This window comes from Panthera tigris, chromosome B4, assembly GCF_018350195.1.
Source record: "Panthera tigris isolate Pti1 chromosome B4, P.tigris_Pti1_mat1.1, whole genome shotgun sequence".
Classification (NCBI taxonomy): domain Eukaryota; kingdom Metazoa; phylum Chordata; class Mammalia; order Carnivora; family Felidae; genus Panthera; species Panthera tigris.
Window position 1 is genome coordinate 88,079,430 of NC_056666.1, and position 72,089 is coordinate 88,151,518.

The 72,089-nt window shown below is 38.7% G+C and overlaps 2 pseudogenes; both read right to left on the reverse strand.

Moving 5' to 3' along the window:
- Positions 1-22,230: 22,230 nt before the first annotated feature.
- Positions 22,231-23,033, reverse strand: LOC102956612 (annotated as a pseudogene).
- An 8,945-nt stretch (positions 23,034-31,978) lies between these two features.
- LOC107180811 lies at positions 31,979-32,376 on the reverse strand (annotated as a pseudogene).
- Between the last annotated feature and the right edge of the window lie 39,713 nt (positions 32,377-72,089).

The following is a 72,089-nucleotide window of genomic DNA, read 5'->3' on the forward strand; positions in this document are numbered from 1 at the left end:
TCAAAATAAATACATAAACTTAAAAAAAAATAAAAATTAAAAAATAAAATAGTAAACATGATGTTCTAGTAATGCTCTCCTTTCCTACTCCCAGCCTTTTTGATTACCACTCACCTTCTGTCAACGTATATTTAAAGTGATTGATAAGTCATTTGGATGGCTGTTCTGAAGGATATCAGTCATCAACAGATTATTTAAGGGCTACAAAGCTATTTGACTTGGGCTAAAAGATAGATCCTGGTGTCAGAGAAGTAGGAACTGATTTCAAAAGTTGAAGCTGTGGCTACCACCAGGTTCTTGCCTTTTATGGTGTCTACTTCTCATTGGGCTACCAACAATTTTGTCTTGATTCACCTTGGAAGTCTTCCTGCAGTTTTCCCAAAAATACTTTCCAGGTTTTTGAGGAAAGTGCTCAAAATGATCCAGGGCAGCAAGCAAATTAAAGGTAAGGCAAACATCCCCATGTCATGGGGATGCATTTTCAGGATAAAGTACTGTTTCTCCATGTTTTATAAGGGTGCACACTTCTCCCACCAAGAGAAGTTAATATTTTATTTTATTTCATTTAAATTTTTTAATGTTTATTCATTTTTGAGAGAGAAAGAGAGAGAGAGGGAGAGAGAGAGAGAGAGAGAGAGAGAGAGAGAGAATGAGTGAGGAGGGGCAGAGAGACAGGGAGACACAGAATCTGAAGCAGGCTCCAGGCTTTGAGCTGTCGGCACAGAGCCCGGGAGCTCAAACCCACCAACTGTGAGATCATGACCTGAGCTGAAGTCGGATGCTTAACCAACTGAGCCACCCAGGCATCCCGAGAAGTTAATATCTTAGATGCAAGTGTGGATACCAACAACTGAAAATTGAGCTTTACAGCAAGAACCTTGTGCTAGTTCTCTGAAAGTCACCAGAAAAATCAGGCAATGTTTGTATTTTGCAATGTATCAAGGAATTATTGATTAAGGATTTTCCAAGGCAAAATATGTTTGTAAGCTAAGAGGACTTAATTCGCTGGGGTGTTAAGCCAGGATTCATATTACTATGAGAGGGAGTCTGATAACACAGGTTGCACTTTTTTTTTTGTTTTTAAGTTTATTTGTTTTTTGGGAAACAGAATGAGAGAAAGAGAGCATACATGTGTGAGCCAGTGGGGAAGGGGCAGCGAGAGGGAGAGAAAGAATCCCAACCAGGCTCCAGGTTGTCAGAACAGAGCCCCACACAGGGCTCCGTTTCATGAACTGTGAGATCATGACCTCAGCCAAAATCAAGAGTCAGATGTTTAACTGACTGAGCCACACAGGCAACCCAAAATATGTTGTGCTTTTTAAAAAATGGTTATTGTTAAAGAAAAAAAAAGCAAAAAAAAAAAAAAAAGACAAAATTGAAAAGGGTTCAACTGGCATGAAAACTTATGGCAGGATTTTATTTAACCTTTTTAATGGAAAATTTTAAATACCTACAAGACAGAATTGTGTAGTGAATCCCCAGATAGCTGTAATGACCCAGTTTCCTTACTTATAAACAATCAGGTCCTATATATTCATCAGTATTTCAGTTTACGTATCTTAATGATACTCACTTAAAAAATCAAACAAAAAGCACATTCTACCAAAAACTAGCAATAATGTCTTAATATCAAGAAAAATCCAATGTTAAAATGTTCATATATTTAATGTTATTAATTTTTATAGTTTATTTGAATCAGGATCCAAATAAGATACATATTTATGGTTGGTTAATGTCTCATAAGTTTCTTTTAATCTATGGGCTCTCTGATGACAGAACTTTTAAGTACAAGGTTCATTGATTTTTCTTCAAAAAAAAAAAAGATAACAAGTGTTGGTGAGAATATGGAAAAATTGGAACACTTATATACTTGTGGTAAGATTGTAAAAGGGTGCAGCTGCTGTGGAAAACAGCATGGGTTTCCTCAAAACACTAAAAATAGAACTAGCATACCATCCAGCAATCCCACTTCTGATTCTGAAATCAGGATCTTGAAGAGGTTTCTGCACTCCCATGTTCATTTCACAATTATTCACAATAGTCAAGATATGGAAACAACTTAACGCCTATTAACAGACGAATGGATAAAGAAAATGTGGTATATAACAATGGAATACTACATGATGAAATAGAATGAAATCTCACCATTTGCAACAACATAGATGGAACTGGAGGGTATTATGCGAAGTGAAATAAGTCAGTCAGAGAAAAACAGATATCACATGATTTCACTCATATGTGGAATTTGAGAAACTTAACAGATGGTCATAGGGGAAGGGTAGGAAATATGAGATAAAAACAGAGAGGGAGACAAACCATAAGAGACTTAAATATGGATAAAAAACTGAGGGTTGATGGGGTGGGGAAAATGGGTGATGGGCATTGAGGAGGACACTTGTTGGGATGAGCACAGGGGTGTGATATATAAGTGTATGCTAACTAACTTGAGAAATAAGTAAGTAAATAAATAAAAATGTGGTATATAATTCAATTGAATATTACTCAGCCTTTAAAAAGAAGGAAATTCTGTCATATGTAATAACATGGATGAACCTGCAAGATATTATGCTGAGTGAAATACCCAGATACTGAAGGATAAATAACATGACACTACATACATGAGGAATCAAAATAGTCAAATTCATAGACACAGAGAATGGGTGGAGAAAATGTGAAGTTGTTGTCCAATGGGTAGAAAGTTTCAGTTATACAAGATGAATGAGTTCTAGAGATCTGCTTTACAACATAGTACTAACAGTATTTTCTACTTACAATTTTGTCAAGAGGGTAGATCTCATGGTAAGTGTCTTACCACAATAAAAAATTTAAAAAGTAAAAAATAAAATAAAGACAGTATGAACTCATTTTAGAAGATGTGGAATGTTCATCAAAGTGAAAATAAGAGAAAATCAGGAAATCACTCATATTCCTTTGAGTCCAATAATCTTTAATAGCTAAAGAAAATTTTGTAAGAGGTAGCATTTACTGGGTTTTGCTTACTCAAGGTCTTGACAGCAATAGTCAAGTACAAATAACCAAGGTCAGATATCTGCCCAAATTCATCTACCTATTGTTTAGCATAAACCTATAGGAGACAACAAAAAGAATTCTTGAGAATGATGTAATACAGGCTTTGGATAAGAACTATACATTAACTTGACTTTAACATATGCTATAAAGTGTAAAAGATGTATTCTAAGATTCTGATATTGTATGCGATAATGAGAGGAGCCCAATCTCATCTGGCCTAAATTGTTGTTATTCAGGTTCTACTCATCCTTTTTTGTATCCCCTGCTGGTCTCACCAGGGGTGGGACATTTCACTGTGACAGTGTGCTAATTGTCAGCATCAGTGTATAACCTGACAGAGTCCACTTTGTGAGCAATTGATCAGACTATTGATATGGAGGTCTTGAGTCTCCACAACAAACTCTGCAAAATTACTGCCATTGATTGGTCAGCTCATAGTTCCTGCGGAATAGCTATACTTTCTGTTTAAGAAACCCAACTACATAGCTTCAAGTAGTATGTATTCTGGCCTGTACTCATCATGCCAAGAGCTGTGAGCTGTTGTTTCATAGGAAGAGCACTTCCTAAAAAAGTTTTTTTAAGTGAACTCTTTGCCACTCATGGGGCTTGAACTCATGACCCCAAGATCAAGAGTCGCGTGCTCTACTGACTGAGCCAGCCAGGCACTTGGAGGAACACTTCCTAGTAGATGCTTAAGTTGAAAATGGATTCCTCCACTGGACAAAAATGTGGAGCTCTTAAGACTTCTCATGTAATACCACTAATCCTCTACTCTCCTCCTGGTGCAGAACCTCAGTGACAGTTTCCATCTAGTTAGGTCATGTCTAATATGCAAATACATATTCATATCCAAAGTCGACCAGACTTATTTCGATACATTTAGTTCCCATCTTTTTAGAGGTTTTTTTTGTTTTTGTTGTTATAAAATAGTTTTTTATTATACTATATATGTCTGTCTATGTAATTTTTTGGCCTACTTCTTACAATTAGTTTTTTTTTATCTTAGAGAAAACTTGAGAGTTCATGAGCAGGAGAGGGACAGACGGAGAGAGAGAGAGAGAGAAAGAATCATAAGCAGGCTCTGCGCTCAGTGCAGAGTCTGACGAGAGGCTCTATTCCATGACCCTAGGATCATGACCTGAGCTGAAATCAAGTAGGACGCCCAACCAGCTGAGCCACCCAGGTGCCCCTACAATTAATATTCTAATAAGCATTTTTATATGAAATAATTCGGTGGTAGTTTCTTGTTGACATACAAGAAAAGCAACAGTAAAGAAATTAGGCATGATATGTAGCTTCTGAAGTTATTTTATACACTAAACCATCTTTAAGGAAATGCTTTTCAGATTTTAACATGAACATGACAACTTGGAGATGTTGTTGAAATGAAGATTCTGGATTCGGTAACTCTGGGTTAGAGGTCTTAGATCAGATCCTCCTCCATTTCTAACACACTCCCAAGTGATGTTAATGACAATGGTCTTAGGACATTTTCAGTAGCAAGAACTTTACTATAATTAGTACATCAGAAAAAAACTAATTTCCTCTTGCTTATAAAGCTGGTATAATAGTGTGGGCAGTATCACTGGATTTCATGCTTGTCAGATTCTTGATATTCTTTTTGGAATAATGGCAGTGGCATGATGAGTGAGGCAGATGTGAGGGGAGAGGGTGATTGGGAGGATTCATAATAACTGGTTAACTGACGAAATCCAAATAATCGTTATTAGTGGGTTGATGTTTCTATGAATGTTTCTAGAATATTACTGAAAGACCGCTTTTGATTTTATTCAGCTCAATAGACCAAATCATAATGATTCAGGTGTGGCCATGGATGAAATTCTTATAAAATCTGCAGTTAGGATGAATTTGGAGGGAACCCAAGGCAATAAATGACGAGCAAGTGGACTGTAAACCACAAAGTGTGATTCAGATAAGTTAGTGTTTGCGGGGGTATGTTTTAAGAATGAGAAATTTTAACTATAGTTACAAAAAATATATACCCAAATGACTCTGGTAAGGATAAACTTCCCAGGAAAAAATGTAATAGGGGCAAATGTAAGCCTTCCAGTAGTTCAAACTATAGCCAGATGGTGTATGCGGAAAGAACGCCATCCCAGGAGTTAGGGATTCTCTGCTCTTCTAGCCCCAGCTCTGTGAATATCTACCTAAGTGGCAATCAGCTATTTACTTGCCCTTTCTGGACCCCAGTTTTTTGTGTTTTTTTTAATGTTTATTTATTTTTTGAGAGAGAGAGTGTGTGAGCATAAGTGGGGGAGGGACAAACCGGGAGAGGGAAAATCCCAAGCAGGATCCACATTCAGCAGGGAGCCCCATGTGGGGCTTGATCTCATGACTGTGAGATCATGGCCTGAGCTGAAATCAAGAGTCAGGTGCCCTTGGGCCCTAGTTTTGTTTAAAAAGCTCTAAATTCTCTAGTTCAATAAGCACTGATGAAGGAGGCATGGCCTCACCACAGTTCATGTGAGAAAGACCAGAGAGTTTTAGTTGACAGGGCTCTAAGTCTCTAAGTCTGTTTTGTGCTTTTGAAGAGAACTGAATGGAAGGGAGAATATGGGTCAGAGCTCTCTCAAGAGTGTTTGTCAGAACCATGATGTGGGGGCTAAAAAGGCTAGCGTGATCTCCAAAAGAGAAATAGTGTAACGTAAAGGCAGAGTTGACAGTGAAAAAGAAGATAATCTTGCCTTCGCCTGCTCCAACTCAACAGTTTCCAGAATTGTTTTGGCACTGTGTCCTACAGTTGAAAGTTTCACAATAACCCTGTGTTCTGAGGATAGAGAAAGAAATGGAGTCTATCATCTGAAGGAAGGATGAAAACAATTTGAAGGTTTAAGAAAAAGAACAAAAAGAAAAGATTTGGCAGTGGCACACGTGTGTGTGTATGTGTGTGTGGAAAAGAGGGTGGATGGAGTGCTTGATACTTTATTTTCAAATATTTGAAGGATATCAGGGCAGGCAGGATTGGATTTGTCCTTTGTGAACCTAGGGAAATATGCTAGAACCTTGGAGTTGGAAAGCATAAGGAGAATAATTTCAGGAGCTATCTATACCAGCCTGAATGTGAAAAAGTGAACTGGCTTTCTCTGTCCTTGGTGGACATTTAATTAGAGCCTGGGAATGTTGTGGAGGAGTTTGAAGCATTGGGTTGACCAGGTTCTTGTCTTCTTTGTTCATCCATTCTTTTGTGTGAATAAGGACTGTTGCCACTACACCATTTGTGTGAAAAATTTAGTAGGAAAAAAAACCTGTTTTCACAATTTCAGTCCACTCCATTTAGTTCAAAGGGCAAAAACAACACAAAGGTACTCAATTAGTGTGACTTACTACATTTATCTCTAAAAATGATTAATGCTGGATAGTTTTGCATAAGAAGTAGCCTTTGGCTTTATGGAAATTCTGAGTGAGTGATTTTTGTTGCTTATTACCTGCAACCTGTTAAAATTCAACTAGAGTCAATAGAGAGGCAGGTGCGAGGGAAAGTACCCAGAGATTATTCCCTGAGAAAGAGCTCCTGAAGATGAACAATCCAAGGGCAGACCTTTCTTCTTATACATAGTAGAATGCCCCTCCCCATCCTGTTTCTCTCTCTCTCTCTCTCTCTCTCTCTCTCTCTCAAAATATATTTTAAAAAATAATAAAACTAGGGGTGGCTCAGTCAGTTAAGCAGCTGACTCTGGCTCAGGTCATGATCTCACAGTTCATGGGTTTGAGCTCCGCGTTGGGTTCTGTGTGACAGCTCAGATCCTGGAGCCTACTTTGAATTCTGTGTCTCCTTCTCTCTCTGCCCCTCCTCCGCTCACATTCTGTCTCTCTCTCTCAAAAATAAACATTTAAAAAATTTTTTAAATAATAAAAATAAAAACATAAGCAGGGATCATACTTTTAGTTTAATTACCAAATAACCCCTTGAAACTTTTCAAATGATTTGATTTTCTGCTTAAGTAAGGATGTGCGTACATTTAAAACATAACTGACTAACGCCAAACAGGAAAACTGACAGGTTTGTTTTGCTTTTGTTTGGAAAACATCTAATTTCATATAATGTCTTTTACAAAGCTATGTTTAAAATACCACAAAATACAAATCAAAACCACACTGAGATACCACCTCACACTGGTCAGAGGGGCTAAAATGAATAAATCAGGAGACTATAGATGCTAGAGAGGATGTGGAGAAACGGGAACCCTCTTGCACTGTTGGTGGGAATGCAAACTGGTGCAGCTACTCTGGAAAACAGTGTGGAGGTTCCTCAAAAAATTAAAAATAGATCTACCCTATGACCCAGCAATAGCACTGCTAGGAATTTACCCAAGGGATACAGGAGTGCTGATGCATAGGGGCACTTGTACCCCAATGTTTATAGCAGCATGTTCAACAAGAGCCAAATTATGGAAAAAGCCTAAAGGTCCATCAACTGATGAATGGATAAAGAAGATGTGGTTTATATACACAATGGAATACTACTTGGCAATGAGAAAGAATGAAATACGGCCATTTGTAGCAACGTGGATGGAACTGGAGAGTGTGATGCTAAGTGAAATAAGTCAGGCAGAGAAAGACAGATACCATATGTTTTCACTCTTATGTGGATCCTGAGAAACTTAACAGAAGACCATGGGGGAGGGGAAGGGGGGAAAAAAGTTAGAGAGGGAGGGAGACAAACCATAAGAGACTCTTAAAAACTGAGAACAAACTGAGGGTTGATGGGGGGTGGGAGGGAGGTGACGGTGGGTGATGGGTATTGAGGAGGGCACCTTTTGGGATGAGCACTGGGTGTTGTATGGAAACCAATTTGACAATAAATTTCATACTAAAAAAAATGGAAGTAGTGACACATGCCTATTTGAATGAATCTCAAAATAATTATGTGGAATGAAAAATGCATAGAAAAAATATACACTTATTACACACATTTGTAATAAATAATATACTTATTTATTACTCTAATAGTGGTCTTAAAAAACCAGTGGGACAGAGGAAGGGGAAGGGATGCAAGAAAGAAAATGGACGCTGCTAATTACTGTGTTCAGATTAGCATGAGAAGTGGAGAGAACAAAAGCAACTGAGAAAAAGTAGTCGAGTTAACTCCGTTGCAGATTGCTGTCCTTTCTTGGTATTTTTCCAAGTCCTGTTTGCATTTCATTCCTTGCCATCTCTGTAAGGATTCTTTTCTGAGTCTAGCATGACTTACTCCAAACAATGTCTCTACTTAGAACTCACACAATTTGTCATCAGGGACCTTGTACTTATGACCCAGTGTTGAATGTTTGTTGTATTCATGAGCATGTATGTCATCTGCTTTACCAGAAGTGCAAGCTGCCAGAGGGAAATGTCTGAGTCTGAGTCCCTCTTCCACACCCCAGAATTTAACACATTGCCTACCCCTCCATAGGCTTCTAGTGGATGTTCTTAAATCCTAGTCTGGGCTGTGTAATGGGGTTCCCTATTTGGTGAGTATTTGATGATCAGCAAATATGCCACATTTGCCAGATGATCCCTCTTTCCATTACATGGGGGAGCACTCCGGGGCAGTCTAATGTGCCTATAGAATAGCATTTTGAACCTTGGACGCCCTTCCACAGCACATCACAAAATCCTTTCCATGCTGGTTTTGCTAGAGCTGGGGATCCGAAATTTCCTGGTTTGGGTACTTTCTCAACCTTGATGCTTGGAAGCCATTGGCATGCGGTTTCAAATTTAAATAACATTGTTTTTCCTTTGATTCATGGCTTCCATAAACAGTGTTAAATATAGAATTATAAATGTGAATCAGTTATGTATGCTTCAGGGCTTCCCCTTCAATAACTACATTGCTATTTGACTGCCTTGCTGGAAGCCACATATTAACCACGTATTACCCTTCCATCACTGAGTTAGAAAGTTACCTTCCCCCCACATTGTTACTGATGTAATGTTGCTCTCAGATGTTGGCAGACTCAACCTCACCGCATTTAAAGATTGATAATAACAAAGATTGATAATAAGATTCCAAAACAGGCCCATCAACTGTTTTACAAGTAAAGTTTTACTGAAACACAGCCATACCTGTCTGTTTATATATCATCTATGGCTGTTTTCACACTACAGAGCTGAGCAATTGCCGCTGACACCACATGGCCTCAAAGCCTAAAGAAATGTCCTGTCATTGAGTTTTGCCAAACTCATAAAAGTGTACCGTCAAAATGTATTTCCTCTGTGAGTCTGACTGTTTTAGATTTGGCCTGTAAGTGGTACCATGTATTATTTGGCCTTTTGTATCAGGCTTATTTCACTTAGTATAATGTCTTTCAGCTTCATCCATGGTGTTGCAAATGGCAGGATTTCCTTTTTTAAGGCTGAAAATTATCCCATTGTATGCATATTCCACTCTATGTATATACGCATAATTTCTTTATCCATTCATCCATCAGTGGATGTTTCCATCCCTTCCGTGTCTTGGCTGTTGTGAGTAATGATACAGTGAACATGGGAGTGCTAATTTCTCTTCAAGATCCTGATATCAGTTCCTTTGGATGTACAGTAAAACCTTGGATTGCGAGTAACTTGTTCTGTGAGTGTTCTGAAAGATAAGCAAGGATTTCTAATAAATTTAACTTGATAAACAAGTGACGTCTTGCAATACAAGTAGTGCGTGACGCCGAACATCACATGATCACAACTGAGCCAATGGTTCTTCTCTCTCTGTCTTGCTGCGGGATTCTGTGTGATCGTCCCCGTGCTGGGATGCTCCATCTCAGGCTGTGGTGTTTGGCAGAAATCAATGTTTTTTCAGAATGTTGGAAGGTGCCCACGACTGGCACTAGTGTATTTTTTGTCGCTTCAAAGTACCTTTGCTTTTCCATACAAGAGCAAGCTTAGAAATGCTTCGCTTCTTTCTAGATCAGGCTGCCTGCATATATAGACCCTTTCCTCTGCTGCCTTATTGCCAGTTACATTAAATACAGTATATGAGAAGAGTTTATTAATACGGTAGTAGTGAACATCCGTGTGATTGTATACCATGGCCCCCATGCAGAAAAATGTTGAAAAGAAAGGTGGTAAGGAGACGATTATGGTGCAAGTTAAGAAGGAAATCATCGAGAAGTACGAACGAGGTATGCAAGTGGCCAAAACTGCAAAATTTTGTAAGAAGTCTACGTCTGAATCTGTCTGCAAAGGAGGAGGAGAAAAACGTGGAGGAATCCCTCACTTCAAATGAGATTAGGGAGATGTGTAAAATGTGGGAAACAGTGCAAGATTTTGTAGAAAACACCACCCGAATAAGACTGTAGCAGTGTAAGCAATGAATCTGTTTAATGACCATGCAATGTCACATTTCCACAAAATCCTCAAAAGGAGGCAAAAGCAAGTGACATTGGATAGATTCCTTGTTAGAGTTGCACAAAGGAAGAAGATTCCATTGAGCCAATAGATAGCAGTGATTCCATTAGTGATAGTGAAAGTCGTCCTACACAATACCCTCCTCTCTTGTTTCCTTCACACCAGCCACAAAGGTTTTCAAAGGTCAGTGCAAGCTAATTTGTTTATCTTTCTTTATATTTTCTTTGTTAAGATTTTACCTTTAATTATTTTTTAAATGTTTATTTATTTTTGAAGGAGAGAGAGACAGAGTGTGAGCGGGGAAAGGGCAGAGAGGGAGACACAGAATCTGAAGCAGGCTCCAGTCTCTGAGCTGTTAGCACAGAGCCCCATGCTGGGCTCGAACTCACAAGCTGTGAGATCATGACCTGAGGCAAAGTTGGATGCTCAACAGACTGAGCCACCCAGGCACCCCTATATTTTGTATTTTCTATATTGTTTTGTATTGTATTACATTATTGTAATCATTTTATATGACTATTTTTGGGTTGTGGAACAGACCATCTGAGTTTATGTTATTTCTTATAGGGAAATTTGCTTTGATATACAAGCACTTTGGATTACAAGCATGTTTCCGGAATGAATTATGCTCACAAACCAAGGTTTTACTGTCTATCCAAAAGTGGTATTGCTGGATCATATGGTAGTTCTATTTTTAGTGTTTTAGGAATCTTCATACTGTTTTCTATAGTAGCTGTACCGATTTACATTCCCACCAACAGTATACAAGAGTTTCCTTTTCTCTACAACTTCAGCATTTGTTAACCTTTCTTGTTTTGATAACAGCCCATCCTTACAGTTGTGAGGTTGTTTTGATTTGCATTTCTTTGATGGTTAGTAATGGTTAGCATATTTTCATATACCTGTTGGACATTTGTATGTCTTCTTTTGGAGGCATGCCTATTCAGTTACTTTGCTATTTTTAACTGGGCTTTCATTTGTTTGTTTTTTGCTATAGAGTTGTAGGAGTTCCTTACATATTTTTGATATCAACCTTTAATCGGATATATGGTTTGCAAATATCTTCTTCCATTCTGTAGGTTGCCTCTTCACTCTGTTGATGTTCACTCTTTAGTTAGTGTGACATCGACTAATTTGCTAAACTTCTAGGAGATTTTGTTTCCTTCTCTCTTACATAAAGGGAATTGAAATAGATCCAAAGGTCCTTCTTGGTGTTAAAATTTTGTTATACAATTTAAAATGTTCGTAACAATTGGAAAATACCCTTATAATTAAAACACATCATTAAGTCTATGGTTCATAAATATGATTACACTTGAAACCAAAACACCATAATTTAATTTAGCACTCATCCAAAATCTAGGGAGGAGGTTGGAAATGACGAGAAATATAATTAAAATATATTTCTATTTTACCCTGGCAAATAACAAAGACAATCTTTATTTAAAATAATAGAATAATAAAATCAGAATGCAGTAATATTCTCGTAATTTCTTGGACAGAACATGGCTTAGAGAATGTCTATTTGAAGACTACATGAATATTTGAGTCGTATACAACTCCTCAAACAACTTGAAAAATTTTAGACAATTTCATGAATGAGTATTTAAACTTATAGCAAGCCAAGGAAAGATCAGACATAATGTGCAACTAAACAATTTGATAAGACTCGTGTTCTCTCTCTCTCTCAAAACAAATAAATAAACTTAAAAAAATAGAATAAGGCTGAAAAATATTTAAATGAGGCATGATAGTAAATGTGTTCTAAAGTTTACCTTAAATACATTACTTCACAATTTTTAGAACACTTAGAGAAAGAGACATTTTATGTTTTTATGCTTTCATGAAATTAAAAGCTTGATAACACTGTAATTACGGTCTTAGTGGCATACATCTTATTCTTTTGTCGTATCTTCATTAATAAATTTCAGAGTCAATAATTCTGGAAATAAAACAAAAGTAAATTACCTATTTTCCCTCTTAGAGTCAGCAGCAAACATTAAAATGAAAAAAAAAAATCCTAAGAATAATTACTGGATAACCTAATTCCATTTCTTGGAAGAAGTGGCTTTATGCATTCTTGAGTGTTCTATTAATCATTGAGTAGCATAGGAATGGAGATAAAAAATGATCCAGAATTGACAACTAGGTGTTTTTTTTTAAATTTATTTATTCATCTTGAGAGAGAGCACACATGAACGAGTGGGGGAGGGGAAAAAGAGAGAGGGAGAGAGAGAATTCCAAGCAGGCTCCATGCTGTCAGCACAGAGCCCCATGCAGGGCTTGATCTCACAAACTGTGAGATCATGACCTGAGCCAAGATCAAGGGTTGGATGCGTAACCAACTGAGCCACCCAGGTGCCTCTCAACAACTAAGTTTAAATGTGTATTTGGGGGTCTCTTTGAATGCATTAAACATGAGATAAATTCTGGTAGGGTTTACAGGAAAGTGCTTTTGATGTGCAATTGTACTGATGGGGGGATGGGGAAACCCATTATAAAGGCCATGAATATAAAATCATTGAATCATGCCTTGGTGATTGTCTTTCTGTGTGACCTTTGTCTTAATCTCTATTTTCCAACAAGAAATTAATTATTAATTCACTTACCCACACACATGTATTAAGTGTTTACTAATAATTGTGGTCAACTTCTCTCCCAGAATGCTCTGTGGCTTAATAACTAACCTAGTGGTTATAAAGGTGTGAAGAGAAGTTATATGTAGGAGAAAAACCACAAGGGAGAAATTGAAGGTGAGTCATCAGGAGAGGCTGACTGCCTTTAAGGCCTCACTGGGTGAGGTGAGCCTGGTGATACTATCAGAGTCTAGCATGTGGTCCCTAGCATTTCATGCTCTAAAACTAGACATTTCAGCATGAGTTGATAACCAGTCTCTGGTCAATGGACTGATGCTAACCAAACCTGACTCCAGACTTACATGCAAACCAGAATGCAATTATTTCTTTTGTATTGAGGCTGGTAATCTTTTATCAGTGACCAAAATGATCAATTATACCACTCCAAGAATCTCCTTCCCCACATATTAATCAGAATGTGGCTCTCTTAGCAAAGAATAAGGCAAAAGGTCTTAGATATTCCTGAGGAGGATTTGACTAACTGAAATATGCTAATCTCACAGCAAAACACACTGTAGAATTCTCAAGTTCTCTAACATCAGACACTGCTTCATTTTCTTTGCTTGTCCCAAAGTTCTACTGATGCTCTTTTATTTAATATAAACACAGGTATTCCCTACTTTTTGAAAGTTTGTGTTATACCACTTATTTTATGAAAGAGTACCTGTTCTCACTAACTGAAAAAAATGCAAAGAGGGTTTTTGTTTTTACCAAAAAAAAGGTGAAAAGCAAAACTAGTTATATCAGCATTTGTTGTACAGGGAGAGCCATGACAGAGGCAGTGTGCATCCCCAACAGAACAGCGAGAGGATCCCCCAGGGTTTCCCCATAACAACACTCAACATCTCAGCATCAAGTGGCCATAACTTTGAACTGTATCTGTGAGCATCTGCCCTTTATCGCAATTTATATTCACTTAGCAAGATGTGTCCTATGGTATCAGAAAAGCCTAAGAGAGGGTGTTTTGGGGGGAATGCTCAAAAATTTTTTCCACATACATTAATGGTAGTTGCTTCTTTGCTTTACACCATTTCAACCTATAAAAGGTTTCATGGGAATGCTATACTTTTGGATAGCAGGGAAAACTGTATTTTGGATTAAGCCAAATTAGCTGTCCCTAGGCAAGAAGATGATCTGGGGCTAAGAAACATTCTGTCTCTTCCCATCATGTTCTGATTTAAGGCATTTATTTTTCAGAAGACAACCTTGTCTCCTTTATCCCTACCTAAGTTTTGGGGGCATCTCATTCTTCTCTCATGTAATGTCTATAATAGCTCTCAGTATACCATAGGAAAAAGTTTAAAGTATAATTTTTCTAGAATATTTTTAGAGCACCAAATTATGTAAAAGTATAATTTAGACAGAACATAAAATTTTGTGAAAATAACCAATAAATAAAAATCAAATAGTTTGCAAACTGGTCTAAGTTTGTTGGAATACTTAAATCATGAATGAAGGTAGAAAAATATCTGGATTTAGGCTGGGCAATAGCTTTCAAATATTTGAGGACTGAGCTTTAGAAGCATAGGCATATGGTACTGTTACTTCTTGAGACCATTTCTCTTAGTTGAAATGAAAAGCTCAATCTGAATCAAGTAAACTAAATGGCTTTTGCACCTTGTGATTAGAGTAGGACTCATGATTATTGGATTATAGTTACATTCTTTTGTATTAAGAAAAGTTGTAAGATCCTCCATCCTGTAAGGATCATGTTGCCTGATTGTCTTTGGAATTTCCATATCCGTGTGGATTCCCCGCACATATGCTATTAAATTTGATTTTTCTCCTATTAATCTGCCTCATGTCAATTTGATTCTAAGTCCAGCTAGAAGGACCTTGAACTGAAGAGTAAATTCTTCCTCCCCAACACTAGCCTACTCTTTCTCCCTTGCTAATTACATTCAGTCTCAAAACTTTAAATGTCTGTATGCTGATGGTTCCAGATTTATATCTCCATCACATTTTTCACTCCTATCGATTTGTATATCCAACATTTCTATCTGTATTGTCTAGTTGATGTCTCAGCCTTAACATGTGAAGGGGGGTTAGAACAAGCCTTTCCAAAATGTGCCACTTTGGCATATGAAATAGTTTGAGCTGAAGTCAATAAAGGCCCAAAAGACTCAGAAAGAGCTTTTACTTTCCCCAAAACTACCTGAAAGAATTGAGAAATGGAGCCCGAACTAGAAAAGGAGCTATTACCAGAGATAAATTTTTTATCTAAAAGACCTAGCTTTTAGGGCAAACACCTAATTACTAATTAAACATCTGCTCTTTTTATCATCCTATGAATTACCCTCCTCTGCTTTGATGCCCCAGGCCCCTATCCCATTCCTTAACTCAGGGTGGCATATAAGTCTCAACTGACTAACCGGTCCTTCAGTCTCATATTCCTAAGGGGCTCCTGTACATACATAATTACATTTGTGTTTCTCCTGTTAATCTGTCTTAAATCAGTTTACCAGCCAAAGAACCTAGAAAGGTGTAGAAAAAATTTTCCCCTCAACACATGGGTACAATGGTTTCCTGATATACTGCCTCCCCACAACCAGCAATTTTTTTCCATTTTCCTATTTCTATAAATGGCAATTTCATTCTTCTAGTCATTTAGGTGAAAAAAAAAAATCCTTGATATTATCTTGGTTTTCTTTCACACCCCATATCTTATCTGTAAGCAAGTTCTGTTGGCTCCAATTTCAAAATACAGAATCCAACCATGTCTCATAACTTCCAATGTTACCAATCTGATCCAAACCACTATATGTCTCATATACATTATTGCAATAGCCTCTTGACAGATTTGTCCTAACACAGTAGCCAGTGATCCTATTGAGGAATCCTGGTTCACTCACTATCCTACTCTGCTATATGACTATTTCATGCCTTCATCTTTCTCCTCATACCTCCAATATACCCTCTTACATTATAACTCCTTCCTAATGACCCTGCATGTTATTAGATCATGTCACTCCTCTTCCCAAACTCTCTATTGGCTTTCCATCTCATTCAGAATAGAAGTCACAGTCCTTACAAAGACCTACAGAGCCCATTTCCTCTCTGAGTCCATCTCCTGTGATTTTACCTCCTTATTTATAGTGTTCTAGCCACCCTACACACCTTTTTATTCCTCAAAAATTCTATGAAAGCTGCTACCTAAGTCTCCTTGTACTGGTTTTTCCCTCAACTTGGAATGTTTCCCTGCAGGTATCTGCCTGGCTCACTTCCTCACTTTTTTCAAGTCTTTAAGTGAAATGACACTTTTGCAGTGAAGCTTTCCCTGACTGCCCTACTTAAATTGCCCTACTTAAATGCCTTTTCCTTTTTTGTCTTTGTTTTTCTCCATAGCACCTGTCACTCTCTGACATACAACTGTAGGCGACGAAAAAAATGTCTTAGGTTCTCCAGCTGTGGCCCTGTAAATTAGACTGGCCAAAGACACATTAACAAGAGTAAAACAGAAGTTTGTTATATGTGCCTTATGCATGTATACATAGGAGCACCCAGCAATGAGCAACCCAAAGGAGTAGTTAGAACTTGGGTTTATATACCATCTTACATTGAAAAAATGGGAAGGAGCTTTGGAGCTTCTGAGTGGAGGGGGACTTGTTAGGGAAGGTGACCAGGGAAGGTATAGTAAACAAAGGTTTTAAAATGAGGCTTGTTATGCAGATTTAAGCAATGTCTTCTCCATTGATAAGAGTTGTTAAGAATCCTCCTCTTTCAGGTACAAGAGAGGGAGGAATCTTTACAAATGGAAATATCTTTTATAAATGTAAATTTCCTTTACAAAAGGAAAACTTTTGCCCTGTTTTTAGAACTTTTCTTGCAGCTGCTGCTTCTCAGTGGACTTTAGCTCAAAATAATCCTTATGCCAAATAGGCATCTTTAGGGTGGCATATTTTGGTACCCTTCACAACATATTGTCCTTATTTATCTTTTTAAATACCTAAATGATCTCTGGAGCATAGTAATTCTTAACGAATATTTGCTGAATGATTTAATAAACATTTATTATCCAGCAACAATTGAAAATGCAGCTTAATGTTTCATATTATTTTACCCTAGAAACATTATCCTGGAAGAACCATGCAGAACACATTATGTTCATTTTTTATTTTCAGCATTTTTGTAGGCTTAGATTCCCAATTCCATTATTTTTCCCCCTAAGGGTAGAGTCTAGTTAATGTCTCTTATGACTCCTTCAATAAAATTATGCCTGCACTGATTGACCCAATTCATTTTCCTATGCTGAGGACAGAGAACATACTGAAATACTTGAAAGCACTGAAAGCATTCTCCAAGTCAACAAAAATTCCTGGAATGCAAAGATTTGGTAAGAGGCATGAGGCAGCTTTATTGCTGTGTAGTTTGCAAACTGAGGGGGACTCAGCCTTTGGCTACAAATCGAAAGTACTCCTAAGGGGAAGGTTTAGACTCTGGGTTAAATAGGCAAAACCCACAAGTACTGTGCCCTTTATCGAGATTGGTCAGACTCAGGTCCCAAACTGCAAACTTCAGGAGCAGAGTGACAAGCAGGATACTGTTTGCTATTTCTGGTAGCAGTTTCAGGATGTGGCAGCCGCTGAAGAGCATGATAAGATATGTTGCAAGGGTCTTTCTGCAAATTTGGCTGAATTTTGTGCAAGCTTATCACCTCAGGCTGCGATGACTGGTTTTATTCCCCATAGTCATTCGGACTGATTAACCTTTCAATTTCTCTCCCTTGAAATAAGGGGATCCATCTTGTCTGTTAGCCTTTGCTGTCTTCTGTTCTCATCCACAATCTCTTGTTTTTTATTCCCTTATAATCAGAGAAACCTCATTAATAAGGTCTCTCTAAATTAAGCCCAACCATTCATTCAACAAATATTTACCATGTGAGACTACCCTGGGCTCTGTCATATAAAGACATAAATGGATCCCGCCCTCAAGTAACTTACACTCCAATGGAGGAAATGGGATATCTATACATTAGAAAGAAATACAGTATCATCTACTACAACTCAGCAGATGGTATCTTGAGGGATGTAGAGGTTAAGCAAATATAAGCATTAGAAAATTTGGATCACAGGAGAAAGAAAAAAGAGTAGGATGAATGCAATATGCGCTAGCTGATTTTTAGAAGCACATTCTATAGCAGTTGAGTTTAAAACCAGGTAACTTAGCTCTTTATTTGTAAGATGCTTCCCCCACGGAACTGGTAGTTTATATTATAAAAGTTGGGCCATGTAAGTTGTATTAGGATTCAGTCTTTATATGACAGCACTAGAGAAAAAAGTTCTATTTCTGAGGAACATGCTGTGGCTGATTAAGGACCACAACTGCAGCCACTCAAGATTATTTTTGGTCTCATATTTCTGAGGGGTTGACAAACTCTACATTGAGAGTCCAATACAGCTAACTACTTGATTTTGTAGATAAAGTTTTATTGTAATACAGTCATGCCCATTCATTTACATATTATCTGTGCTGCCGCCACACTACAACAGGAAAGTCGAGTAGTTGAAATGGTAATTGGAGGTCTGATGATCCATAACATCTAACATAACCGCTAGCCAGTTCATTACAGAAAAACTTTGCCAATTCCTGTTCTATGGGATCGTCCCCACTTTCCTACTGACTCTTTCCACTGGGGACCCAAAAAAAGATCAGAAAAATTCAAAAAGTGTGAGAAACAACGACTAGTGGAATCTTACTAACCTAGGGCTTGTTAACTAATTAAAACATCTTGAGCTTTACTTATACTAATTCTAAATCAATTAATATTGTCCTGACTTTTAGCCACATGAAAAGACAGCTATGATGCAATAAAAATGGCACTCGAGGGAAGCCTGGGTGGCTCAGTTGGTTGAGTGTCTGACTTTGGCTCAGGTCATGATCTCACACTTCGTGGGTTTGAGCCCCATGTCAGGCTCTGTGCTGATGGCTTGGAGCCTGGAGCCTGCTTCGTATTCTGTGTCTCCCTCTCTCTCTCTCTCAAAAGTAAATAAATAAACATTAATAAAAAAAAGAAAAAAATTTAAAAATGGCACTTGGAATTGATTTTGAAGATCTGGATTCAAGTTCCCCTCTTCCAGTTACAACCATAGACTAATTCAAAAATCAAAATCTCTAAAGTCAAAGGATAAATGATGGGAGAGATAGTCTTTAGGACTAGTTATAAAAATTGAATGAGAGAATAAAAATAAAAGAGCTTTATGAATTAAATCATGATATCATTATCAAATATTGTTCACGATCCTAAGAATATATACCATATTTAAAGGGCAGGCTCTATCATTAGATCGATTTGAATGATTTTATTGACAAATATTTAATGAAATAATCCTCAAAAAGCATATAGCACACGACTTGGCAACATTAGCTATTATGTATTTTATTACAGTTATTATTATAAATCAACTAGCACTTGTCATTCATAGATAGTATCCTTCAGTGCTGTCAGCTGTTATTCAATCTTTGAGTGCTCTAACTTGGATTAGTGAAAGGCTGAAGACCAGTGAATATAGAGGGCTAATACTTACTTCTAGAGCTTAGACCTACTACCATTCCCTGATACTAAACATGACCTAGTAAGTCTGTAATCTTAACCTTCTGTCCACTGTTAACATGTTTCATACATTTTATTTGTGTTTATTTTTATGATTATAATATATCTCTGTTTATTATTTTTCTATCTCCACTGTTTTTCATTACTACATGGGAAAAATGAGTAAATAAACTTTTTCACGCAAAGCCATATGCTATAACAATTCATAAATTCAGCCTGATGCTAATATTATTTACTTTGAACAAGACTAAGGAATACATATATATATATCTATATATAGATATATAGATATATATATACTTTCAGCAAGACTAAAGAATATATATATACATACACACACACACACACACACACACATATATATATATATATATTCCCTTAGTCTTGCTGAAAGTAAATATATGTGTGTATATATATACATATACATATATGTGTATATATATATATATATATATACACACGTACTTATATTTACTTTCAGCAAGACTAAGGGAATATATATATATATATATATATGTATGTATATAGTTAGGATGTGGAGATATAAAAATTAGGCCATTAATTTAGGGAGAGAAAAATATATAAATATTAGCATTCTGAGGAGAACAAAAGAATATATTTTAAGCTCTTCCCTAGGAAGAGTTGCAACTGTAATGTTAATTTTAGAATTATTTTGGAATTTGTAATAAATTGAAGACTAGTATCCTTAAGAAATTATTTTGATCTTGTCATAAAAGTTGAGTTTAACACATGACATTGATTCTCTTATTTCTGAAATATAACTTCCACTGCTTGCCACTAGTAACTTTCTATCTCATATTCCACCTCAAGGAGCCAAGGCCTCTTCACTCCCTTTACCAGGAGAACTTGAAAAGTAATAGAAGGAATCTGGCTTTGCTCTTTTTTGGCCAACATGTCCAAGTGGTCTGGTCTGACCAAACATTAGCAACAACTATGTAAACAGAAAAAAGTTTTTGTATTTATTTTTGCTTTTTATTGAGGGATCAGGGAAATTTCATAAGTTTTATGTGAGAGAGGAACAAATACTGAGATTCTAGTTAACACACTTGTGTTAGCACAAGAGACAATTTTTTGTGTGTGGGTGAGAGAGAGGGAGAGAGAGAGAAATGAAGAGTGAGCATGCGAGGGGCAGAGGGGAGGGAGAAAGAGAGAATCTTAAGCAGGCTTCATGCCCAGTGTGGATCCCGATGTGGGGCTCCATCCCATAACCGTGAAATCATGGCCTGAGCTGAAATCAGATGCTCAGCTGGCTGAGCCACCCAGGTGCCCCTGAGATAATTCTTTTAAGACTTAGAACTTTGAATTTTGAAAATTCTTCCTCTGCTACTAGCCTGTATCATTCTCTGGTGTCCTCTACATTAGTTAGACAAATGAGAAGTTAAAGGAAGCAGCACTGTCCCTGCAATAGGACTATCCTCTCTTCTGACACGAACTACAAGTTCAGAAGTTCCCCAAAACCACCCTCAAGATTGATAATTCACTAGAAGGACTCACAAAACTCACTGTAAGTACTTATACTTACAGCTATCATTTATTACAAGGAAGGTATACAGATTAAACTTTGCCAAGGGAAGAGTGGACTCTGGATAAGTATCAATGGTGGGGTTACCATTGTTCTCTCTCTATGCAGTCAGGACATTTACTTTCCAAGCATTGATGTGTTGACAATATGCATGGAGTATTGCCAACTAGGGAAGCTCACCCAATTCTCTGGGTTCAGAGACTTGACTGGGGCTCCATGACATAGACATAATTGATTGATTACCCACATGCTTAATCTCAGTCTTCAGTTCTATCCTTGAATCACTATCTGATGCCCACAACACCCCACTTCAGGTTTTCTCTTGGATGAAAAAGATAGAGAGACTCCATCTACACCTAATTCTTTCTCTCTTCTCCCCCTGTTATGGTCTGAACTGTGTCACCTCAAAATTCATATGGTGACATCCTAACCCTAATGGGACTATATTTGGAGATAGGGTCTTTAAAGAAACAATTATGATTAAATGAGGTCATAAGAATAGGGCCCTCATCCAATAGGATGAGTGTCCTTATAAGATGAAGGGATACCAGAGAGCTCCCTCTGCATGTGCGGAGAAGAGGCCATCTGAGAGCACAGTGAGAAGGTGGCTTTCTGTAAGCCAGGAAGAGTTGACACCAGAAACCAACCCTGCTGGCACCTTGATCTCACACTTTCAGTCTCCAGAGCTGTAAGAAAATGAATGCCTGTTGTTTAAGCCACCTAGTCTGTGGTTTTTTGTTATGGCAGTCCAAGCAGACAAATATATTCCCTCTCTCTTTCTCTTTAGGCTTCTCTTTGTAGCCAAGCAAGATGGTGGGGTTTTTTTGCTACTGACCTTTCTGTGCCAGACACTACTCATACCATATCCTTCATTCCTTCCTATGTTATGTTTAATTTTTAAGAAATCTATGCTTTGGTTCTCTACACTTTTGCTTAGTTTTTCAAGCCAGATCCCTGTGGATTTCAAAATATAATTATTTCTTCTTCTTCTTCTTCTTCTTCTTCTTCTTCTTCTTCTTCTTCCTCTTCCTTTTCCTCTTCCTTCTCCTCCTTCTCCTCCTTCTCCTCCTCTTCTTCTTCTTCGACACTGGCTGAAAGAGAACTTTTTATTAACTTTATGTACAGAAAATTCAACAGCATCCACTTTCCAGTTTGATGGCCAGTTCTTTAGCCTTTGCCTTTTCCAGCTTGGCAGTGGGAGTCCTGGACTTTGGCTATAGGACGTAGCAGCAGATCTCATGATATCTGCCATTGTTGTTAGTCCTGATGGCTTCTACCAGCTCAGCCAGAGCTCCTTTGTCTTCCGAGGCAACCTGTGTGAAGGCGATGGTGGTACAGAGCTTCCTGTGGACCAGACGCCCCAGCCTGGCCTTCCCCTTGATGATGCAGTAGGGAGCCTCCATCTTACCACACAGGACAGGCAGAGAGATGGCCAGCTCAGTGGGATCCACAGCATGTGCAATCACTACCAGATCAGGCTTCTTGTTCTCCACCAGGGGTGACAGTATTAACCCCAGCTTGAAGGACAGGCAACCTCTCAGTGGGGACACCCTCTTTCTGGCAACTTTCTTCTCAACCCGGGCCAACAAACTCTGCTTCTTCTTTTGCTTTGTCTCTGGTCTGTATGTGTGGGCCACCTTAATAGTTGAGTAGCTGTTTGGTGGTCCAGGGCCTAGGTGAACTGGTTAATCATAGGAAGGACTTTTAGACGTTTATAGAGACTAGCCCTTTGCCACTGCAGCCAGATGTAGTAGGGTCATTTGACAAAACGGGTAAGGTCCCTTTGGGGCTGGATGTCCTGTCCGATGCCAAAATTCTTGGGCCTCTTCTCAAACAGGAGATTGACCACCTTCTTGTCCTCCTGCTTCTTCATAACAACAGGGGCAGGGGCCAACTTCTTCCCCTTAGCTTTCTTTCCTTTCAGCATCTGGGATGGCTGGAGGAGAGGCCTATGATCGCTTCTTTTTAAAATTGGTTCTCACAAATCAAAAGCTTCTTCATTTAAGATGAGTGTGCCTTCTGTGAGTTTTAAAAAAAAATCTAAGGACCTCAGATAAGTTCTTAGGTCCCAGACTCTATCTGACCTTTCCCTTCCCCCTTCATCAGAAGTGAGCAATGTCAATAACTCATTAGATGGGAAGAGAGCCACAGAGTAGCTAAAATAATTAGTTACCACATTAGCCGCCAAAGTTTGTTCTGACATTCTGCTGATATCAGAAATAATGCCGTTCCCTATGCACCAACTCTGATTAAATTATCTTTAATGTAGTGTGCTTCTAATAGAAGGGAGCAAAGAGAATTTTTCTAGTCTATCTTGTCCCAAATCTATACAAAGTTTCCCATTCCTTCTAGGGGATCATGGAATTATTGCAAGGAACTTGTGAATTCATATACCATTCCAAGCTTTGACTGTAGATTTATTAGCAGAGTGGTTCACACAAATGTAAGCATCTATCTCTCAAATGTATACAGGCCTCATTGCAATGAACAAAATGCTAATCATTGAAGGTATTACAGAATTCATGAAAGTTGTTTATCACAATGCATTTTCTTTTTTTTCTTAATGTTTATTTATTTTTGAGAGAAAGAGAGAGAGATAGGAAGAGAAACAGAAAACGAGTCGGGGAGGCACAGAGAGAGGGAGACACAGCATCCGAAGCAAGCTCCAGGTTCTGAGCTGTTAGCACAGAGCCCGATGTGGGGCTCGAACTCATGAACTGTGATATCATGACCTGAGCCAAAGTCGTATGCTTAACTGACTGAGCCACCCAGGCCCCCCAACCATGCATTTTGTAAATCAGTGGATACTAGAACTGCAATTACTGTCACATGGGAGTTCAATATTTTGTTGTTGCCATTATTAATAAAGTCATTTTCCTACATGAAAATTTCAGTACCCTTATCTATGCTCTTTTCCTTTCCTACCTGAAGAAGCAATTCTAGATTGTGCCTTATTAGAAAGTCTCATTTATTAAATAATCTTATTAGTCCTGCATGTTACTCTTTTCTAAATCTTAGCTCCAGTTGCGTGATTCACCTTGTCTATTTTGGCAACCAGAACATTCTCTGGCAAAGCAATCTTGGAAAATTTTTTGCCCAAAAGGAATTCTAGAAGAGGCTTTTTTTTTTTAAACCAGATTCCCAGTCTACCCATTTTTACCACCAGAATGTTTTTGTATAGTACCGTTTTTATTATAAAAATAATACATTGGGTACACTTTCATGCCTTACTAAGAACATAATCTTTAGGGGCGCCTGGGTGGCTTAGTCAGTTGAGCGTCCGACTTCAGCTCAGGTCACGATCTCACAGTCCGTGAGTTCGAGCCCCGCGTCGGGCTCTGGGCTGATGGCTCAGAGCCTGGAGCCTGCTTCGGATTCTGTGTCTCCCTCTCTCTCTGCCCCTCCCCCGTTCATGCTCTATCTCTCTGTGTCTCAAAAATAAATAAACGTTAAAAAAATTTATAAAAAAAATTTAAAAAAGAGCATAATCTTTAATGCCTGTGTAGTATGTTTTTGCCATATGATTAGATTTAATAATTTTTATCACTCCATTAAGCTATTTTTCAGCTTTTTACTATTGTAAATAAATAATGATATATATCCTGGTATACAATTTTATTATTTCACATAAATTTATGCCAAATTTACTCAGTCAAAAAATATAAACATGTTTAAAGCTCTTAATACACATTTCTAAATTAGTTTCCAGAAAGGTGGTGCCTATTTAAACTCCTAGTAGGAGCTAAATTCCCCCTGTGAATTTTACTTCCTGAAAAGCAAAACTGATCATTTTCCTTTTTTCAAAATAGTTGATAATTTGGTGACAATTATTTGGAAGATCGGATTTTTCCTTTTTTTATTACACATGTATATTTCTTCTTTTGACAATTGTTCTTTTTAGCACTAGAATCTGGTTTTCTTTACACCACTTCCTTTTTATAGTGTTCCTTGTTCCATGTAATTTGCAGCTAATTTTCTATGTACTTGCACTAAAACTATCAATTTTATCTCAATTATAGAGAGTCTCTAGTCCTTCTAGCTATAACTGCTCAGAGTTCACATATTAGAAGATTTCTCCTCCTTGCCCATACTTACGTAATTTTCATAATATAGCACAGGATTGGGCAAATGCTGGAACTGCTCTCCCAAAATCCTTGCTGCCCCCATTTTGTCATGGAATGGCTTTCCCATCTAGACTGGATCTCTGCTTCAGGTGCCTTTAAATTCATTTAAGTCATTACAGGTGTAAGTGAGTGGGCAATTTTCCCTCTGCACAAGGCCATCAATTCTTTGTTGCTGCCTCTCACTCTTTTTTTAACATTTATTTTTGAGTGAAAGAGAAAGAGCACACACGCACACAAGTGCAAGTGGAGGAGGGGCAGAGAGACAGAAGGAGACAGAATCTGAAGAAGGCTCCAGGTTCTGAGCTGTTAGCACAGAGCCCAATGTGGGGTTCAAACCCACCACCTGCCAGATCATGACCTGAGCCGAAGTCAGACACTTAACTGACTGAACCATTCAGGCTCCGGACTATCTCAGGCTATTAAACATACCCTCTGAAATAGTCACTTGACGTTAGTATGTATCATTTCCTCATACGCTTACAAATGCAGTCCAACCTACCTTCTAGCCACTGCAATTCACACTGCAGAAAGAAACAAATCTGCAACGAGAATTGCTTTAAGGCCTGTCATCTCTACTTTTGACTCATCTGGCTTCTTTCAAGAGACAATAACATTTAAAACTCAAACTAATAAAGATGAAGTCAAGCTTTCACTTTTTGTGGATGACATGATATTATACATGGAAAACCCGATAGACTCCACCAAAAGTCCGCTACAACTGATACATGAATTCAGCAAAGTCGCAGGATACAAAATCAATGTACAAAAATCAGTTGCATTCTTATACACTAATAATGAAGCAACACAAAGACAAATAAAGAACTGATCCCATTCACAATTGCACCAAGAATCATAAAATACCTAGGAATAAACCTAACCAAAGATGTAAAAGATCTGAATGCTGAAAACTATGGAAAGCTTATGAAGGAAATTGAAGAGGATACAAAGAAATGGAAAAACGTTCCATGCTCATGGATGGGAAGATTAAATATTGTTAAAATGTCAATACTACCCAAAGCTATCTACACATTCAATGCAATCCCAATCAAAATTGCACCAGCATTCTTCTCGAAGCTAGAACAAGCAATCCTAAAATTCGTATGGAACCACAAAAGACCCTGAATAGCCAAAGTAATATTGAAGAAGAAGACCAAAGCAGGAGGCATCACAATCCTAGACTTTAGCCTCTACTACAAAGCTGTAATCATCAAGACAGCATGTATTGGCACAAAAACAGACACATAGACCAATGGAATAGAATAGAAACCCCAGAACTAGACCCACAAAAGTATGTCCAACTCATCTTTGACAAACCAGGAAAGAATATCCAATGGAAAAAAGACAGTCTCTTTTAAAATGGTGCTGGGAGACTAGACGGCAACATGCAGAAGAATGAAACTAGACCACTTTCTTACACCATTCACAAAAATAAACTCATAATGGATAAAGGACCTGAATGTGAGACAGGAAACCATCAAAACCCTAGAGGAGAAAGCAGGAAAAACCTCTCTGACCTCAGCTGCAGCAATTTCTTACTTGACACATCTCCAAAGGCAAGGGAATTAAAAGTAAAAATGAACTATTGGGACCTTATGAAGATAAAAAGCTTCTGCACAGCAAAGGAAACAATCAACAAAACTAAAAGGCAACCAACGGAATGGGAAAAGATATTTGCAAATGACATATCGGACAAAGGGCTAGTATCCAAAATCTATAAAGAGCTCACCAAACTCCACACCTGAAAAACAAATAACCCAGTGAAGAAGTGGGCAGAAAACATGAATAGACACTTCTCTAAAGAAGACATCCAGATGGCCAACAGGCACATGAAAAGATGTTCAACGTCACTCCTCATCAGGGAAATACAAATCAAAACCACATTTAGATACCACCTCACGCCAGTCAGAGTGGCCAAAATGAACAAATCAGGAGACTATGGATGCTAGAGAGGATGTGGAGAAACGGGAACCCTCTTGCACTGTTTGTTGGTGGGAATGCAAACTGGTGCAGCCGCTCTGGGAAACAGTGTGGAGGTTCCTCAAAAAATTAAAAATAGATCTACCCTATGACCCAGCAATAGCACTGCTAGGAATTTACCCAAGGGATACAGGAGTGCTGATGCATAGGGGCACTTGTACCCCAATGTTTCAACAAGAGCCAAATTGTGGAAAGAGCCTAAATGTCCATCAACTGACGAATGGATAAAGAAACTGTGGTTTATATACACAACGGAATACTACGTGGCAATGAGAAAGAATGAAATCTGGCCTTTTGTAGCAATGTGGAGGGAACTGGAGAGTGTGATGCTAAGTGAAATAAGCCATACAGAGAAAGACAGATACCATATGTTTTCACTCTTATGTGGATCCTGAGAAACTTAACAGAAGACAATGGGGGAGGGGAAGAAAAAAAAATTAGAGAGGGAAGGAGCCAAAGCATAAGAGAGTTTTAAAAACTGGGATATGGATATTGAGGATTACACCTGTTGGGATGAGCACTGGGTGTGGTATGGAAACCAATTTGACAATAAATTTCATATTAAAAAAAACCTCAAACTAAAAATGTACTTAAACTAGTTAAAGGTGTATTAGAAAGAATGAAAACTTTGGAAATAAGTAGACATGAACTAGCTGTGTAACTTTGGGTTGGCTTTTTAACCTAAGTTTCTGTCTTTTCATTTACAGAATGGAATAAATAATACCCAACTTAGAGGTTGAGAGAATTAAATAGATAGTATAAGTGTGCTATCATTCAGAATCAAAATGTCCAATCCAACTCACACGTAAGGGAAATATCTAATACCAATATTTGCTAATCATTTCAAAAATACTGGCAATGAAGAGGCACAAAGAAAGCAGAGAGGTCTGGGGTGCACTGTGTGGTCCTTAGGTCCTTTTGTCCCCAGGCCAAACCTACACTTTCTCCCAGAATAACAGATGAGGTCTCCAAGTCAGTTTTTGTGAGTTTTTAACCTGATGTGGAAAGGAGCATTTAAGTTATAAAATGTCTTCATTTTATATACCAGAGACATTGTCCAAGGAGAAGTCTCATAGATCTATAGATTCTGGGTATATTTAGTTTAATTTTTTCTAACTTTTGTGGGTTTTTTTTTTTTGAGAGACAGAGCAAGAGCAGGGGAGGAGCAGTGAGAGAGGTAGACACAGAATCCAAAGCAGGCTCCAGGCTCCGAGCTGTCAGCACAGAGCCCAACGCAGGGCTTGAATCCATGAACAATGAAATCATGACCTAAGCTGAAGTCAGATGCACGATCAACTGAGCCAACCAGGCACCCCTGGGTATATTTACTTTAAAAGATCCTTTAGCCAAGGACAGACTACTGAGAACATGTTATAGCTAAGGACTCTTCTCACTAGCAAATAGCACCAATCTATTTGTCAGGAACCCTTGGCAAGGGGATTAAATCAGTCAGCTGCCTTCTTTTCTTTTCCCTAGAAGAGTCCCTCAACCCCACTCCTCCCCATCCAGTAAAAAAAAAAAAAAAAAAAAAAAAGGGAATGGCTCACAGACAAGCTACTTTAACAATTTCCTCCAAAAAGATGTAAATCATTGATTATAGTGCCTCACACAAAGTACTTGCTTGATAAATTAACCTGAGATTTTGAAGGCTATATGATTGATAGTCTCAAGTCAACAGCTGGTCAGTTTCATCCCACAAAAAGTAATACAAATGATCTAATAAGTCACTTCTTGATAACTGATACTTGAAATTATCTCCTTTGCTCAAAGTATTTGCTACAACTGAATATTATGTTGGCATAAATATTATCAATTATCTGTAGCCCAGTATGAATGAGTTAATTTACCTGCACAATCATGAAACTTGGTGAATATATTGAGTAAATAACTGATCTTCCAAGCTAGGAATTAATTTGTTTATGATATCCAGGATTTACAGAATTTTCACTAATTGTGATATGCTGTGAAACCACTTCCTTAGATGGCAATGTACCATCAAAGAGAACATTGTAGAAGTGAGTAATCTCAAGGCAAGGTTATTGGATACAGGGTCTATTAGTTAACTGTTCCCTACACAAACTGAGATCCAGAAGGTTTCCTCAGAGAATAGAAACTTTGTTGGCATTTCTAAAAGAACTGCGAGTCTTCAAATTAGGAAGACATAGGAAATCTGCTTTAGATCATCAGAGGGAAGTTATTAGGAACATGTAGGCTCCAGGGAAAGAGGGGGGTCTGCCATCAAGGCTATATGACTGCTCAGTGAGGCAGGGCTTAAATGCTAGGTAAAATGAAATCAAATTTCAGTAGAGGGATGACTGCTTTGGACTATACTCAAACTAACTGAAAATCAAGTGGGTTAGTGGTAGATACTAGGTTTCCAGGAACTCAGAATTGCCCAGAAGAGGTGAAGGTACTAACTTCAAAATAGAAGCAAGATGCCTAAAGCTTAGAAGAGGCCAGATAACAAGACTCTTCATCACCCTGCAGTTGGGGTCCAGGCTACAAGGCAGGGATCTAAGAGGCTCCCGGCAGCTGCACAGTACAGCACAATTGGATCCAGAGAAGGTAATCTAGAAACACACAAGCTGGAGGAGAAAAAAGTAAGAAGTTTCGATGAAAGGCATAATTCCACTGGACATGAAAGTGAGGTCAGTACAAACAAACCTAGAGCTGGGAGACTGGAGCTGGACGCCTTAGTGGTTAAGAGCTTGGGCTGCGGAGGCAGAGAAGACCCAGGGTTGAATTTCAACTCTGCCCCTTCTGAGCTGAATGACTTTGGACAATTTCTTTAACCTCTCTAGTCCTATTTCCTCATCTTTAAAATAAGGGACGTGATAGTGTTTACTTTTTAAGGATGTAGGAAAGCAAACTGAGATAATGCATATAATGTGTATGCCAGCGATATACAGGCATAGAAAATACTCTCAATAAACATTAGCTGCAATTATTTGTCTTGTTGAACACTTTTGCCCAACCTTTCATCTCATTTCCACCCTGGACAACATTAAAGAACTAAAGGAACTGGGAATGAGTTTATTGGCTCATTCAATCAGAGCCCATGCTCTGAGGCAGTCACTGTGGTAGGTGCTGGGATCCGGTGGTGAGCAAAGCATTCACAGTCCCTGTCCTCTGCAGCTTACAGTCTAGTGGCACAGACAATCATGAAAAACAAAATCATACAAATAAATGTTAAATTCCATGGGTGACAAGTGCTGGGGGTGGGGGGCATGATGTGATGAGAGAGTATACAAGGGGAATTAAATTCAGTTTCCCCAGGGACATGACTACGGAGCTAAAATATGGAAGGAAGAATAAGAGCTAAGTTGGCCCAAAGAGAGTAGAGAAATCCAAGTGGAGGCACTGGCAGGTGAATATGGTCTGAGCCGGGAGAGAGCGTGGTTAGCAGGAGGCCCTGACAGCTGTGTTGCTAAAGCAAAGAGAATGAAGGAAGGAGGGGAGAGGAAAGTGAAGGGATAGGTAAGGAGAGCACTTGTAGGACCTCTTAGGCCACATTAAGGGATTTTTGTTTTTATCCCAAGAGTAATCGGAAACTAAAGTATATTATTAACTGGGTTGAGGTGCCCCCCCAAACATGATCCTTTTGAATATCGTCTAGCACACCTGTTTAATGGAAGCGAAGAGACAAGTTAGGAGATGCTTGTGATTAGGGGAGGTTGGATTGGGGATGTTGTAGAAGTAGGGGTAAGTAGATAAATGTGAGAGATATTTAAGTGGGAGAATTCACAAGACTTTAAGGTGGATTACATTGGGAAGTGAAGGAAAGAGGTGGTGTCCAGAACAAATCCAGCACTTTGGCCTTACCTAACCGGTCGGATGGTGATGCTCTTGCCCAAGACAGGAGGACGCTGAAAGGAGACTGGTTTGGGTGGGGGTGGGGAAGGTAGTGCTGAGTGACTGGTAATTCAGTTTTGAGGGGTGTCTGGGTAGCTCAGTCAGTCAGACTCTTGATTTTAGCGCAGGTCACGATCTCGATTCACGAGTTTTAGTCCCACGTTGGGCTCTGTGCTGAAAGCATGGAAACTGCTTGGGATTCTCTCTCTCTCTCTCTCTCTCTCTCTCTCTCTCTCTCTCTCTCTCTCTCCCTCTCAAAATAAATAAATAAACTTCAAAAAAAGAATTCATTTTTGAAAATGTTGAGTTTGAGGTACATTAGAGATATTAAAGAGAATATGCCAAGCATTTGTACATCGAATCTGGAACTTTGAGGAGATATCTGGGCTGCACATATAAACTTCTGAGTTATCTACCACACAGCAATGAATTGTGAAGTCTCAGGAAAGGAGCAGAGGGACCCAGAGCAAGTCTTGAGCAACGTCTGCATTTATGGGGGTACACCCCTCATTTTACCAGCCCTGGTCAGAGACTTGACTTCAGATAACTGAGAATAAGAAATCAGCACTAGATAACCAAATCCATTTGTATAACTTTGCATTTCTTTTCTTTTTTAAAAATATTTTTAATGTATATTTATTTTTGAGAGAGAGAGTACAAGCGGGGGAGGGCACTCTCTAGTTTTGAGAGAGAGAGACAGAGACAGAATCCAAAGCAGACTCCAGACTCTAAGCTGTCAGCACAGAGCCTGATGTGGGGCTTGAACCCATGAGCCACGAGATCATGACCTGAGCCAAAGTCACATGCTTAACCGACTGAACCACCCAGGTGCCCCTTATTTTCTTTTTTTTTAAGTTCTTAATTTATTAATCTTCTCATGAAATATCTGCATGATTAATCACCACGGATAGTTACCGCAGAATTATTACTCCTTCTTTTTGCCGGCACCAACATTGGCTTGTGCAGTCCCCCTGACTTTCTTTATTCTGTTCTTGCATTCCTTTTGCTGTTTTCTTGATGTCTTTTTCTTCTCATCCAAGCCATGTCCTGCAAGTCGATGTCTGGGTTCGTTTTCTGTACATCATCTGAGGAATCATAAATCATGCCAAAGCCAGTTGTTTTGCCACCACCACAATGGGTTCTGAATCCAAATACAAAGAGGACATCTGGTGTGGTCTTGTACATTTTGGCTAATTTTTCCTGAATTTCTGTCGTCGGTACTGTTGCCTTTCTGGGATAAAGAACATCAATGACCCTCTGTTTCCACTGAGGTAGTCGGTTGGTCATGAACTTCCTGGTCCAGAAAGTTACTGTGTGGATCATGATGGCGGCCAAGCTTCTAACAGCCTAGGAGGTAAAGAGCTGTTTTATTTTCTACTGAACATTTATTTAAAGAAATTCCAGCTTTATCTTAGCTAAACTAAGGGTTTGAAAGAGAATTTTATATATTTCAGTCAAACAGAATAGGCAGGGACTTCAGTGCCCTTTCAATTGCCTTCAATTACCTGGATGTAGTGGCTAAAGCTATAGACCCAACGGGGGAAAAAAAGCAGGGAGAGTTGACTTAGCAGGAGAGATGCAATCATCCAGGAGAGATGGTTTAAAGGAGAAATTCCCAATTGTGTATCCATCAGAATCATCTGAGAAACTTGGTAATATGCAAATTCTCAGGAGTTACTTAAATTTTTGATTCAGTGGGTGATTCTTGGAACCTGTGTTTCAATATGTTAACTGATCTTTCTGACGAAATGATCTGAGGAACACATTTTAAGAAATGTCTCTTTAAAAGGTAACTGCTCCCAGGGACTTCTAGTTTTACCAAAATCCAGCCAAATGTCTCAACAACATTTATTTAAAAGTTCTTCCTTATCTCACTGATTTTGTTTGCCATATTTATTACATATGAATTCTTTATACATATTTGGATCTATTCATGGATTTTATGTCCTATGCTATGTACTGTTCTATTTACAGGTCACACGATGGTAACTATTGAGGCTTTGTAACATGTTTTAGTACCTGATACTTTCACTGCTCTTCTAAGAGATATCCTGGCTATTTGTTTCTTGCACCATTTTTTTTGTATGAGCTGGAGGATCTATATGTTTTTTCCTTCCTCATTCTTTCTCTTCCTCTCTCTCTTTCCCCCACCTTCTTTCTTTTTTCATCCTTCAGTAGAGATGTGCTCATTTTCTTGCCTCATGTTCTTATTAGCCCAGGTTCTCACTCAGTAGAGGGAGAGGGGAAAAATTGGAGAAGTCATTATCCTATTTGTCAAGACAAACTTGATTTGCTTGAGGACCGGAGAAAGGCAAGCCAAAGGTTTTATGCTCAATATTTTAATGGGAAGCACATTAAATGCATATTTTACTTTAGGTAGAACTGAAACCTTACGATTTTGAATCTTGCTATTCCAAATAATAGTACATATACTAAAAATCTTGTGTGTGTGTACGTGTTCTTCAGGACCATGTTAATGTTTCTCATAAAGGCTTTATCCGTTTCTTGTTAAATGTATTCCTAAGTGTTTAATCATCTTGTTGCTATTGTAGGTGAGATTTTCTTCCATTATATCTTTCAGTTAATTGTTAGATGTATTTTAGAAGGCATTAGTTCTGCATATTTTTATTCCACAATGTCTTTTTGAAGTCTCTTGTTACTTGTACTTTTTCAGTTGAATCTTTAAGAATTACCTGCTTAATAATCAAGATATCTAGAAATAGTAATAATTTTATTACTTCTCTAAATTTCATGCCTCTAAGTTATCCACTTATTAAGTTGTATTGGATAATACACATTAAGATATTATCATGTTAAGAAATTGTTCATTTTGTTAAGTGTTGTTATCAAGACTGGGTGTTGGATTATGTTAAAAGTCACTTTCAGGAGCACCTGGGAGGTGCAGTTGGTTAAGTGCCTGACTCTTGATTTTGACTCAGGTCATGATCTCATGGTTCGTGAGTTCGAACCCCACATCAGGCTCTGCACTTAGAAGGCGGAGCCTGCACTGCTTGGGATTCTCTCTCTCTCTCTTTCTCTCTCAAAATACGTGATTAGAGAGGATCATATATATTTCTTCTATACTGTGTTAGTACTCCTTATAATAAATATATTATATTTCTTAGTATTGAACAATATTTACGTATTTCTGGCTTAAACCCTATTTGGTCATGATGTACTATCGTTTTTTAAGGTGATGCTGAATTCTGTTCGCTAATATTTTACTTAAGATTTTGTCTTATGTTCATAAATATATTGCAATGCAATTTTTAGAAATTCGGCAATGTTTAAGGATAATTTGACCCAGACCATAGTTGCTTTTCTGTCCTCCTGCTGAGAGCCCTACCTGTTGGTTCACCATAATCTGAGCCTAGCTCTCTTTCTCGTCAAAACATGAACCTGAGCTAGACCTTGTCTCCTGACCAACTTGAATTATGAGTCTTACACATGTGTTTTGGAACCCTTTTGCTTTTCTTTTTACAGACTTTCTGATCCCCCCCGCCCCCCATTTGATGGTCATCGTATGGTTGGTTTCTGTTCCAGGTTCCTAATCCTATTTAGGCTGAATTCCAAATAATTCCTGTTTGTCTCCTTCCCATCTTCTGCATTTAATTTACTCCCTGGGGACCATGTGACAAATCTTTAAGGACTAAATATTAATTACTTCTGCTGGTGGACATTAAACAACTAGTCCTTTACTGCCCCCTTGAGGACCTTGGCCACCACACACCCTGTGGCCCATCTTGTGGCGAGAGGTGTTTATCCCTCCCCATATGACCATTCTCTCCTGAACAGGAACTAGGCACAAAGAATGAACTGCACTGAGAGGGGTGAAGAAGACAAGGATGACACCCATTTCTGCCTTCAAAGAACTTAAAAACGAGGTGGACAGAGGGGGAAGTAAGGCTTATCTGTGTTCATTTAGGGCTTGAGGGTGATGAGGGAGGATGTTGTTAACCAGGCACAAAGATAGCTGTAAGTCCCAGGAGCCTCACAGGGACGGTATAAAGGATTGCAGTAGTAGTTGAGGAAAAGGGAAGGCAGAAGTCACTGCGACAGTAGAAGACTTCATGGAAGATATGTTTCAGAGCTGGTCTTTGAAGGGTGAAAAGACATGCACGAGCCAGCAGGACAGGTTCTCTTGTGGGGAGATGGCATGAGTACAGCCATCAGAAGCAAAAATGTGTGAAGCACAGGAAGGGAATATTCTGACTAGAGTGAAGAATTTTCATGGGGCAGCAGGATGAGAGAAAAGCTAGAAAGGTAGTTTAAATCCAAATTGGAAGGCAATTTACATTTATTTCATCACTAATGGAAGGTTTTCCCTGAAAGCAGGTTTTCTTAGTAGGCGAATAGTGAAGGGCATTAAAGGGAGCGGTACAAGAAGGGAACAGGTGTCGAAGGAATAAAAGTGTTCCGAATAAAAAGGTTGAGTGGTAGGGAAATGGATAAAAGAAAAAGGTCAATCCTTCAGTTTTTTTCTAGAGTGTCCTCATTCAGAGAGTGGGGGGTACATAAAAGGGTTGTGTGCTATGTGACATAAGTGAAGATCTGTTCTGTGGAATATAACAAGTACGCTACACAAACCTTCCAGAAGAATGGCTGTGCACACACACATTGTGTGTGTGTGTGTGTGTGTGTGTGTGTGTGTGTGTGTTTAAACTAGTAGTCCAGGGATAAAAGCTTTTGTATATAACAGTCCAGATATTTGCTACTGCTTGCCAGCTATCGGTGTATCACAGACATCTCCCTGCCCTCCAGAGATATGTTACTCTTTCCAGTGTTTGGTAATTTCATGAAGCAGAGAGAGTTTCTAAGTGGAGTTGAGTTTCTACAAGGATCTTGTTGTTTTAGATGTCCTGATGAAATCACTGGTTGGTTGTTTAAAAAAAAAAGGGAGGGGTGACATAATAAAATTTTCAATTCAGTGGAAGTAACAGCATACCTAACTTGCATAGTAATTGTATTATTTATTTCTTGCTCTAATAACAAAACACTCCCAAATTTAGTGGCTTACAACAGCAATAAACATTCATTATCCCACATGGCTTTGCACGTCAAAAATTCAGGAGCAAATTAGCTCGGTGGTTCTAGCTCAGAATCTCTCATGAGGCTATACCCATGGCAGCAATCATCCCAAGGCTTGACTGAGCTGGAGAAGGCGCTTCCTAGGTGGCTCAGCTATATGGCAGGCCAGACACAGAGGGACGATGAGATGGAAAATAGCAAAGATAGATAAAAAGATGTAGAGAACAGAGTGAAAAGGTCCAACTTGCATCTTGCTAGAGTTCCAAAAGGAGAGCATAAAGAAAATAGGGGAGAGGCAGTATTGAAATAGATAATGGCTGAGAATTTTCCTGAATTAATGAAAGAAATCAACCCTTAGGTTGGGGAAAGCCAATAAATAAGACAAATAGAAAAGAAAAAAAAGGAAAAGAAAAATCTTCAGTTCAAAAGACTAATATCAAAGGAAAAAAAGCACACAGAAAACATAGAAAAAGCAGGAGAAATAGAAAATCCAAAATGGAAAATAAGAGGTGAGAGGTAAATCCAAGTATGTCCATAATGATAGGCAGTATAAGTGATTAAAATTAGTTAAAAGGCAAAAATTGTCATGCTTGAAAAAAAAAGAGTCAGACTATATATGGCTAAAAGCAGACATATCAAAGTATAAGGACATGAAGAAGTTGAAAATAAAATAATGGGAAAGATTTACCAGGCACAGACAGAACAGGAAGAAGAGGAGGATGTGGGGGAGGAAGAGGAAAAGGAAGCTGACCATGGCTCTAAGTCTAGCATAGATAGGGATAAAGAGAGCCAGCACTTGGCAAAAGTTTAAAGCTCCAGAAGATGGATACAGTTGCCAGATTTAGCAAATAAAAATACAGGACACCTGGCTAAATTGTACCTTTAGAAAAACAACAAGTTCTCTTTACTATAAATACTTCCCAAATACTACATGGCATAGTCATACTAAAAAATTATTCATTGTTTACCTTAAATTCAAATTACCTAAGCATGTTATATTTTATCTTGCAACCCTAAAAGATGATTGTATTTCATAACAGCTTCAAAATACATAAAGAAAATATTGACAGAGTAAAAAGAGCTGAGTAGAGAAACTGAGAAATCTCCGTATAACACAGTGGGAGATTTTAACATCCCTCACGAACTGAAAAATATAAAAGCTTATTCTAATGAACATATGTGTAAGATGAGTGTGAATATACAGTAAAACCTCGGATTGCGAGTAACTTGTTCTATGAGTGCTGCAAGATGAGCAAACCTTTCTAATAAATTTTAACTTGATAAATGAGCGATGTCTTACAATATGAATAGTACAAGATGCCGAACGTCACAAGTCACATGATCACAACTGAGCCAATGGTTCTCTCTCTCCCTCTCTCTCTCACTCTCTCTCCCCCTTCTGTGAAGATTGTGGGTGATTGTTAATGCAATATCACATTTCTGCGAAATCCTCAAAAGGAGGCAAAAGCAAGTGTCATTGGATAGGTTCCTCGTTAAAACTGCACAAAAAGGAAAGATTCCATTAAGCCAACAGATAGCAGTGATTCCATTAGTGGTAGTGAAAGTCATCCTATACAATGACCCTCCTCTTTCTTGTCTTCCCTACACCACCAATGAAGGTTTTCTAAGGTCAGTGCAGGTCAATTTGTTTGTTTTTCTTTGTATTTTTTATTTTGTTTATTATTTTGTATTATATTACACTATTGTACTCATTTTTTACATGAATATTTTTGGGTTGTGGAATGAATCATCTGAGTTTCCATTATTTGTTATGGGGAAATTTGCTTTGATATACAAGTGCTTTGGATTACAAGCATGTTTCCGGAATGAATTATGCTCACAAAGCAAGGTTGTACTGTATATGTATATATAAAGTTGTATATACACATACAAAAAATAGCATACACATTTTTCTTCCATTCCCAAATGGAACATTTACAAAATTGATCACTTACCAGGTCACATAATAAGCCTCAATAAAGTTAATCAATTTCTGTCTGAAGCCTGTTATAGAATACATTCTGTGACTTCTATGCACATGAGTTAGAAATCGTTAATAATAGAAAACAAATACATCCATTAGGAAACAAAAATAAAATTGATCATCTCAAACATCCAATACCTAAGAGAAGACAGTTACAGGGAAATTAGAGAATACTTGGGATTGAAAGAGCTTTCAAAACTCACGTACCAAAACTTGTGGGATATGGCAAAAAATGGTATTTCACAGGAGATTTACAGCCTTAAATGTTTATCTTAGAAAAGAAGACAGGTTAAAAAGAGGGAAGATAGGTATTCAACTTAAGTAGTTAGAAAAATGGATTACATACAGAGAAAGGAGAAGGAGAGAAATAAAACACAAGAGCACATGGAATAAAACGCAAATCAAAGATTTGCTAGAGAAGACCAACAAGGCCAAAGCCAGTTCCTAGGAAAAGCCAATAAAATTGAAAACAACTGGCACAATTAATAACGACAATGAAGAACACACAAAAACGTATTAAAAAAGGAAACAGACTGCAATCCTAGATAGATTGAAAGTTAAAAATGTAGTTAAATAGTATATAGCAATCCATTTGAAGACTTAGAAGTAAGAGGAAATTTTCTCAGAAAAATTAACTTTTGAGTACGGCAGGTAAAGGAGAATACTTGAATTATATTATACTGTATGGAATTATTTTCTATGAAAATTCATTAACAGTTAAAATCTTTTCCACAAAGTAGAAACTAGTCTAGGAGTTTTCTTGGAACAAAATTCAACAATTATGCCTGATAAAATTCTTAGAAATAGGGAATAAGAGGAGTCTGAAAAAGGTTGCTACCTCAAAACTGGCTGCAAAACTAGTATTTTAAAAAGTGATATAATGGAGCATGTGGATGGCTCAGTAGGTTGAACGTCCAACCTTGATTTCAGCTCAGGTCATGATCCCAGGGTTGTGGGATTGAGCCCCATGTTGGGCTCCATGCTGAGGGTGGAGCCTGCTTAAGATTTTCTCCCCCTCTGCCCCTTGCCCACTCACATGTGTCTTAGAGGCCTCAGCCTCAGAAGCTTTCCATGGTCCCTGAAAAGGGGAAGAAATTACCTGAGAAGAGAGTGTCTGCCTGGGCAGAGCTGAAATAAGGGAAGGCTTCTCATAGCAGAGACTGTGAGTGGATGACCCGTAGACAAGATTTTGCTCGAGCCTCATCTTGGAAGATTGCAGAGACAGCCATGGTGGGGCCAATCAGCAGGAGTAACTGTATCACTGTGAGAAGAATAATTGTGTCCTATGCATGCCACCAGAACAGATGTCATGGTGCATGGACAGAAAGGGGTGGGCATAGAGGCGAAAGGCCCAGAGCCATAGAAGATCTCAGGCCAGGCCAATAAAGACTCTGAGGACACAGGTGGACTCCCTGTCTCCACCGCCATGGTGTTACATGAGCTTTTTCTTGCCTTTGATATGCTGGGAAGGAAGATAGTAGGAGAAGGGAAGAGAAGGAGCCTAAGCAGAAATTTGATATTCGAAACAGACCAATTTAAATCCTCAATTGATTGCGTAATCATTTGAAAGTAACTGTTTTAAACCAGGTTTGGCTACACAGTTTTTATCATAAAACCCAAATGTGGAATCATGAGCAAGATGAATTTTAGTTCCAAAGAAATAGTTACATGTCTGAAACTGGTTTGTTTCTATATATTTAAAACCCAAGAGGGGCACCTGGGTGGTTCAGTCAATTAAGCGTCCAACTTCCACTCAGGTCATGATCTCACAGTTTGTGAGTTGGAGCCCCGGGTCGGGCTCTGTGCTGACAGCTCGGAGCCTGGAGCCTGCTTCAGATTCTGTGTCTCCCTCTCTCTCTGCCCCTCCCCTGCTCATACTCTGTCTGTCTCTCTCAAAAATAAATAAACATTAAAAAACTGTTTTAAAAAAACAAGGTGTCAGCATTATTATTGCCATTTCATAGATGAGAGAAGTTACATGCATTCTCTCTAGATTAGAGCATAGAACAGGAAAATGGCAAAGTAGGTTTATCAGACATGCATTTGCTCGAAAGCTCATTCTCTTCCCACCTCAGTAGGAGCTGACTTGTAATGGGAAAATGGTAAAGTGGTGCCTCTGTTTCCACAGTATGACATTCGTTGGTGTGGGTCTTCTGCTTGTTTATATCGCCTTATGATTGCCACAAGGCACCCACATTAGGTACATAATGAATATAATCACAGCAACTGCCTAGTATTACTGAAACTTCATGCAAGGACATCACACTCCCTACAATTGTTATATGTGATGACTGCTTAGCAAACAAGAACATCTCATTGAAAGTGAATGTTAGTTCTGGTAAGATATAATTATTCTCTTCTACTCTGCTCAAGAAAGAACAGAAACTCTCCAGTCAAATGCAGCTTAATTTTTTCAATCTGTAGTTAACACAAATTCAGCATTCTGCTGTAGGTGCTCTCCTTCTCACAAAGCTGAATCTCAACAAATAAAAACACAAGCCCCATGGCCCCACCCCACAATACATAGCTTCTTCCTTCACTGGGGGTAAGGGCAAGTTTCCCAGCAGGGTGCCTAACTCAATATACTGCATTCCTGTAAGCCTAATTAGTTCCCAAGTCTTGTCCAGCTTTTCTGATTTTGCCTCCTATGAAGATGGAGTGGCCATAAGTGGATAGCTTACCTCCAGCTCTGTGCCAGGAAGCCCCGAAAAGGACAGAAGCAGCTTTTTTGGTTCTGGGTCTGCCCCTCTATCCACATGGCTCCTACTGCCCTTATGCACCCTGCCCCCACCCCAATACAATGGACGGGACTCTGGTAAGCAGACAGAGCATTTCTCTCACAGAAGAGATATGGCCAAAAGGAGCTATAACAGTTTTATCAAAAGGTGACCACAACCACACACATTCTTCATTTTCTAGAAGAATCTATAGTACATGAATCCATGTTTTCATCCCTGTTTATATTCACAGCTACATTTGCACCCATCGATACCTGCATTCCATTTATTGGTTTCTCTATCAGAGTATTTTGGAGTTGCTGATAAAACTGAAAGCAAATTGTACTTTGTTTCTAATAAACCCTACCCCTCCCCACAGGTGGGTTGAGATGTGTGGACTGCCCTGGGCAGGTGTAATATTTTAGTGCCCCTCAACAAAACTCCCTTACATATTTATTCAGCATTAATGTAGATGTCAGAATGAGTGCTGTTTACAAGGAAAGACAGAGAAGCGGGACTGCTAGTGGTATGGGGCTCAAGATCTGCCTTCCTGAGCAGCTCAGCTCTGGTTCCAAATTCCTGTACCTACTTAGCAAAGCAAAAGCCAGACAGTTAACCACTGAAGAAATAAGAATCTGCCTTGCAGGCAATCAGATGGCAATGTTCTTAACAAAATGTGATGTTTTGCACACAACACAAGGCCACACAATCAATGTCACTAACAGGAAAAAAAAAAAAAGAAGTTTCTAACAGAACACGGGCAATGCTGATGCTTTAATCTTGCTTTGTCTGGACCAAAATTTTTGAGGTAATCAATCACCAAATTCCCCATATTTAAAAAAAGTTTTTTAATGTTTACTTATTTATTTATTTATTTATTTTAATGTTTATTTATTTATGAGGGAGAGAGAGAGAGCATGCAAGTGGGAGAGGGGCAGAGAGAGGGAGACACAGAATATGAAGTAGGTTCCAGGCTCTGAGCTGTCAGCATAGAGCCTGACGCAGGGCTTGAATCCCCCAACTGCCAGATCATGACCTGAGCAGAAGTCAGACTCTTAACCGACTGAGCCACCCAGGTGCCCCATATTGCCCATATTTCTTAACAGCATCCACACCATAACTGGCCCTTGATTTCCTTTCAGAAGGAACCACCACAGTCTCTAACCCTATAAGAAGCCCCTCTCACGTGGTCCTTACCATGGTACCTAAGGTTTCCCTGGCTATGGTTGCCATCTGTTGCCCCAAGTTAATAAACCTAACTAAGATATAAATCTGTGAATATTGGTGTGTTCCTCCAGGCCTTTAGTTGGTGATTTTGATTGTGCCTATCAATCTTAACAAAAATTTAACAATCCCTTTAGGAGACTTTAGAATCTTACCTTGTAAGGTTTCTCTTACGTACAAGGATTTTGTCCTAAGTCATGTACTCTTTGTGAGAAGAGTTCTACTACACATCATAGTCTCCATCTCTTTGTATTTCTAAAAATATATTTATGATCTTTAGAGACAAAAACCTTGGACAATTTCACCGTTGCCCTAACTCTCCCTCACCGCCCCCCACCGTGTACTGCCACCATATCCATGTACAACTCCCCATAGCAGTGGATTTGAGAGAGAAATGGTTCAGTGGCTCACACACTCATCCCAAAAGAGAATAGTAACTCAGGGTACACCGCAGTTTCACAGCAACATGGCTGTGCTATGTTCTCTGCTGGTAATTTTTCTAAGTTCTGTCTTATATTGCAAGTATTGGAAACCTAGAAACTGTGTTTCTCAGAATCCCTCAACGACAAGTGCTCCTCATTAGATTTTGCCGAAGAGAGGCGCACGTGTTAAATTTAGAAGGCAAAAATGAATCAGGAACAATATTGTTTCTTTCTGGCATTGGCAGACAGACATGAAGCCTTTGGCAGACAGTAGACACAAGGTTTTGAACTGGCCTCAGTCATTCTCCTATAACTCACATGCGTTAACGCTGCCAACAGCTGAAATCATTGTTGCCACTTTTTCTGCAATTTCTGAAACTTTCCGATTCTCTGGAAGCTGGCAAAAATTTTCCCTGACCTCTGCTTCCGCAGCACTTGCAATGATTTTGTAAACAGCTAGTATTCTGCATTAAGTCTCATCTTGATTGAAATCCTACAGTGGTTCTGTTTTCCTGACCTAAACTTCCTGATTGAAAAAGCAAATAAGGTCTAAGCAGTCAAATCTAGGATCTGCTTCTACCTTGCTTTGTGATCTAGAGTCAGTCCCTTCACCTTCTCGGGTTTTTGTCTATAAAATGGAAGGTGGGCAGGCAGAGGTTAGACTGTATGCCCTCTAAGTCCCTCTGGAGTGCTAACGTTTGATGCTTCCATGTTCTAAGTCATCTTGCTGCACATTTGGTCAATACTTCAGAATGTGACACAATGTAGAGGCATCTAAGTCCAACATGGCAGCAATAAACAGTGCAGCCCTTTCTTAGATCTCACTGAGAACACTTAGGAGAACCCCAGAAGCCGGAAGTCTGCCTCATCTGGCAGAAGAAGAGGGAACGTGGGATACAAAATGGACTCCATAAATCCTGGACTAGAACCAGTATTTTACATCTCCACTTTAATGTTTTGGTTTTCAGTGTGTAATGTTCCTTTTAGAAAGTTACATTAAATACAATTTTTATTTGTTTCCAAAAGATCTACCTAATGGTTTCTGAGCTCAACAACTATACTAATACTACTAGATATTAAATTAGCTGCACCTAACTGGCTACTGCCCCTAGAACCAGAGGAGGGTACGAGATTAAGTTTTCTAAAAATAATGAAAAAATAAATAAATTTCTAAATTAGACAGAACTACACTTGGGGATTTTTGTGCTCTTGATGACATGTTGCTCCCATGGGTCAATTTCTTTTTTTTTTTTTTTGTTTTTTTAATGTTTTATTTATTTTTGAGACAGAGAGAGACAGAGCATGAGCAGGGAAGGGGCAGAGAGAGAGAGAGAGACACAGAATCTGAAGCAGGCTCAGGGTCTGAGCTGTCAGCACAGAGCCTGACGCGGGGCTCGAACTCATGAACCACGAGATCACGACCTGAGCTGCAGTCAGACACTTAACCGACTGAGCCACCCAGGCACCCCAATTTCTTTTTGTTCTACAGCCCTTTGTTTGAAAACTTATGTTCAATCCCAGTAGAGTTTGTTGTTGATTTGCTGGCTAAGGCTAAAGATTCCATAACAGACTGACTATTGGAAGATGCTGGCCTCTTAGCCAAACTTCTGGAAGAATGTCAGCTGCCAACTTGACAGAAGTTTCAAAGTTTTACATTAATTAAGGGAAGGATTTCGCTCTAACCCAAGATTTGAATAGTGTTGTAAAGGAATTTACCTGAGGATAAGATAAGATTGTTAGGAAGTGAAAGCCACCCCCTCCCCCTGAGAACCTTACCCTTTGGTATAGTCAAAAAAGTGTCTTAAAATGGAATACTGAATATAAGGAGATATAAGAAGCTTTCCAAAGATTTTGAGGACGTGGGTAGTTTTACAGAAAACCAATTCAAGATCTTCAGCTTTCAAGTGTACTTTTTCCCATAGCTGATCTGCTTGAGAATTCTCCTCTGATGAAGAAGCAATTATGTTCTCCTTTCCCACCTCCATTTTCATAATTGCTTTTTTCCTGCTTTATAAAAGCACCCATCCCTAATGTTGATATGCTATACTGCTTCATAGTATCAAAGGGTCACCTTGAAAAGTAATTCAGTGTCGAGAAAAGCAATGCCTGTAAAATTAGGTAATAAATATTTTTGTGAGTCTATAGTATTCGTTTTTCTCAACAACATTTAAGAAGGACCTAACCAAGTGGTGAGCTGATAGATTGTTTAAAAATATTTTTAGTAGATCATTCATGCAATTTTTGACACGTAAGTAAAAAGTACTTTGAGAAATTTGAGTGACGATACTACTCAAAATTACTCATTTCCATCTATTTATTCCATTGAGAATGAAGTTTCTCAATGATTACAAAATTGAAACATTGCAATAGAATTGATGCTACATCCAATCTTCTTTGAACAATAAGTAATATGTAAAAATACATGAACTATTGAGAGAGCACGCCCATCTAGTTAAGGGATGTATTCTGGTAAGTTTTTACTGTAGTTAATAATTATTGCAATGTGTAATATATTTATTTTGTGATCAGTTTAGTGCTACAAATAAGTGTAATTATAATCCAACTCAAAATAAATTGTATAAAGTCTCATAAGATTTTAAAACACTTAATCTCAATTTATATCTCACATATGTATGTTTGTACAGGAGTGTGATGGAGTAATTAATAAAAAGACTTTCAAATGTAAAAAATATTAAGTGAAATTCTTCAGTGGCAATAGAATGGAAATATATGTTCAATGAGAAAAGGGAACAATATAAAATTTCTGACAGTTAAGGCAGAAATCATTCATGTATTCTTAAATGGGGTATGGTCAACATTAATTTGTTTAGTTACTTAGATTCCACTGGCTGCATTTAAAAGTGTGACATAATTTGATTTTAAAATGTCGATATTTAGGGTACCTAGGTGGCTCAGTCCATTAAGCAACCGACTCTTGATGTTGGCTTAGGTCATGAACTCACGGTTTGTGAGATCAAGCCTCGGGTCAGGCTCTGTGCTGATGGTGTGGAGCCTGCTCTAGATTCTCTCACTCCTCTCTCTCTGCCCCTCCCCAGTTTGTGCTTTCTCTCAAAATAAATAGATAAACTTTTTTAAAAAATGTCAATATTTGGGGGCGCCTGAGTGGCTCAGTCAGTTGAGTAACTGACTTGATTTTGGCTCAGGGCATGATTGAGCCCCACGGAGCCTGTTTAAGATTCTCCTTCTACCCCTGCCCTGCTCATGGGCGTGTGCACACATTTGTTTGCTTTCTCTCTAAAAAATACAAATTAATTAATCAATCATTAATTAACTAATTAATTAATCTGAATATGTGCAATGCATATGGAAGTATATCTGTTGCAATTATTCAAACATAGGGTTAAAAAACCTTCAGCTACCAATTGATAAAGATGAGTGATTGCAGTTTTTCAAAAGGCTTTTAGGGAGAACACAAACCAAAACTTTTGATGTATATCTGTGAATCTTGCCTATACCTGCCCATAAGGGAAAGGCTGCTGAAAATTATTTCAGAAGGCAAAATTTTCCTTTTCAAACATCAACAATCTTGATTATGGATTTAAGTAGATTAATATCTCTTTGTTGAGTTTCAGTGCATTTTTTCCTACCTGAGCTCTCTCCTTTTTTTCTCAAGCTCATCTCTAGCCGAAGCCTCATGCTTGACTTGGACTTCTTGTGTCAATGCTCTGCTTGGAACTCTGGACATGAAGTGGAGTTTTTATACCCTTACCCTTCTCTAACCTGTGTTCCCCACTCAGCTTAGATCTCCCAATCCTCACCATTGCCCACCTGGTCAAAGCTCAGACATTCATCAATTTTTGATCTGGCATGCTGTACTTGACCTATGCTCGCCTTCAGGACTCTTGATAACTTCACAGTTGGCCTCAATAAACCCATATTTACTTTGGCCTGTGTACTACATGAACTATTCTTCCCACATGTCTGGCTCCCTTCTCAATCCTGCTCCCACTTTGTACGTCTTATTTGATCACAGCCCAAAATACTTGGATCCAGGGTTAGAAAAAAAGTGATCAATTACAGCTATAGATTGATGAGAAAGGTACTGCTTTATAAGTTAGACTTTGTTAGCCTTAAATTCTTTTTTTTTCTTTGAACTTCTTTTTTTTAATTTTATTTTTTATTTTTTAAAATTTACATCCAAATTAGTTAGCATATAGTGCAACAATGATTTCAGGAGTAGATTCCTTAGTGCCCCTTACCCATTTAGCCCATCCCCCCTCCCACAACCCCTCCAGGAACCCTGAGTTTGTTCTCCATATTTATGAGTCTTCTGTTTTGTCCCCTCCCTGTTGTTATATTATTTTTGCTTCCCTTCCCTTATGGTCATCTGTTTTGTCTCTTAAAGTTCTCACATGAGTGAAGTCATATAATATTTGTCTTTCTCTGACTGACTAATTTCACTTAGCATAATACCCTCCATTTCCATCCACGTAGTTGCAAATGGCAAGATTTCATTCTTTTTGATTGCCGAGTAATACTCCAGTGTGTGTGTGTGTGTGTGTGTGTGTGTGTGTACGTATATATCACATCTTCTTTATCCATTCATCGATCGATGGACATTTGGGCTCTTTCCATACTTTGGCTATTGTTGATAGTGCTGCTATAAACATGGGGGGCATGTGTCCCTTCGAAGCAGCACACCAGTATCCCGTGGATAAATGCCTAGTAGTGCAATTGTTAGGTTGTAGGGTAGTTCTATTTTTAGTTTTTTGAGGAACCTCCATACTGTTTTCCAGAGTGGCTGCACCAGCTTGCATTCCCAACTTATTGTCTTCTTTTAGAGATGTTTGCAATTATGAATGATGATTGCCTAGATACATTCATACATTAATTATGATTTGAAAAAAATGGCGATATTCTTTAATTTCTTCTTCAGTCATTAACTGGATATCTACAAGGAAAAACCTCTCCCTCAAATATTTGGTAAACCCGAGATGCATTTGTAGAAAAGGCAGGATAAGTGTTTAATTCTTTTCCTTTACCAAGTTTTTTTTTTTTTTTTAATGTTTATTGACTTTTGAGAGAGAGAAAGAGAGTGCAAGCAGGGGAGGAGCAGAGAGAGAGGGAGACACAGAATCTGAAGCAGGCTCCCTGTTCTGAGCTGTCAGTGCAGAGCCTTACGCAGGTCTTGAACTCACCAACCATGAGATCATGACCTGAGCTGAAGTCAGTGGGTTCACCAACTGAGTCACCCAGGTGCCCCCCCACACCTTTACCAAAAAAAGAAATAAATAAATTCATCTTATAAATTTGTAAATTCATCTTATAAATTCCCTGTCCTATCTAGAGTCAGCTATTTCTTCAAGGAACCTTGATTCTTTTTATTGGAAATTGGTATTTAGAGACTCAAATGTAGGCACTGGGTGTTCTCATTGCTACTGGGTAATCCATTCCTTCTTGAACTTTTCAGTGGACAGAGTAGAAAGTCTTTTATTTTTTAATTTTAAGATAAATTATATCATGTGCTGATAATATTTTCAATTCACATTCAGAACTGCAGGAGTTTTTGCTTTTAACCTTGTATGACTTTACATTTGTATCTCCTTTCTCCAATGTTGAAATTTCCAGTTCTCATCGACATAAACATAGTTACTCATTTGCTTTATCCCATAACACACACAAAGTGTTCCCAGAATGGCACCAACAACATCATCACAACACATGAATACATCAAGAGCTTACAAATTTTCTTTTGCAGTCCTTTAGTCATTAGGTTATAGCCATAGAAAATATACATTGAAATCACTTGTATTAAACCAGTTAGAGTAGTTCTTCTCTGAAAGGTTATGACACTAACATGATAAACAGTTAACATCATTTTTCATTTGCTTTTAATGTTCAGGAGCTCCTTTTCTAAATTAAAATTTTCCAAATATTTATTTATTTATTTTATTAATTTATTTTTCATTTACATCCAAGTTAATTAGCATATAGTGCAATAATGGTTTCAGGAATAGAATCCAGTGATTCATCCCCTACATATACCACCCAGTGCACATCCCAACAAGTGTCCTCCTTACTGCCCATACCCATTTAGCCCACCCCGCACCCAAAACCCCTCCAGCAACCCACACTTTGTTCTCTGTATTTAAGAGTCTCTTATATTTTGTCTCTCTGCCTATTTTTTTATTTTTGTTTCCTTTCCCTTATGTTCATCTGTTTTGTATCTTAAATTCCACATATGAGTGAAGTCATATATTTGTCTTTCTCTGACTAATTTTGCTTAGTAGAATACCCTCTAACTCCATCCACGTAGTTGCAAATGGCAAGATTTCATTCTTTTTGATTGCTAAGTAATACTCCATTGTATGTATACCACATCTTCTTTATCCATTCACCATTGATGGACATTAGGCTCTTTCCATACTTTTGCTATTGTCAATAGTGCTGCTATAAACATTGGGGTGCATGTGCCCTTTGAAACAGCACACCTGTATCCTTTGTTTTTTTGTTTTGTTTTGTTTCTTTAAGCTCTCAAAACTTACTTTATTTTTTTTAATATGTGAAATTTATTGTCAAATTGGTTTCCATACAACACCCAGTGCTCATCCCAAAAGATGCCCTCTTCAATACCTGTCACCTCCCCTCCCCTCCCTCCCACCCCCCATCAACCCTCAGTTTTTTTCTCAGGTTATAAGAGTCTCTTATGCTTTGGCTCTCTCCCACTCTAACCTCTTTTTTTTTCCTTCTCCTCCCCCATGGGTTTCTGTTAAGCTTCTCAGGATCCACATAAGAGTGAAAACATAGGGTATCTGTCTTTCTCTGTATGGCTTAGCATCAGACTCAGCATCACACTCTCCAGTTCTATCCACGTTGCTACAAAGGGCCATATTTCATTCTTTCTCATTGCCACGTAGTACTCCATTGTGTATATAAACCACAGTTTCTTTATCCATTCATCAGTGGATGGATATTTAGGCTCTTTCCACAATTTGGCTATTGTTGAGAGTGCTGCTGTAAACTTTGGGGTACAAGTGCCCCTATGCATCAGCACTCCTGTATCCCTTGGGTACATTCCTAGCAGTGCTACTGCTGGGTCATAGGGTAGGTCTATTTTTAATTTTTTGAGGAAACTCCACACTGTTTTCCAGAGTGGCTGCACCACTTTGCATTCCCACCAACAAACAGTGCAAGAGGGTTCCCGTTTCTCCACATCCTCTCCAGCATCTATAGTCTCCTGATTTGCTCATTTTGGCCACTCTGACTGGCGTGAGGGGACATCTGAGTGTAGTTTTGATTTGTATTTCCCTGATGAGGAGAGACGTTGAGCATTTTTTCATGTGCCTGTTGGCCATCTGGATGTCTTCTTTAGAGAAGTGTCTATTCATGTTTTCTGCCCATTTCTTCACTGGGTTATTTGTTTTTTGGGTGTGGAATTTGGTGAGCTCTTTATCGATTTTGGATACTAGCCCTTTGTCTGATATGCCATTTGCAAATATCTTTTCCCATTCCGTTGGTTGCCTTTTAGTTTTGTTGATTGTTTCCTTTGCAGCGCAGAAGCTTTTTATCTTCATGAGGTCCCAATAGTTCATTTTTGCTTTTAATTCCCTTGCCTTTGGAGACGTGTCAAGCAAGAAATTGCTGCAGCTGAGGTCAGAGAGGTCTTTTCCTGCTTTCTCCTCTAGGGTTTTGATGGTTTCCTGTCTCACAATCAGGTCCTTTATCCATTTTGAGTTTATTTTTGTGAATGGTGTGAGAAAGTGGTCTAGTTTCAACGTTCTGCATGTTGCTGTCCAGTTCTCCCAGCACCATTTGTTAAAGAGACTGTCTTTTTTCCATTGGATATTCTTTCCTGCTTTGTCAAAGATGAGTTGGCCATACGTTTGTTCAATTCTGGGGTTTCTATTCTATTCCATTGGTCTCTGTGTCTGTTTTTGTGCCAATACCATGCTGCCTTGATGATTACAACTTTGTAGTAGAGGCTAAAGTCTGGGATTGTGATGCCTCCCGCTTTGGTCTTCTTCTTCAAAATTACTTTGGCTATTCGGGGCCTTTTGTGGTTCCATATGAACTTTAGGATTGTTTGTTCTAGCTTCGAGAAGAATGCTGGTGCAATTTTGATTGGGATTGCATTGAATGTGTAGATAGCTTTGGGTAGTATTGACATTTTGACAATATTTATTCTTCCAATCCATGAGCACGGAATGTTTTTCCATTTCTTTATATTTTCTTCAATTTCCTTCATAAGCTTTCTATAGTTTTCAGCATACAGATCTTTTACATCTTTGGTTAGGTTTATTCCTAGGTATTTTATGCTTCTTGGTGCAATTGTGAATGGGATCAGTTTCTTTATTTGTCTTTCTGTTGCTTCATTATTAGTGTATAAGAATGCAACTGATTGCTGTACATTGATTTTGTATGCGACTTTGCTGAATTCATGTATCAGTTCTAGCAGACTTTTGGTGGAGTCTGTCGGATTTTCCATGTATAATATCATGTCATCTGCAAAAAGTGAAAGCTTGACTTCATCTTTGCCAGTTTTGATGCCTTTGATTTCCTTTTGTTGTCTGATTGCTGATGCTAGCACTTCCAACACTATGTTAAACAACAGCGGTGAGAGTGGACACCCTTGTCGTGTTCCTGATCTCAGGGGGAAAGCTCTCAGTTTTTCCCCATTGAGGATGATGTTAGCTGTGGGCTTTTCATAAATAGCTTTTATGATGTTTAAGTATATTCCTTCTATCCCTAGTTTCTCAAGGCTTTTTATTAAGAAAGGATGCTGAATTTTGTCAAATGCTTTTTCTGCATCGATTGACAGGCTCATATGGTTCTTATCTTTTCTTTTATTAATGTGATATATCACGTTGATTGAGTTGCGAATGTTGAACCAGCCCTGCATCCCAGGAATGAATCCCACTAGATCATGGTGAATAATTCTTTTTATAAGCTGTTGAATTCGATTTGCTAGTATCTTATTGAGAATTTTTGCATCCATATTCATCAGGGATATTGGCCTGTAGTTCTCTTTTTTTACTGGGTCTCTGTCTGGTTTAGGAATCAAAGTAATACTGGCTTCATAGAATGAGTCTGGAAGTTTTCCTTCCCTTTCTATTTCTTGGAATAGCTTAAGAAGGATAGGTATTATCTCTGCTTTAAACGTCTGGCAGAATTCCCCAGGGAAGCCATCTGGTCCTGGACTCTACTTTGTTGGGAGATTTTTGATAACTGATTCAATTTCGTTGTTGGTTATGGGTCTGTTCAAGCTTTCTATTTCCTCCAGTTTGAGTTTTGGAAGTGTGTGGGTGTTTAGGAATCTGTCCATTTCTTCCAGGTTGTCCAGTTTGTTGGCATATAATTTTTCATAGTATTCCCTGATAATTGCTTGCATTTCTGAGGGATTGGTTGTAATAATTCCATTTTCATTCATGATTTTATCTGTTTGGGTCCTCTCCCTTTTCTTTTGAGAAGCCTGGCTAGAGGTTTATCAATTTTGTTTATTTTTTCAAAAAACCAACTCTTGGTTTCATTGATCTGCTCTACAGTTTTTTTAGATTCTATATTGTTTATTTCTGCTCTGATCTTTATTATTTCTCTTCTTCTGCTGGGTTTGTGGTGTCTTTGCTGCTCTGCTTCTATTTCCTTTAGATGTGCTGTTAGATTTTGTATTTGGGATTTTTCTTGTTTCTTGAGATAGGCCTGGACTGCGATGTATTTTCCTCTCAGGACTGCCTTCGCTGCATCCCAAAGCGTTTGGATTGTTGTATTTTCATTTTCGTTTGTTTCCATATATTTTTTATTTTCTTCTCTAATTGCCTGGTTGACCCATTCATTCTTTAGTAGGGTGTTCTTTAACCTCCATGCTTTTGGAGGTTTTCCAGACTTTTTCCTGTGGTTGATCTCAAGCTTCATAGCATTGTGGTCCGAAAGTATGCATGGTATGATCTCAATTCTTGTATACTTATGAAGGGCTGTTTTGTGACCCAGTATGTGATCTATCTTGGAGAATGTTCCATGTGCCCTCGAGAAGAAAGTATATTCTGTTGCTTTGGGATGCAGAGTTCTAAATAGATCTGTTAAGTCCATCTGATCCAATGTATCATTCATGGTCCTTGTTTCTTTATTGACCATGTGTCTAGATGATCTATCCATTGTTGTAAGTGGGGTATTAAAGTCCCCTGCAATTACCACATTCTTGTCAATAAGGTTGCTTATGTTTGTAATTGTTTTATATATTTAGGGGCTCCTGTATTCAGTGCATAGACATTTATAATTGTTAGCTCTTCCTAATGGATAGACCCTGTAATTATTATATAATGCCCTTCTTCATTTCTTGTTATAGCCTTTAATTTAAAATCTAGTTTGTCTGATATAAGTATGGCTACTCCAGCTTTCTTTTGACTTCCAGTAGCATGATAAATAGTTCTCCATCCCCTCACTTCCAATCTGAAAGTGTCCTCAGGTCTAAAATGAGTCTCTTGTAGACAGCAAATAGATGGGTCTTGTTTGTTTATCCATTCTGATACCCTATGTCTTTTGGTTGGCGAATTTAGTCCATTTACATTCAGTGTTATTAGAGAAAGATATGGGTTTAGAGTCATTGTGATGTCTGTATGTTTTATGCTTGTAGCGATGTCTCTGGTACTTTGTCTCACAGGATCCCCCTTAGGATCTCTTGTAGGGCTGGTTTAGTGGTGATGAATTCCTTCAGTTTTTGTTTGTTTGGGAAGACCTTTATCTCTCCTATTCTAAATGACAGATTTGCTGGATAGAGGATTCTAGGCTGCATATTTTTTTCTGTTCATCACATTGAAGATCTGCTGCCATTCCTTTCTGGCCTGCCAAGTTTCAGTAGAGAGATCCGTCACGAGTCTTATCAGTTTCCCTTTATATGTTAGAGCACGTTTATCCCTAGCTGCTTTCAGAATTTTCTCTTTATCCTTGTATTTTGCCAGTTTCACTATGATATGTCATGCAGAAGATTGATTCAAGTTACATCTGAAGGGAGTTCTCTGTGCCTCTTGGATTTCAATGCCTTTTTCCTTCCCCAGATCCAGAAAGTTCTCAGCTATTATTTCTTCAAGTACACCTTCAGCACCTTTCCCTCTCTCTTCCTCCTCTGGAATACCAATTGTGTGAGATTATTTCCCTTTAGTGTATCACTTAGTTCTATAATTTTCCCCTCATACTCCTGGATTTTTTCATTTCTCTTTTTTCTCAGCTTCTTTTTCCATAATTTTATCTTCTAGTTCACTTATTCTCTCCTCTGCCTCTTCAGTCCGAGCTGTGGTCATCTGCATTTTATTTTGCAGCTCATTCATAGCATTTTTTAGCTCCTCCTGGCTGTTCCTTAGTCCCTTGATCTCTGTAGCAATAGATTCTCTGCTGTCCTTTATACTGTTTTCAAGCCCAGCGATTAATTTTATGACTATTATTCTAAATTCACTTTCTGTTATATTATTTAAATCATTTTTGATCAGTTCGTTAGCTGTCATTATTTCCTGGAGGTTTTTTTGAGGGGAATTCTTCCGTCTCATCATTTTGGATAGTCCTTGGAGTGGTGCGGGACTGCAGGGCACTTCCCCTGTGCTGTCTTGAATAACTTGCATTTGTGGGCGGGGCCGCAGTCAGACCTGATGTCTGCCCCCAGCCCACCGCTGGGGCCACAGTCAAACTGGTGTGTACCTTCACTTCCCCTCTCCTAGGGGCAGGATTCACTGTGGGGTGGCGTGGCCCATCTGGGCTACTTGCACACTGCCAGGCTTGTGGTGCTGGGGATCTGGCTTATTAGCTGGGGAGGATTGGCAAGGTGCACAGGGGCGGGAGGGACAGGCTCAGCTCGCTTTTCCTTCAGTGATCCGGTTTGGGAGGGGCCCTGTGGCACCAGGAGGGAGTCAGACCTGCCAATGGAGGGATGGATCCGCAGAAGTACAGCGTTGGGTGTTTGCACGGTGCAAGCAAGTTCCCTGACAGGAATTGGTTCCCTTTGGGATTTTGGCTGGGGGATGGGTGAGGGAGATGGCTCTGGCAAGCGCCTTTGTTCCCCACCCAGCTGCGCTCTGTTGTCCAGGGCTCAACATCTCTCCCTCCCATTGTCGTCCAGCCCTCCCACTCTCCGAGCAGAGCTGTTAACTTATAACCTTCCAGATGTTAAGTCCTGCTTGCTGTCAGAACACACTCCGTCCAGTCCTCTGCTTTTGCAAGCCAGACTCAGGGGTTCTGCTTTGCCGGCAGGCTGCCCCTCCATCTCGGCTGGCTCCTGCCAGTTCGTGTAGCACGCACCACCTCTCCACCCTTCCTACCCTTTCCGTGGGCCTCTCGTCTATGCTTGGCTCCAGAGAATCCATTCTGCTAGTCTTCTGGTGGTTTTCTGGGTTATTTACGCAGGTGTGGGTGGAATCTAAGTGATCCGCAGGATGCGGTGAGCCCAGTGTCCTCCTATGCCGCCATCTTCAAGCCAGCACTGTCCACACCTGTATCCTTTGGATAAATACCTAGTAGTGCAATTACTGGGTCATAGGGAAGTTCTATTTTTAATTTTTGTGAAACCTCCATACTGTTCTCCAGAGTGGCTGCACCAGTTTGCATTCCCAACAGTAGTGCAAAAGGGTTCCCATTTCTCCACATCTTTGCCATCATCTGTTGTTGCCAGGGTTGTTCATTTTAGCCCTCCTGACAGGTGTGAGATGGTATCTCATTTGGTTTTGATTTGTATTTCCCTGATGTGCTCTTTTGCCTTAGTTTCCTTAGTCTTTTCTGTTTCATTATTCTCCATAATTTTGTCTTATATATTGCTGATTTGCTGCTCTGCTTTGTCCATCCTTGCCGCCATGGCATCCATTTGAGATTGCATCTTGGTTATCACATTTTTAATTTAATCCCGACTAGATTTTACTTCTTTTATCCCCATAGAAAGGGATTCTATGTTTTGTTCAACCCCAGCTACTATTCTTATTATTGTCATTCTAAATTCTAGTATAGACATCTTGCTTATAACTGTTTTGATTAACCCCTGGCTGTCATTTTTTACTGTTCTTTCTTTTGGGGTGAATTCCTTCATTTTGTCCTTTTGGAGGAAGAAAAGGAATTAATAAAATAAATTTAAATTTAAATTTAAAAAATTAAAAACAACACAAAAAAATCACATAAAAAGCTAGATCCTAGGCGTGTTTTGGTCTGGTTGTTGAAAGAAGCTTGATAGAATAGAGGGGGGGAAAAGGGAAAGAAAAGAAAAAAAGTAAGAAAAAGCTTAAACATTTTAAAAAATGTATACAATAAAATAGAATAAAATGAAAGGAAGAAAGTGAAATTAAATTTAAAAATTAGAAAAAAAATTAAAAACATAGTAAAAAGAATTTAAAAATTTTTGGAAAAAGGAAAATAAAAATAAATTTTTCCCTTTCTTTATCCAATAAAAAGAAAAGGAAGGAGAAAAAGGGGGGAAAAACTGAATAGATAGACTAGCAAACAGAATGAAACCCAAATGAAGTTACATCCTGTTTCCCCTACAACTCAAACTATGAAGGACTTATAGTATGTACACTAAGGAGGCAGAGACACTTGTGATGGTCTTCTAGTGTATGTGCTTGGAGGGAGCAGTTGGGCGGGGCTTGGTGTAAAGGCTCTGTTCTCCAATAGGCGGTGCTGCTTAGCTTATTGGGTTGGATCAGTTTGGTGGGCATGGGCGTGTATGTACATGCGTAGGAGGGGTGAAAATGGCAGCACCCAGCTTCCTAGTTTTTGGCACAGGAACTCTGCGCTCTCACTGACCCACAATCAAGAACCCTCCTTTGTCTCAGGCTTCCGTCCACTCCCCACTTCTACACTGTCCTCATCCAAGCTGTCAGCCTGCCAGGTGGCACCTCCCTCCTGAATTTTATCTCCGGTGGGGTTGTGTTTTCAAACCCCTCACTTCTGAGAACACTGAAGCTTGGACCTGCTCCTACCCTCTGGGGGAGGGTCTCACTGAGCAATGGCTGGGTGCCAGCTTGCACCAGAGAACATTCATGCAATCGCACTGCAACAGAGGTTCAGAGATTGTGCTGGGTGCCGGCTTCCCCAAGAAAAAGTTCATGTGATCATGCAGTGGCAAAGGTTCAGAGATTATGACAAATCACAACACATAACCAATGCCAGATTTCACCACACTCTGGAGTCTTTGTTTCAATACCAGCAAACATCGCTGTTCTCCAGGGTCTGCTGGGACCTTTGCCTGTGTGGAAGCCCTATGGCCTCTACCAAATGCCCTCCAAGCAGAGGAACTGCTTGTCCCCCATGTGGTCCACAGACCCCTCAGACTTCACTGCCTGCTCCTAGGGATTCACCCTTCCTTCCCACCAGAGCACTGCCAGATACTAAGCTCCAGAATTTCCGACTCTGCACTCCCCTGTTTATAGAGTCCTCATGGTATTGAAACCCTCTCCTTTCTCCCTATCAATGGTTTTGGGGGAAAAGATTTCTTGTTCAGTCCCTTGTGAGAGTTTCCACTCTTTCCCTTTCTCTCCAGCTACTTTTGGAGGGAGTGCTTTTCCTGTACTCTCCTGATGTGCCACACTCTCCCTGCCTTTCTCTGTCCTTTCTCCAAAAAACAGCTCCCTATACTCTGCAGCTTCTCTCTCCCCCAATTCACCTCTCCGCACCATATACCCGCTGACTTCTATGGCTCAAGTTATGCAGACTGTTGTGTTAATCCTCAGTCAATTTCTTAGGTATGCAAAATGATTTGGTGCTGATCTAGCAGCATTTCAGGGATGAGAGAAGCCAAGAACTTCCATGCTGCTCCACCATCTTGGCCCCACCTCTAAGCAATTCTCTGTAATTATTTCAAAGATTTACATACTCCTAAAGTCAAACCTGCAAGCAAGTACATTCAAAAAATTCTAATTTCTATCTTTGTCTTCTCTATCCTATTACCTCCTTCCCCATAGTAACTTATTTTTAGGTTGAAATTTTACCATTTATCCTTTTATGGTCCTCACTTAGGTAAACAGTAGCATTCAAATACTTATGCTTTTAAACCTTCTAAGTGATAAAATTACTTCTAATGTACATTCCCATGTTCAACTGTGGTTCACCAGGCCTCATCACTGAAACAGAATGATTGGGGCTTAATTTAATTATTAAAACTAGAGCTGCACCCTCATGAACATCACAGACCTGTCAGTCTTCTATGACACTGACCCTTCGTCAGGATCAACCTAGTTTATTCCAAAAGATCTCGTTAAACTTTGAATCTTAGGAAACAAGTTTTGGGCTCCTGAACATTTCCCTCATTTAAACCCCCAGCGTCTCCTACTATAAGTAGATTTACCCCACCTACTCCCTATTCAGAGATCTGCATACCTACGAGAAAGAGAGCTTTTATTTAGTCTCACAAAACAAAGAAAGAAAGAAAATCCTGTCAGGATATACATTTCTGTCAGGATCTTAGTTCTTCTTGCCTTCTTTCAGTATAATTGAAATGTATCTAGCTTTGCAGGACTAACAATCTTTGGAAAATAGACTCCAGTGTGCTAGGCAGTGAACCAAACAACTGACCCTGAAGGTAATTCATCCCAAGGTTGAAATGAATGTGCCTTCCTTACAACCTATGCAGTGAATAGAAAAGGCCAAATGGCATTTTAGAATCTCATCACTAAGAAATATATGTTGGCCTAACAGCTATAATGAAGAAATTTTATTTTCTTCAAATGGAACATAAAAGAAATTCAAAATTGAGGATTTTTTTAAAAGGTCATAACTTCATGAAATATTTTCTACTTGTGGATATCTATGATTTTATATTCTCAATAAAGCCATGCTCTTTTAATTTAACCTATTGGAAAATATTGATTTTTTTATTATTATCTGTTCCTAATTGTCAGAAGTGTCCACCTGAGAAGGGTCCAAAAAAAATTAGAAATTATTATACAAGATGGGCAGGGACAAAGAACAGGGTGATATCAGTGCCTAACATTCAAAATAGAATCTTCCAACAAGATAATAGTTTGGAAGATATGGTTTGTTATGAAGAAAATATTTCCTAATTTAGTTTAGTGGTTCTTCCTGTACACTTGTGAATGTGCCTTTCTTTATTTTTCCTTACATAAGAAATTTTCTTTTTCTATCAAACATGCTTACCTAGCATTTATGTGAGATGGAGAAGGGGACTCTCATAAAGACTAAGTTCAGGGACACGTGGGTCTGGCTCAGTTGGTTAAGCATCCCACTCTTGATTTTAGCTCGGGTCATGATCTCATGGTTCGTGAATTCAAGCCCTGCATCAGTCTCTGTTCTGACAGTGCAGAACCTGCTTGAGATTTTCTCTCTTTCTCTCTATGCCCCCCGCCCCCACACTCTCTCTCTCTCAAAATAAATAAATAAACTTTACAAAAAGACTATATTCAGAGACAAGCCATTGAAAGCTTTTAAAAAGAAGAATGAAATGATTCAATTTGCATTTTTAACACATTACAGTAAAACCTTAGTTTGTGAGCATAATTCATTCTGGAGACATGGTTGTGATCCAAAGCACTTGGACGTCAAAGTGAATTTCAGTTGTGGCAATGTGACATTGGGTGTTACGTACTACTCATATTGCAAGACATCGCTCATTTAAAAATTAAAGTTTATTAGAAATGTTTGCTTATCTTGCAGAACACTCACAGAACAAGTTACTCTCAATCCAAGGTTTTACTGTAGTTTTATTGCTTTAAAGAAAATGGATGGTAGAGGAAGAATAGGGCCAGGAAATCACACAGGGAGCTATCACATTATTTCCCGGAAAAGATGATGGGGACTTGGACAAGAACAATAATTGGTAACAATGGAAGCAGAGGTGGATTCATATGATTCATATGAATTCATCTGATTCTTGACATTCCAGCACTTGCTGACCAAATTTTGTGCGTGAGAGAAAGAGAGTCATCAAGGATGACCTCTGGAACTTGGACTTGAACAAACAGGGCGGTGAATGGTGGTGTGATATGCTTCCTGAAGTACAGATGTGGAAATGGAGAATCAAGGTTCCATTTTAGCCATATTGTTTGAGATACATGGCAGACATCCAAGCAGAGATATCAAGAACAATATACTGAATATACAAGCTGACCCCTACCTACCTCTAGAATTGTATCTCCCTCATCACTTTGCTCATTGCTGACAACACTCTAGTCACATTTGTCTATCTTCTGTTCCTCAGACAGGCCAAGCTTCTTTCTGTCAGGCTTTTGTATTTACTCCTTCTACCTGGACTCTCTGTCTTCAGATCATCTTACTGTTAACTATTTTTGTTAGCTCCCAGCTCAAATTAAACACCATCACTGAGAAGCTTTCCCCTAAGCACCCAACTAAAATAGCATCACTACCACCCCTCACACTGTATGACATGATCCTATTTTATTTCATGACTCACCAACTCTCTGAAATTCTCTCTTCATTTATTATTCTCCGCATCCCATACTAAATATAAGGTCTATAATAATGAGACTATTGTCCACCTTATTCATCAGTAGATCTTCAGTACCTGTCACATAGTAAGTGCTCAATAAATTTTCGTTGAATAAAAGAAGAAAGTAAATACATGAATGCATTATTTTGTTACTGGTGTTATCAGAACCACCTCCTGTGATAAATATTATTCAGTCCCCATCTCATTGATTTCCCATCACAATGTCCAGCTATTTCTTTCCTAGCATGTGCTCAGGGGAGAATTCCTCAGGTATTCTCAGGTATAAGTTCTTCAGATTTGTAGCCTCTGGCATCTTCAGAGTGGTAAAGTCACTCTCCCAAGGCCATAGTCATTTGGTGTCGGTACTAGGGTTAGAGTTCAAACTTGAGGCTTTTTTAGCTACAATGTGTTCCCCCATGGCAAGTATTCAGATCCTATAAAAATTCTAAGAATGGTATCAATCGATAAAAGGGATTTTTTTTCAAGAAACATAAATATTCCCAAACCATTTTTTGACTTTTATAAAAAATATTCAATTACTACTTTCCAACTCCTCTGACACATTATGTTAAAGAAATGTTTCTGTAGTTGGAAAATACCATTCCTAAAATCTAAGTAGTAATGACTCTTAAAAATGTTCAGGACAGTAAGAACTATTACTATGTGGTATTTATTTTGACCCTTAAAAAATAATCCACATGATATAAATGTAAGGATCAAATCAAGAATAAATTTACAGTGGTCACAACAAGCAATGAAAGAATTTTTATAGGCAGAAAATTAGTATCAATGTAGACCATGAGTTAGGACTCAAGAGTAGGATCCGATCCCAAATTTTAAAAAATATTGTGAAAATGGAAAAAAAAAACACATTGTCATGTTGTGACATGAACCCAAGTAGGTAAGAAATTTACACTGGGGGAGGCTTGGTCAACTTTTAAAGGACTTGTTAGTTTGCCTCGTGTTACAAAATATGTTAAAGGTCCTTTTTGTCTTTTTTAGGTCCTGATGATGTGAGTGATATATCTCTCATTTTAATTTTAATAAAAGACACATTAAAAATGTATAAAAATCTCTTCTAATGACATCTAATAAGGGCTATAGTAAAATTCTATTTTTAGTTTCACCTGCAGTATGCCCCACACTCCATCAACCTGTGACTAGAGAAGAAAATTATTCTGCCTTTTATAGTGCAGAAACCATGATGGTGAAAACCTCTCTTGGTCTAAATGTAAACAAATTGTCCTTCAATTGTTCTCCAGCTACTTCTAAGGGTTTCCCCAGGATATTTTCTCATGGGTGTGCCCTCTGGGTGACCTGTTACCTGCTACCTTTCCAACCATGGACTTTTTTTCTCTTTGTCTTTTTCTTGGAAAAACACAAATTTATTATCTTATAGTTTTGTAGATCACAAGTTCAAAATGGGTGTCACTGGGCTAAAATCTTAGTGTTGGCAGAGTTTTGTCCCTCTATGGAGGCTCTAGGGAAGACTCCATTTCTGCCTTTTCCAGCTTCTAGAAGCTGTCCACATTTGTGGTGTATGGCCCCTTCTTCAAAGTCAGCAATGGCCGATCAAGCTCTTCTATAGACTCACCCTGACTTCCTTATCTGTCTCCCTCTTTCACTTTTAAGGGGACTTTGATTGCATTGTGGAAGGGTTGAAAATAGAATTAAAGCTATTAATTGGTTAGTTAACCTTAATATAGGGACATTATCCTGCATTGTCCACATAGGCACTCATTTCTCACCCAGTAAACTTTCAATATCTGAACACCCAACCAAGTTGCAGGTTCATTCCATGCCATCTCTAGCTTGGAAGGGTAATTAAATATCTTCTAAGGCTTCCTCTTTCTGTTGCTCTTTCTATACAAAAAAGAACAAGATTCTGTGTCCAACAAAGGGTTTCCAAATTTATAGTTAGTGAAGGTAGCAGCTCAAGTCTGTTTGCCCACCATGGATGTTGTTGCGGCACACTTAATTCTTTCAAGTGTTAGAAAAAGTAAGACAGCAGTTATGACATAGGTTCCATGGTAGAGTTATTATGACATAGATTTTCTGGATAAATGTTCTTCCTCACCTTTTGTGCTTCCCTAGTGTCTTAGCACAGAAACCACGGAGTTGAAATTAGCAAATGAATACTGAGAACCACAAACTGACATCAAGTCAGTTAGAAACAGTGCTATCATTCATGACGTATAAGGATCATCACATTTTTCAGTTAACTAAGAACACATTCACCAGCAGCAAACGTTTTTCTGCCTGCTTTTGAAGTTCTATGCGGTCTGGTACATATGGGGTTCGTTAATACAGAATCCAATAGGACACGGAATGCAAGTGTTTTCTAACCAAAGGCTGAGGTTAAAGAGAGAAGAGTGCCCTGAATTCCCAGAAGTTCCAGGCTCCAAAAGCGTAATTTGGCACCTCTGAAAGTTGTGTGAAACAGAAGTGTCAATCATCGCTTCAGGCATAAAATAGCCAAACTCGATGATGAATCACTCTTCAGGCATGGATTCACCCTCTAAGTCCTGGGGAATTTGCCTTAGAAGTTATCTATTCTAAAATGTGCTATAACTTCTGGAGTGTTATATGTTAAATAAATGATGAGGGACCTCATTAGGAATTTCCAGCTGACAACACATATAGAGAAAGTTATGTTTCTGTTCTGTATTTCCAGTCATTAAGTGCCCTGACCTCCTGATATCATGCGTATGACCAGAGCGTGCAGAGTCATGAAAAAAGGATCCTAACGATGATACAGATATTTCTCTTATCAATCAGATCTCAAAACCGTATTTTTCCTGTCAAAAATATTCAAATACTTCCCTAAACAATTGCCATTGCCATGTGGGATAGATTGGGGGAAGTTTATTCTGTGTTTTATTTCACACTTAAAATATGATTCGAATATGGCTGTCTTGGGGCATCTGGGTGGCTCTGCCCATTAAGCATCCGACTCTTGATTTTGGCTTCGGTCATGATCTCACGGCTGTGAGATTGAGTCCCATGTCAGGGCTCTCTCAAAATAAATAACTTGTCTCTCTCTCAAAATAAATAAACTTAAAAAAAAATATTGCTGTATCTTAAATCACATTGTTAAGTACATGTTATTACATAAATTTGATAAAAACCTAATTAATAAGATACTTTGCTTATGAAAAAGGCTGCTTGCCCCCCAAAGCAAAATAAAATAGTTGTTTTTATTCTATTTATTTACGCAGCACTTCTTTTTGGGAGTAGAGTTGACACAACGTTACATTAGTTTCAGGTGTATAACACAGTGATTTGACAACTCTGTACATTATATGCTCACACATGTAACTACCATCTGTCACCATACAACACTATTATAATACCACTGACTGTACTCCCTGTGCTGTACCTTTCGTCCTTGTGACATACTGATTCCATAATCGGAAGCCTGTACCTCTCACCCCCCTTCATCATTTTTCCCATGCCCCAACCCCCTCCACTGTGAAACCATCAGTTTGTTGTCTGTATTTATGGGCCTGTTTCTGCTTTTTATTTGTTTTGCTTTTTAGATTCCACATACAAGCAAAATCATATGACATTTGTCTTTCTTTGACTTATTTCAGTTAGCATAATACCCTTTAGGTCCATCTATGCTGTAGCAAATGGCAAAATCACATTCTTTTTTTTATTTTTTTTATGGCTATATATATATATATCTCATCATCATCTTTATTCACTCTTCTATCAATTCTTGCTTCCATATTTTGGCTATTGTCAAAAATGCTGCAACAAACACAGGGGTGCATACATCTTTTTGAATTAGTGTTTTTATTTTCTTTGGGTAAATACCCTGTGGTAGAATTACTGGATCATATGGTATTTCCACTTTTGATTTTTTTTAATGTTTATTTCTTTTTGAGAGACAGAGAGTACCTGTGTGCAAGAGGGAGAGGGGCAGAGAGAGAGGGGGACAGAGGATCTGAAGCAGGCTCTGCGCTGACAGCAGTGAGCCCAATGCAGGGCTGGAACTCAGGGACAGTGAGATCATGACCTATGCTGAATTGGACGCTCAACTGACTGAGCCACCCAGGTGCCCCCTCTACTTTTAACTTTTTGAGGAACCTCTGAGTACTATTTTTCACAGTGACTGGCCCAATTTACGCTCCTACCAACAGGTCCTTTTTTTCTCCACATCCTTGCCAAAACTTGTTATTTCTTGTCTTTTTGATTTTAGGCATTCTGACAAGTGTGATGAGGTGATATCTCATTTTGGTCTGATTTGCATTTCCCTGATGATTAGTGATGTTGAGCATCTTTTCATGTGTCTGTTGGCCATCTGGATGTCTTCTTTGGAAAAATGTCTATTCAGGTATTCTGCCCATTGTTAATCAGATTATTTGCTTTTTTGGTGTTGATTTCTATAAGTTCTTTGTATCTTTTGGATAGTAACTCCTTCTCAGATATGTCATTTGCAAATATCCTCTCTCATTTGGTAGGTTGTCTTTTTGATTTGTGATAATTTCCTTTGCTGTGCAAGAGCTTTTTATTTTTGTGTAGTCCCAGTAGTTTATTTTTGTTTTTGTTTCCCTTGCCTTAGGAGACATTATCTAGAAAAAAGTTGCTAATGCCAATGTCAATGTTAAAGAAACCACTGCCTATGTTTTCTTCTAGGATTTTTATGGTCTCACATTTAGATGTTTAATTCATTTTGACTTTATTTTTATGTATGGTGTAAGAAAGTGGTCCAGTTTTATTCTTTTACACTCTACTCTGTGTTTTTAAATTTCTTTTTAACATTTATTTATTTTCAAGAGACGGAGAGAGACAGAGTGCGAGTGGGGGAGGGGCAGAGAGAGAGAGGGAGACACAGACTCTGAAGCAGGCTCCAGGCTCTGAGCTCTCAGCACAGAACCTGACATGGGGCTCGAACCCACCAACCATGAGATCATGACCTGAGCTGAAGTCGGACACTTGATCGACTGAGCCACCCAGGTGCCCCATTCTACTCTGTGATTTTGAGGAAGAGCTAGCACATTAAAATTATACAAAACACTTTAACATAAATTGTAGTTTATTGCAAACTAGATAATTGTAGTTTTTTGTATACCCTTGAAATAGCTTTTTAAAAAAAAAAAAAAAGACTTTCTATATACGTATCATATTAATGTCAGTCAAACAAAATTTCATTACCTAAAATTTCAACATCTAGGTGAAATGATAGACATGTGGAGGAAAAATACTTCATCCAAATTTAGTACATAGCAAACATGATTTTCCTCAGAAAGAAAAAAAAATGTCACTGTATTTGAATTATAAAAAGGCTTATTGAGGAGCACCTGGGTGGCTCAGTAGGCTGAGCGTCCGACTTGAGCTCAGGTCATGATCTCCTGGTTCATGAGTTTGAGCCCCACATCAGGCTCTGTGCTGACAGCTTAGAGCCTGGAGCCTGATTCGGATTCTGTGTCTCCCTCTCCTTCTGTCCCTCCCCCACTCCATGCTTGTTCTCTCTCTGTCTCTCTCTCTCTCTCTCTCTTAAAAATAAACATTGGGGCACCTGGATGGTTCAGTCAATTAAACGTCCAACTTCCGCTCAGGTCACGATCTCACAGTTTGTGGGTTTGAGCTCTGCGTTAGGCTCTGTGCTGACAGTTTGGACCCTGGAGCCTGCTTCAGATTCTATGTGTCCCTCTCTCTCTCTTCCCACCCCCCGCCCCCTTGCCTCTCTTCCTCTCTTTCAAAAATAAATAAACATTAAAAAAATTAAAAGGTTTATTGAGCTTTATGAGCAGAATAATATATACTGACTTAGAAAACTGGATGTGCCAGGATTCCATGAGGAGGATTGATGTTTATTACATATATTAACTATGAGGGAATTTAACTACCGCTTTCTAAAGAAAGACAGTTGTAAATCAAGTTAATTTATATATCATTGGGTAAGAAAAAGCTTAATATGCTAGAAAGTCTAGTACAGTGTCTTGTTTTTATTTCCAACTCTAGCAGTAACTCATAATGTCAAATTGAGCAGTCATATATGGTCTATTTTTCAATTTTCCCATCTGCAAAATGTGGGGAAAGAATATGTTGTCTCAGGGGTATTGTGTTGCTTCCTCTCTAGTGCTTAAAACAAAGACTGAAACTAGGGCTGTTTCCTGCTTGATGTGACTTGTGACCCGAACAGTTTTGCACGGGTGCCACACCCTAGAATATCTCTCCTATTACCACAAGTATCATTCCCAGGGGTGCAAAGCAAGTAAGTTATGTGGAGCTCTCCCCCATTGTATCACCATGAGCTGCTCTTAAATTACCAAGAAACTGCTTGGGAGAAATAGTCCCAGGGACAGTGTTCCAGTGAAAACGCAAAATCTCAACCAGAGAACAGTAACATTATCCTGGCAGGTAGGATGTACACAGGACAGGGACAGTCGGTGGATTTTGCAGGTATCTTTTTCCACTTAACAATCTGACTTCAAGATGTTCATGCTTGAAATGTGAGCTTAAACCCTAGAGGTCTGTATATTCCATTTGACCAAATTGAGCAAATGAAAGCAACATCTGTGGAGGCTCTCCTATGTGCCGGTACCCTGCCAGGCTATGTGGAATTAAAAACAAAAAGAAAAAATGCAGTAACGTGAAGATAAAGAAGATCAACAAGATGTAGTGTTTGCCCATGAGGAACTCATAATATGATATAATAGTTCAACTTGGGAATATTCGAGAAAAATATTGTTTCTTCATCTGAGATCATTCAGATCGTTCTTTTGGTTAATTTAGCATCTGTTAGGAAAATGAAGGTATGGAAAAGCATTTCCCAACTTAGCTAAGATCTGGGCGTTCCCTTTTTATTGCAATTTCTAGAAAAAGCCCTCTCTTTCTATTTCTTCCCTTAAAGGTATTATATTTTCAAAGCACAATTTTGCAACAAAATGAGAACATGTCATCAATTGGTTTTATATTCGATAAACAGCACAGCATGACACACAGGCAAAATGCATGATAGAGATGTGCCCCACCCCCTTTAGCCCAAGCCAAACCTGATTCCAATTCACAGTAGACTTCAGAGCTGGGAGAGGGGCATGCCTGTCATTTCTCATGTGAACTAAATCTGTGGAGAAGTTGATGATGTGACCCACCACCCCTGCCAGGTAAATACAGAAGAAACGCGCTCAGCAGTCCAATGCCTGGATCTGGCTTCTTTGTTCCTACTGCTCCTGTTAAAACTTACTGCTTCCCCACGTGCAGTCACCCACCTTGCCAACGTGAATATACTCTTAAGGGATTATTAGCCATGGTGTGTATTATGTAGATAAATAGAATATGGAAGTCTAATGTGGGTCATATCTTTAAATGTTGATTTATGTATGTTCTGCTTCTTAGTAGTCTAGGTAGACTCTATGCAAAAATAAATACATCAGTTGCTTTTTGAGAGAAACTAGAAACATATTCTGACTTAGAACTACAAGCTCTAAGGAGGCTGCTCCTTCAAATTTGTCAGAAATCAGTGTCACTTAATTCATTGTCAGAAAAAAAGAAGTTAACTCAAAAATAGGGCAGCCCCGAGAAATGCCAGCATTGTTGGGAGGGATGATTGCTTGAGCAAAACTCGCTTTATTGTAAGCTTCTTTAATGCTGGGATTTCTGTAGCGATCTAAGGCTGGGATGTCTCACAGAAAGTCTCTTATATACAGATCCTTGTCAGCCCAGAGACTTTCTTGGGATGAGGCAGAAGAAAAGATGAAAATAATAAATGAGACAGTCTCGTGGGATTTTCAGTTTTTCTTGGTTTCTTCTTGATCAGAAACCTCTCTGGGCCTCCCTTCCTAATGTTATTTCAGTATAAGTATTTCCACATCCAGTTCCAGCTGGAAGCAGACCCTGGGGACCATGTGAAAATTCAGAAAGAACACATAAAATTAGCCCTTGGTTTCTGAACCTTAAAATGGCCTGGGTCAGGGCTGAGTTTATTCAGAATTATTTACGAGTCTGTAAAGATCAACTGTGTCACTCTCCGACAGAGTGTCCTTAGCCCCAAACTTCTATTTTTCACATTCAACCACAGCTTTGTGCGCTCTCTCTCTCTCTCTCTCTCTCTCTTGCCTCTGGCCCGATGATTCTCGAGAGCAAAGGGCCTTTGGGGACTTGGATATATTTTAGATGCAAACTAAGAAATACAAGATCCTAGAGAAACCATTTCATTAAAATATGATACTGAAGCCCCTAGGTACCTTGGGTAATTTCAGGGAGAGGGAGAATGGGTGAGAAGTGTAAGAACACTTCGAGATCCATTTGGCCTGAGAGCAAAATCAAAGCAAACGTTTGCTGAAATCTTCATAAAATCATATTTCAGTGTGACTCATCATTACAAGATGCATTTGTAGCCCTCAACTTCCCAACAGGCTGGCTTCCAAAAGTTTGTCAGTTGTTTATCTGGATCCCTTATAAACAATGTTCTAAATTAGTAGTTCGTGGGCTTTTGTGTCACAACCCCGTTGAGGATCTATTAAAAGCTCTGGACATACTTCCAAGGATGATTCTTCGTGCTTACGTGCCTGAATTTTTCATACATGTTGAGTGGCTTCACAGAGCCATTGAAGAAGCCCTTTCCAATTAAGAGCTTCTGTTCCAGGTGCCAGTCCTGCTCAAATGCTAAAATCCATAGCCACAGAATGAATTAAATGGACTTTTGGGCTCTGGTCAGAAGATGGAGCCACCATTTATAGCAACGTGTTAAACAATGCCCTGCTAGTTATGCTTCTGGACACCAGCACCACATCAGCTGCAGACTCACATCCCTGGCAGCTGCCACAGTTAAGCTATGGGTTCCAACATGATAGTCGTCCTACCCCAACAGAGTACAAGCCATAATCTTTGGTTTTCTGAGGTTGGGGATGAAGGGTGTATATTCTGTAGTGGGGACAGATATTTGCCTCATTTCTGAAGGACTTGTTGCTCTTTGAGACGAGCATCCACACTTGTATTCACAAAAAGATGCTAAAGCTAGAGACATTTGTGTGGCAATTCAGTGATTTATAAATCAAGGGTGCCTCTACTCCAGGTCAAACTACATACAACGAAGCACCTTGACTATGCAATCATTCCCTCTGATTTCTCCTCTGTTAGTAATCTGAGAACCAAAAGAAATTTCTATTATAAAAGCAAACCCTCATTCAAGGGCTTCTGAATTGCAAAGTTTACATCTCTTCATAGACAGTGTAGATAATTGTTACACCACTGTGTCCTCCTCATTGTCCTCCCAGGTTCACTTTTTCTCTGTGGTGTAGACAGACCGTGACGTATGATGAGTCAGCCAGCTCTCCAAAGAGGTCCTCCCAGTATATTGAACAATAGACCCACAGACACACGATCTCCTAGTAGGGTCCAGATTCAGAAAACCTGGCAGCAACTTCAAATACATCTTTCTCTAGCACCCACACAGGACACTGAATCAGAAAGACAAGTTGGGAAACTGAGTCCAAAGGGTAGCCCCCAAATAGATTGGATTATGATTTAGCAAATCTTCACACTCCTCTCCCTGGTGGTGGAGTCCACAACCCTGCTCACTGACTGAGACTGTGTGACTTGCTTTGATCATTGGAATGCCTGGAGAGCAGTCCTTAATGGGCTGTGTGCTTTGTCCCTCTCTTGTGCTCCTATGATCCACCATGAGGAGAACATGCTTGGGGGGTTGCTTTGATCCAAGAGAAGGTGGAGAACCGTGGAGCAGACACAAGTCCAAAGCTTGGAGGCTAGCCTTGGCTGACCTTCAGCCTGAAACCCATCCAATCAGCCTACCCACGGGCCTGTGAGAGAAAAGGCTTACTGCTCTAAGCCACTGGGTTTCAGAGTTGTTTGTTATGCAACATTGTTTTGACACGTGCTGACTAATTCATGTATTAACTCACTTAATTCCCACAACATCCTGTGAGGTAGGTAATGTTACTATCTTCACTTTACAAAGAAGGAAACCATATACTAGGTGAGAGCAATATTTTCTAAAATGTGTTCCGATGGATCATGGCCAGCTTCAAGATTATGCAAGTACACGGTCACATAGAGCATCACACTCAGAAAAGCTCTGCTCTTGGTTTAATATTCTGTTGTTTGCTTCTTCATATTCTTAATAATTTAATCTTTGAACTTGTGTTTTGTATGTGAAGTCCAAGGGGACAATGAGTATGCATGTCAGCAAAGGAAATATGAACGAAATGGGTGTCCATCCCATTCCTTGCCACTTCATTTGCATATAGCATTCATCATGGCCCATGAGCATAGAATTCTGGTGGACCCTCAGTGCATGGGAGTTCAGCAAGGTGCAAAGAGTACCTAATTGTGAGGTAATCATCTTTCCTCTACATCTGAGTAAGTCAGGGTTCTGGCAGCCCTGAAAAACAAAATGCCCTGGGTTCTGTTCGAACCCAAACTTGCTTTAAACACAGAAAGGAGACAATAATGTTCTAAGAAACACAATCAAGAAACCCTATCATGTCCTTTTCTTATTCGTGTTACTTCCCTGTATCAGCTGACCACTTATGCTAAAAATGACGACATAAAAGGAAAAGGAAAGACTGGGCAGCCCATATTTCCTTTTCCTTTCAGTCTTTCCTTATTCATCTGTATGCCTAAGGTAGAGAGCAATGGTAAAATGTGCACACATCAAGTGTAGTAAAAGTGCTTCGATAAGTTTTGTGCAGAATTTCCACTGTTCTGATAAGAACAAAAAAAAAATGAATGTAGGTAAAAGCTATGAGCTATGAATTATGAGTTACTCAGCTTTAGAGATTCCACATAAAACTTAAATGTTCCTATATTTTTATTTTATTTTGGCACTGCGCAATATATAGATGAATGGAAAATTCAAACTAACAATTTACAGTTTTAACTGTACTAAGAACGATATCAAATAGCAAATAGGAATCTATCATGACAAGTCAATAGAGAGACTCCAGAAGAAAGGGAAATGCTTTATACTTTAGCACCTTCAATAACACTTTTTCCTCATTTTTGAACAAGGGTCTGATGTTTCAATTTGGCTTGGGCCCTGCAAATTATATAGTCAATCCTATGTGGGATAATAACTCAGTAAGATTGTAAAAATTATGAACAGAAAATTTTAAAAGGCTCTCATTGCCCTATACACTACAAAGCCACTAATCACATGTGGCTATTTACATTCAAATTTGAATTAAATAAGGTTAAAAATTCAATTCCTCAATTGTACTTGAAGTGTTCAAAAGCCACAGGTAACTAATGGCTACTATATTGGACACCACAGATATAGAACATTTCTATCACTATAGAAAGTTCTATCAGACAGTGCTGTTCTATAGTTTAAATAATTTGAAAAATGCTTGATTAAACAACATTAATTACATTTCTTTAATTCAGAATTTTTCTAAGCCCTAGATATGCTAAAGTGAATCTCCAGGAGGGGAGCGTAGCATGAAACATTTCCAAATGAATTTAATCAAAGTTTGCTTTTCTGAAAGACAGTGAACCTCTGGTTCAGAGCTTCATTTGAAAAAAAGGGAAAAAATAAGGACTTGAAATATAAAAGATGATATACAAGTTATTAATGGATTGGAAAACAGTTTGAACAGGGGACAAGAACCTATTTTATTGAACTGATGCTCCCTGGAACTAGTTCAGTAAAACCCTTTTCTGGAGAGCCCTTTTGATTACCATGTGCCCCGTTAACTCTTTTGAATTAATTTCTCGTAATAAAAATATTAGTTCAGGGGCACCTGGGTGGCTCAGTCGGTTGAGTGTCCGACTTCAGCTCAGGTCATGATCTCACGGTCTGTGAGTTCGAGCCCCGCACCGGGCTCTGTGCTGACAGCTCAGAGCCTGGAGCCTGTTTCGGATTCTGTGTCTCCCTCTCTTTCTGACCCTCCCCCATTCATGCTCTGTCTCTCTCTGTCTCAAAAATAAATAAATGTTAAAAAAAAAAATTAAAAAAAAAAATTAGTTCCATGAGCTATCAATATATGTAACAGCATCAATAAATTTCAAAAACATCACAGTAAGTAACACTTAAAAGCAAGTGTACCAGAAATAAACTGATCCTTGCAAAAAATGAAGCCCAGGTTAGAATTGTCTCAATTCCTAAGATTGTATAAAGATGAAAAGGGATTTCTATTCCCCCAACCACCTAACAAAGGAAAAAAAATATTAATCTCTTTAAAGGGAGATCACATATACTAGTTCTCATATTATTTGTATACTTTTTCATACATATACATGTGTATGAATTTTTTTCACTAACATATATATATATGAATGTTCCCTACTCAATGAAAATTAATTAG